Genomic DNA, 71590 nt, shown 5'->3' on the forward strand with positions numbered 1-71590 from the left:
GAGATAGTCCGTTCTCCACCAGTTGCTCCTAAAAATCAGGCGCAAATCATGTGGAAACTTGGGCCCAATGATACAGGATACCAGCCATCGATCTAATCAACACAGGCAATAGCATCAGACGCCGGCCATGCACACCTTCAATGGTCCCTGGTCCCCGTCAACAAGGAAGAGGGACATTCACACATTCCGCAACTGTGGAGCCAGGTCTGTTCCCAAGGAAGGTTTGCATTGTACTACACAACAGGAGAGCTGATCATGTTCCTGTCTGGGCCAGGGGGTGGAATACACTGATGATCAAGAGGTAATTAACCATCGGAAGAGTCACCAGGTGAACAGCAGCAAATATGTTTGATGCTGTGATTATGAAGCCCCATAAAAAGAGGACCACTTCGGAGCGAGGGCAGTGCAGTGAAGGAGGATGCAGGTGGGTCACCTGGTCCCGGCCTACAATCGACACCGGAACAACCAGCTGTGTGTGTGATTATAAGTTTCAGTCAAACCGTCGGGGAATTTGTCCGAGTAGTTTTATAATCACAGTCGAATCGTGGAAGGTTTTTAAACTGTGATATTTCATGTTAGGTTTCAGGTAACCTCGTGTCGGGGTTTTGTATTGTGGATTCTGTGTTATTCCGGTTAAATCTCAGGGAGGTTGTGTACTGGGGAATAACACAAGTTCAATAAAGGTACAAGTTTAAGGTTGAGCCAAAACCCAGTGCCGAGAGTATTTTGTTCTTATAAATCCTGAAGTCAAGAACTGTTGGTGAGGGGTTACGGAATCTCTTACACCCAGTGTGACTGAGACATAGTTCCACCATTCAATTAGATTGTGGCTGATCTGTATCTTAACTCCGTCTACCTGCCTTGGTTCCATTGCCCTTAATACCCTTGCCTAAGAAGAATCTATCAATCACAGTTTTGGAATTTTCAATTGGCCCCCAGCCTCAAATTTATGGTGAACGGAGTTCTGGATTTCCACAACACTTTAAGAACATAAGAAATAGGAGCAGGAGTAGGCCATACGGCCCCTCGAGCCTGCTCCGCCATTCAATAAGATCCAGGGTGATCTTGTACTTCAGCTCCACTTTCTCGCACTATCCCAGTATCCCATGATTCCTTCAGTGTACAAACAGTGTTCTATCTCAGCCCTGAATAGACTCAATGTCTCAGCATCCACAGTCCTCTGGGGTAGAGAATTCTAAAGATTGATGACCCTCTGAGTGCAGAAATTTCTCATCAGCTCAGTCCTAACTGGACGAGCCCGTATCCTGAGACTATAACCCTTAGTTCTGGACTCTCATAGAAACATAGAAAATAGGTGCAGGAGTAGGCCATTCAGCCCTTCGAGCCTGCACCGCCATTCAATGAGTTCATGGCTGAACATGCAACTTCAGTACCCCATTCCTGCTTTCACGCCATACCCCTTGATCCCCCTAGTAGTAAGGACTACATCTAACTCCTTTTTGAATATATTTAGTGAATTGGCCTCAACAACTTTCTGTGGTAGAGAATTCCACAGGTTCACCACTGTCTGGGTGAAGAAATTCCTCCTCATCTCGGTCCTAAATGGCTTACCCCTTATCCTTAGACTGTGACCCCTGGTTCTGGACTTCCCCAACATTGGGAACATTCTTCCTGCATCTAACCTGTCAAACACCGTCAGAATTTTAAACGTTTCTCTGAGGTCCCCTCTCATTCTTCTGAACTCCAGTGAATACAAGCCCAGTTGATCCAGTCTTTCTTGATATGTCAGTCCCACCATCCCGGGAATCAGTCTGGTGAACCTTCGCTGCACTCCCTCAATAGCAAGAATGTCCTTCCTCAGGTTAGGAGACCAAAACTGTACACAATACTCCTGGTGTGGCCTCACCAAGCCCTGTACAATTGTAGCAACACCTCCCTGCCCCTGTACTCAAATCCCCTCGCTATGAAGGCCAACATGCCATTTGCTTTCTTAACCGCCTGCTGTACCTGCATGCCAACCTTCAATGACTGATGTACCATGACACCCAGGTCTCGTTGCACCTCCCCTTTTCCTAATCTGTCACCATTCAGATAATAGTCTGTCTCTCTGTTTTTACCACCAAAGTGGATAACCTCACATTTGTCTGACGGATGTTTAGCGTAAGGCCTACACTTTCGCACGTCTCAGTGAAGACGTTGACTCTGGGTTCAGCCTCTGTATTGTGCAGACGCAAGTGTTGTCCGTGTACTGTAGCTCGACGACAGAGGTCGGGTGGTCTTGGACCTGGCCTGGAGATGACGACGGTTAAACAGGTTCCCACTGGTTCTGTAGTTTAGTCCCACTCCAGTGGGGAGCTTGTTGAGTGTGAGGTGGAGCAGGGCAGCGAGGGAGATCGAGAAGAAAGTTGTTGAGGCCAATTCGCTAAATATATTGAAAAAGGAGTTGGATGAAGTGCTGACGACTCGGGGGATCCAGGGTCTGGAGAGAAAGCAGGAAAGGGGCACTGAGGGAGTGGTCGGCCATGATCTGATTGAATGTGGTGCAGGCTCGAAGGGCCCAATGGCCGACTCCTGCACCGATTGTCTGTGTTTAAAAGCCGCCTCTGTGAGCGGCCTGTCGCTCCCCGGCCTTCACTGATTGTTGTGTCTCGGGGCCCAATGTGTTTGTCCTGGAACACTCTCACACCGCGCGCTGGGAAGCGCCTTCCCGCCTTTTGTGACGTGTGTAAATACCAGTTGTTGTTGTTGCGGCTCAGCCAATCAGCGGCACAGGTCCCGCCCCTCGGGCTCCCCGATTGGTTGGAAGACCCGCCGCCGGCTCGCTCCTCCAGCCCCGCCCCGCTCGCTTCCCATTGGTCGGAAGCTCCCGTCAATCAGGCCGTGGGCCCGGGTCACGTGCCCCTCGAGCGCGCTCCGCCAGACTGTGTGACGTGTGTCGGGGACCCGGATGTGCGGACTCTCAGGTTTGGATTTGCCTTTATTCTCCCCCTCCCCCCCGCGCCATTCTCTACCCAATCGGAGCGGAGAAAACTCACTTTACGTCACCGATCGCGGCTCTTTAACGGACACAAACACCTTTCCCCGGAAGGCCCCGCGCCACAGGACCCGATCGCGCCACAGGATCCGAGTGCGCAGGCGCAGCTCCCAGTGTGTGGGGAGTGGGCGGTCTGTGTTCTCTGGGCATGCGCGGTTATTACCGATGATGACCGTGAGGGGCGCTGTGCCGGGCGTGGTTACCGGTGCGCAGGCGCGGACTCTGGGCTGTCAATCACCCATCAGGCAGTGCGGCTGTTGGTGAGACCTGTGACGTCATAGAAGCCCAGGCAGTGACATCACAGAAGGAGGCCATTCGGCCCATCGTGTCCCTGCCGGCCGGCACAGAGCTCTCCAGCCTGATCCCACTGTACAGCTCTCGGCTTACATTGATATAAGACTTACATTTATATAGCGCCTCTCACCACCACCAGACGTCTCAAAGCTCTTTACAGAGAACGAAGTTCTGTTGGAGCGTAGTCACTGTTGTAATGTGGGAAATGTGGCAGTCAATCTGTGCACAGCAAGATCCCACAGACAGCCATGTGGTTGAGGGATAAATATTGGCCAGGACACAGGGGGATAACTCCCCTGCTCTTCATCGAATTAGTGCCATGGGATCTTTTACAGCCATCAGAGGGAGAGAGCAGACAGAGCCTCGGTTTAACGTCTCATCCGACAGTGCAGCACTCCCTCAGCACTGCACTGCAGTGTCAGCCTACACTTTCTGTGCTCAAGTCCCTGGAGTGGGACTTGAACCCACAACCTTCTGTCTCTGAGGCGAGAGTGCTACCCACTGAGCCACAGCTGACCTCTCTGCTAAGAGAAATAGGTCCTTGCTATCCACTCTATCCAGAGCCCTCATAATTTTATATACCTCAATTAGGTCTCCCCTCTAAACCTTCTTCCAATGACTTTAAACCTATGCCCTCCAGTTATTGACCCCTCGGTTAAAGGAAATAGATCCTTCCCATCCACTCTATCTGGGCCCCTCATAATTTTATACACCTCAATCAGGTCTCCCCTCAGCGTCTCTTTTCCGAAGAAAACAACCCCACCTATTCAATCTTTCCTCTTCGTTAAAATTCTCCAGTCCAGGCAATACCTCGTAAATCTCTGTACCCTGTCAAGTGTAATCACATCTTTCCTGTAATGTGATGACCACAACTGCACACAGTACTCTAGCTGTGGCCTAACGAGTGTTTTAGTGTCAAGCTCTTATATTCTATGCCTCAGCTAATAAAGGCAAGTATCCCAAATGCTTTCATAACCACCTTATCTACCTCTCCTGCTCCCTTCAGGGATCTGTGGACAAGCACTGCAAGGTCGCTCTGTTCCTCTACACTTCTCAGTGCCCTACCATTTATTGTGTATTCCCTTGTCTTGTTAGCCCTCCCCAAATGCATTACCTCACACTGGGTTGAATTCCATTTGCCACTGTTCTGCCCACCTGACCAGTCCATTGATATCTTCCTGCAGTCTGCAGCTTTCTTCTTCATTATCAACCCACATGGCCAATTTTTTTATAATTTGCAAACTTCTTAATCATACCCTACACTCAGGTCAAAATCATTGATATATACCACAAAAAGCCAGGGACCTACTACTGAGCCCTGCGGAACCCCACTGGAAACAGCCTTCCAGTCACAAAAACACCCATCAACCATTACCCTTTGCTTCCTGCCTCTGAGACAATTTTGCCACTTTGCCTTGGATCCCATGGGCTTTTGTTTTTGTGAACAGTCTGCCCTAACCAATAAGGGAATAAGGGGTTATGGGGAACTGGGCAGGGAAGTGGACCTGAGTCCATGATTGCATCAGCCAAGATTGTATTAAATGGTGGAGTAGGCTCGAGGGGTCGTATGGCCAACTCCTGCTCCTATTTCTTATGTTCTTAGGTGGGACCTTATCAAAAGCCTTGCTAAAATCCATACCTACTGCATCAAATGCACTCCCTTCATCGATCCTCCTTGTTACCTCGATGGTAGAGCTCTCCAGTTAGTTCCACTCCCCTGATCTTTCCCAATAGCTCTGCAAATATTGTCCCTTTAGTATTTATCCAATTCACGTTTGAAAGTTACTATTGAATCTGCTTCCACCACCCTATCAGGCAGTGCGTTCCAGATTGCAACAACTCGCTGCTTATAAAATGTTCCCTCATGTCGCCTCTGCTTCTTTTGCCAATCACCTGAACTCTGTGTCCTCTGGTTACTGACCCTTCTGCCACTGGAAAGTGTTTCTCCTTATTTAGTCTATTAAAACCGTTCATGAATTTGAACACTCTATCAAATCTCCTCTTAACCTTTTCTGCTCCAAGGAGAATAACTGCAGCTTCTCCAGTATCTCCCCATAACTGAAGTCCCTCATCCTTCGTACCATTCTAGTCAATCTCTTCTGCACCCTCTCTAAGGTCTAGACATCCTTCTGAAAGTGTGGTGCCCAGAATTGAACACAATGTGCCAGCTGAGGCCTAACCAGTGTTTATAAAGGTTTAGCATAACTTACATCAAATGCTGATATTTGTGTGATGGGGTTTAGACGGCCGAGGTTTATCCAGTCAGTTGGATGTGAGCTGAAACATGTGCACTTGGAGCGGAGAGCCAGGGACACGCTGTGTAACCGGGCACAGACACTCTGCACAGCCCACACATCTCTTGTTTCCCACTTGGCCCAAAAGGAATATATTAATTGCAACAATTCATTTGATTTGACGTTAAATAGTTTTGTTTATAAATTTACTCATGCTTCTCTAATTTTACTTGACTCAGATTCACGACCTCATTTTATTTCTTCCTCTGAGCCCCTCAACTTCATCTGGCAGTGTAATGTTGGCGAGTGGTGATTGATTGCTCTGGGAACCAACAGGAAGAGAGCTCAGAGGCCGGAGGGCCCAGGGAGCAGCGTGTTCTGTAACCAATCGCGGTGCTTGAGGGGTGAATCCTGAGTCGGCCAGTCAGGTGAGTCTGTGTGAACCCTTGTTAAACTGTTCATCTTTTAAAAGTCAAATCAAGGTTTCTTTTGTCAGCAAAACAGTTTAACATTTGTCAGTATTTGACATAAGAACATAAGAAATAGGAGCAGGAGTAGACCATACGGCACCTCGAGCCTGCTCCGCCATTTAATACGATCATGGCTGATCCGATCATGGACTCAGGTCCACTTCCCCGCCCGCTCCCCTTATTCCCTTATCGGTTAAGAAACTGTCTATTCCTGTCTTAAATGTATTCAATGACCCGGCTTCCACAGCTCTCTGAGGCAGCGAGTTCCACAGATTTACAACCCTCTCAGAGAAGAAATTCCTCCTCAGCTCAGTTTTAAATGGTTGACCCTTTTTTTCTAAGATCATGCCCCTTAGTTCTAATCTCCCCGATCAGTGGAAACATCCTCTCTGCATCCACCTTGTCAAACCCCCTCATTATCTTATACGTTTCGATAAGATCACCTCTCACTCTTCTGAATTCCAATGAGTAGAGGCCCAACCTCCTCAACCTTTCCCCATAAGTCAACCCCCTCATCCCCGGAATCAACCGAGTGAACCTTCTCTGAACTGCCTCCAAAGCAAGTATATCCTTTCTTAAATATGGAAACCAAAACTGCACGCAGTATTCCAGGTGTGGTCTCACCAATACCCTGTATAACTGTAGCAAGACTTCCCTGCATTTATACTCCATCCCCTTTGCAATAAAGACCAAGATTCCATTGGCCTCCCTGATCACTTGCTGTACCTGCATACGAACCTTGTGTTTCATGCACCAGGACCCCCAGGTCCTGCTGTACTGCAGCACTTTGCAATTTTTCTCCATTGAAATAATAACTTGCTCTTCGATGTTTGGTTACAATTTAGCCCCATGTTCCTAATCTTTGGTGTGGAGGGTGTGGGTAAGTCAGATGATCATCTCCTGGACCTGCTCTTGGGCCTGGCTAGAACAGCAATTTGTAGGTCCAGGATGAACAGGGTCTGGGGGGTCACTCTGGCTGCCTGCCTCTCTTCCTGCGGTCTGGTCTGTGCCGGGTGGCCCTGGAGAGGGAGCAGGCCGTGTCCACCGGTATAAAAGAACATAACAGATAGGAGCCAGAGTCGGCCTTTTTGCCCCTTCAGGCCTGCTCTGCCATTCAACAAGATCATGGCTGATCTTCTAGCTCAACTCCATCTTCCTGCACTATCCCTATATCCCTTAATTCCCTTAGTTTCCAAAAAATGATCACCCTCTGTCTTGAATCTACTCAATGGCTGAGCACCTACAGCTCTCTGGAGCAGAGATTTCCAAAGATTCACCATCCTCTGAGTGAGGAAATTTCTCCTCATCTCAGTCCTAAATGTCTGATCCCTTGTTCAGCAGCATGGATGAGCAAGTGAATCCCTTCCCACACACGGAGCAGGTAAATGGTCTCTCCCCAGTGTGAGTGTGTCGGTGTGCAGTGAGGGTGAATGACTGAACCTCTTCCCACAGTGAGAGCGACTGAACTGTTTCCCATCAGTGTGAACTCACTGGTGTTGAATCAGATCTGCAGAGCTTTTAAACCAGTTCGCACCGTATTACACCAGGCCCTGTCTCTGTTTATATTACACTGGACCCTGTCTCTGTTTATATTACACTCGGCCCTGTCTCTGTTTATATTACACTAGACCCTGTCTCTGTTTATATTACACTGGACCCTGTCTCTGTTTATATTACACTAGACCCTGTCTCTGTTTATATTACACTGGACCCTGTCTCTGTTTATATTACACTGGACCCTGTCTCTGTTTATATTACACCAGACCCTGTCTCTGTTTATATTACACCAGGCCCTGTCTCTGTTTATATTACACTGGACCCTGTCTCTGTTTATATTACACTAGACCCTGTCTCTGTTTATATTACACTGGCCCCTGTCTCTGTTTATATTACACCAGGCCCTGTCTCTGTTTATATTACACCAGGCCCTGTCTCTGTTTATATTACACTGGACCCTGTCTCTGTTTATATTACACTGGACCCTGTCTCTGTTTATATTACACCAGACCCTGTCTCTGTTTATATTACACTGGACCCTGTCTCTGTTTATATTACACTAGACCCTGTCTCTGTTTATATTACACTAGACCCTGTCTCTGTTTATATTACACTGGACCCTGTCTCTGTTTATATTACACTAGACCCTGTCCCTGTTTATATTACACTAGACCCTGTCTCTGTTTATATTACACTGGACCCTGTCTCTGTTTATATTACACTAGACCCTGTCTCTGTTTATATTACACTAGACCCTGTCTCTGTTTATATTACACCAGACCCTGTCTCTGTTTATATTACACTAGACCCTGTCTCTGTTTATATTACACTACACCATGTCTCTGTTTATATTACACTGGACCCTGTCGCTGTTTATATTACACTAGACCCTGTCTCTGTTTATATTACACTAGACCCTGTCTCTGTTTATATTACACCAGACCCTGTCTCTGTTTATATTACACTAGACCCTGTCTCTGTTTATATTACACTAGACCCTGTCCCTGTTTATATTACACTAGACCCTGTCTCTGTTTATATTACACTAGACCCTGTCTCTGTTTATATTACACTCGACCCTGTCTCTGTTTATATTACACTGGACCCTGTCTCTGTTTATATTACACTAGACCCTGTCTCTGTTTATATTATACTAGACCCTGTCCCTGTTTATATTACACTAGACCCTGTCTCTGTTTATATTACACTAGACCCTGTCTCTGTTTATATTACACTAGACCCTGTCTCTGTTTATATTACACTGGACCCTGTCGCTGTTTATATTACACTAGACCCTGTCCCTGTTTATATTACACTAGACCCTGTCCCTGTTTATATTACACTAGACCCTGTCTCTGTTTATATTACACTAGACCCTGTCTCTGTTTATATTACACTGGACCGTGTCTCTGTTTATATTACACTGGACCCTGTCTCTGTTTATATTACACTAGACTCTGTCTCTGTTTATATTATACTAGACCCTGTCCCTGTTTATATTACACTAGACCCTGTCTCTGTTTATATTACACTAGACCCTGTCTCTGTTTATATTACACTAGACCCTGTCTCTGTTTATATTACACTAGACCCTGTCTCTGTTTATATTACACTGGACCCTGTCTCTGTTTATATTACACTAGACCCTGTCTCTGTTTATATTACACTAGACCCTGTCTCTGTTTATATTACACTAGACCCTGTCTCTGTTTATATTACACTAGACCCTGTCTCTGTTTATATTACACTGGACCCTGTCTCTGTTTATATTACACTAGACCCTGTCCCTGTTTATATTACACTAGACCCTGTCCCTGTTTATATTACACTAGACCCTGTCTCTGTTTATATTACACTAGACCCTGTCTCTGTTTATATTACACTGGACCCTGTCTCTGTTTATATTACACTGGACCCTGTCTCTGTTTATATTACACTAGAACCTGTCTCTGTTTATATTACACTGGACCCTGTCTCTGTTTATATTACACTGGACCCTGTCTCTGTTTATATTACACTAGATCCTGTCCCTGTTTATATTACACTAGACCCGGTCTCTGTTTATATTACACTAGACCCGGTCCCTGTTAATATTACACTAGACACGGTCTCTGTTTATATTACACTAGACCCGGTCTCTGTTTATATTACACTGGACCCGGTCTCTGTTTATATTACACTAGACCCGGTCTCTGTTTATATTACACTTGACCCGGTCTCTGTTTCTATTACACTAGACCCTGTCTCTGTTTATATTACACTAGACCCTGTCCCTGTTAATATTACTCTAGACCCGGTCTCTGTTTATATTACACTAGACCCGGTCTCTGTTTATATTACACTGGACCCGGTCTCTGTTTATATTACACTAGACCCGGTCTCTGTTTATATTACACTTGACCCGGTCTCTGTTTCTATTACACTAGACCCTGTCTCTGTTTATATTACACTAGGCCTTGTCTCTGTTTATAATACACTAGACCCTGTCTCTGTTTATATTACACTAGACCCTGTCTCTGTTTATATTACACTAGACCCTGTCTCTGTTTATATTACACTAGACCCTGTCCCTGTTTATATTACACTAGACCCTGTCCCTGTTTATATTACACTAGACCCTGTCTCTGTTTATATTACACTGGAACCTGTCCCTGTTTATATTACACTAGACCCTGTCCCTGTTTATATTACACTGGACCCTGTCTCTGTTTATATTACACTGGGCCCTGTCTCTGTTTATATTACACGAGACCCTGTCCCTGTTTATATTACACTCGGCCTTGTCTCTGTTTGTATTACACGAGACCCTGTCCCTGTTTATATTACACTAGACCCTGTCTCTGTTTATATTACACTCGGCCCTGTCCCTGTTTATATTACACTAGACCCTGTCCCTGTTTATATTACACTAGACCCTACCTCTGTTTATATTACATTAGACAGTTTCTCTGTTTATAAATAGTGGTATAGAGTACAAAAGTGTGGATATGATGATGAACCTGTACTATACACTGGTTCGGCCTCAATATTGGAGTATTGTGCCCAATTCTGGGCACCACACTTAAGGAATGATGTGAAGGCCTTAGAGAAGATGCAGAAAAGATTTACAAGAATGATTCCAGGGATGAGGGACTTCAGTTACCTGGACAGACTGGAGAAGCTGGGGTTGCAAGGGGTAATAGAGTATAAAAGCAGAGAAGTCCTGCTCGAACTGTACAAGGTATTGGTGAGGCCACACCTGGAGTACTGCATACAGCTTTGGTCTTCGTATTTAAGGAACTCTATACTTTCATTGGAGGCAGTTCAGAGGAGGTTCACTAGGTTGATTCCTGAGTTGAAGGGTATATGTTATGAAGAAAGAGTGAGTAGGTTGAACCTATACTCATTGGAGTTCAGAAGAATGAGAGGTGACCTTATTGAAACATATAAGATACTGAGGGGGCTCGATAAGGTAGCTGCAGAGAGGACGTTTCCACTCATGGTGGAATTTAGAACTGGGGGCATAGTTTCAGAATAAGGGGTCGCCCATTTAAAACTGAGATGAGGAGGAATTTCTTCTCTCAGAGGGTTATAACTCTGTGGAATTCTCTGCCCCAGAGAGCTGTGGAGGCTGGGTCATTGAATATATTTAAGGCAGAGATAGACAGATTTTTGAGCGATAAGAGAGTAAAGGGTTATGGGGAGTGGGTGGTGAAGTGGAGCTGAGTCCATGATCAGATCAGCAGTGGGAGTGGGAGGAGCCAGGCTCAGATAAAAGGGCCTGAGAGTAGGAGGAGCCACAGCAGTGGGAGTGGGAGGAGCCAGGCCCAGATAAAAGGGCCTGAGAGTAGGAGGAGCCACTGCAGTAGGAATGGGAGGAGCCAGGCCCAGATAAAAGGGCCCGAGAGTAGGAGGAGCCACTGCAGTGGGAATGGGAGGAGCCAGGCCCAGATAAAAGGGCCCGAGAGTAGGAGGAGCCACAGCAGTGGGAATGGGAGGAGCCAGGCCCAGATAAATGGGCCTGAGAGTAGGAGGAGCCACAGCAGTGGGAATGGGAGGAGCCAGGCCCAGATAAAAGGGCCCAAGAGTAGGAGGAGCCACTGCAGTGGGAATGGGAGGAGCCAGGCCCAGATAAAAGGGCCCGAGAGTAGGAGGAGCCACAGCAGTGGGAATGGGAGGAGCCAGGCCCAGATAAAAGGGCCCGAGAGTAGGAGGAGCCACTGCAGTGGGAATGGGAGGAGCCAGGCCCAGATAAAAGGGCCCGAGAGTAGGAGGAGCCACTGCAGTGGGAATGGGAGGAGCCAGGCCCAGATAAAAGGGCCCGAGAGTAGGAGGAGCCACAGCAGTGGGAATGGGAGGAGCCAGGCCCAGATAAAAGGGCCCGAGAGTAGGAGGAGCCACAGCAGTGGGAATGGGAGGAGCCAGGCCCAGATAAAAGGGCCCGAGAGTAGGAGGAGCCACTGCAGTGGGAATGGGAGGAGCCAGGCCCAGATAAAAGGGCCCGAGAGTAGGAGGAGCCACTGCAGTGGGAATGGGAGGAGCCAGGCCCAGATAAAAGGGCCCGAGAGTAGGAGGAGCCACTGCAGTGGGAATGGGAGGAGCCAGCTGGTGCAGGGACAAAAAGTTTTTTTTTTAAATCAAAATGGAAGTGTGACGTCACAGCCAAGCGGGTAAGTGATTGGCTGGTGGATTGGTGAGTATTTTATCTTTTTCTTTTCAGTAGGAAACCTTTGGCATTGTTGTCAGTCGGATCTGCCAATAATATATGATTTTATTCCAAGGAGAGCCAGTTAATTAAGTCGGCTGTTTGCTGAGTAACGGCTGTGTGTATTGTGCTAAGGTTTCGAGTTGTTGGGAGTGTAACTCGAGGGATGGCAGGACAGCTCAGTCCCGTGGATTGCACAGCCTGTGGCATGTGGGAAATCCTGGATGCTTCACTCAGCCTGCATGACCATGTGTTCAGGAGGTGTCTCCAGCTGCACCAACTCCAGCTCCGTGTTTTGGAGTTTGAGCGGCGGCTGGAGTCACTGCGATGTATCCGAGAGACTGAGAGCTCCGGGGATAGAATGTTTCTAGAGGCGGTCACCGCACAGCTTCAGAGTGTGCAGGCAGAGAGGGTGACCGCCAGACAGAAGAGGAGGACTAGGCAGGTAGTGCAGGAGTCCCCTGAGTCCATCTCGCTCTCCAATCGGTATTCTGTTCTGAGCACCGGTGAGGGCGATGATGGCTCTGGGGAGTGCAGCCAGAGCCAAGTCCACGGCACCACGGGCGGCTCAGCTGCACCGGGGGAGGGGGGGAAGAATGGAAGAGCTCTAGTGGTAGGGGATTCCACAGGCAGGGGAGGAGACAGGTGTTTCTGCGGCCGCAGACATGACTCCAGGATGGTGTGTTGCCTCCCTGGTGCCAGGGTCAAGGATGTCACTGAGCAGCTGCAGGGCATTCTGGGGGGGAGGGTGAACAGCCAGAGGTCGTGGTCCACATCGGTACCAATGACATCGGTAGAAAGAGGGATGAGGTCCTGCAGGCAGAGTTTAGGGAGCTAGGAGAGAGATTAAATAGCAGGACCTCAAAGGTAGTAATCTCTGGATTACTCCTGGTGCCTCGAGCTGGTGAGCACAGAAACAGGAGGATCGAGCAGATGAATGCCTGGCTGGAGAGATGGTGCAGGAGGGAGGGCTTTAGTTTCCTGAGGCATTGGGACCGTTTCTGGGGGAGGTGGGACGTGTACAAGCCGGATGGGTTGCACCTCAACAGGATCGGGTCCAATATCCTCGGAGGGGGAGGGGGTTTGCTAGTGCTGTTGGGGAGGGTTTAAACTAGCTTGGCAGGGGGATGGGAACCTGAAAATAGGTTCAGTAGGAAGGGGATAAAGCTGGAATTAGAAAGCAAAAATAAAGGAAGTGAGTTTGAAGGAGAGAGGAAACAAGTAGGAAAAAAGGGTAAAAAAACGAACTTAAAGGCACATTGTCTAAATGCACATAGCATTTGCAACAAAATAGATGAGTTGACGGCACAAATAGAGACAAATGGGTATGATCTGATAACCATTACAGAGACGTGGTTGCAAGGTGACCAGAACTGAAAATTAAATGTTCAGGGGTACTTGACAATCCAGACAGACAGACAGACAGAAAGGAAAAGGAGGTGGTGTTGCTCTATTGCTAAAGGATGGGTTCACTGCAATAGTGAGAAACGATATTGGCTCAAATGATAAGGGTGTTGAAACAGTTTGGTTGGAGATAAGGAACAATAAGGGGAAAAAGTCACTGGTGGGCATAGTCTATAGGCCCCCTAACAGTAGCAACTCTGTTGGTCAGAGCATAAACCAGGAAAGAGTGGGGGCTTGTAAAAAGGGAACCGCAATAATCATGGGTGATTTTAACCTCCATATTGATTGGACAAATCAAATTGGTCAGGGTAGCCTTGAGGAAGAGTTCATAGAGTGCATAAGGGACGGGTTCCTTCAGCAGTATGTAATGGAACCAACCAGGGGGCAGGCTATCTTAGATCTGATCCTGTGTAATGAGACAGGATTAATAAACAATCTCCTATGAAGGATTCCCTTGGAATGAGTGATCATAGCACGGTTGAATTTCAAATTCAGATGGAGGGTGGGAAGTTGGATTTCAAACCAGCGTACTAAGCTTAAATAAAGGAGACTACAAAGATATGAGGGCTGAGTTGGCTAAAGTGGACTGGGAAAATAGATTAAAGTGTAGGACGGTTGATGAACAGTGGAGTACATTTAAGGAGATATTTCACAACTCTCAAGAAAAATATATTCCAGTGAGGAGGAAAGGGTAAAAGAAAAGATAACCATCCGTGGCTAATTAAAGAAATAAAGGACGGTATCCAATTAAAAACAAGGGCATACAAAGTGGCCAAAACTACTGGGAGGACAGAAGATTAGGAAGTCTTTTAAAAGCCAGCAAAGAATGACCAAAAAAATGATTAAGAAAGGGAAGATAGACTATGAAAGTAAACTAGCACGAAATATAAAAACAGATAGCAAGAGTTTCTATAGGTATATAAAAAGGAAAAAAGTGGCTAAAGTAAATGTTGGTCCCTTAGAGGACGAGACCGGGGAATTAGTAATGGGGAACATGGAGATGGCAGAAACTCTGAACAAATATTTTGTATCAGTCTTTACGGTAGAGGACACTAACAATATCCCAACAATCGATCATCAAGGGGCTATGGGGTGGGGTGGGAACTTAACATAATCACAATCACTAAGGAGGTGGTACTCAGTAAGATAATGGGACTAAAGGCAGATAAATCCCCTGGACCTGATGGCTGACATCCTCGGGTCTTAAGAGAAGTAACGGCAGGGATAGTGGATGCATTGGTTGTAATTTACCCAAATTCCCTGGATTCTGGGGAGGTCCCAGCAGATTGGAAAACTGCAAATGTAACGCCCCTATTTAAAAAAAGCAGGAAACTATAGACCAGTTAGTCTACCATCTGTGGTTAGGAAAATGTTGGAGTCCATTATTAAAGAAGCAGTAGCAGGACATTTGGAAAAACATAGTTCAGTCAGGCAGGGTCAGCATGGATTGATGAAGGGGAAGTCAGGTTTGACAAATTTGCTGAAATTCTTTGAGGATGTAATGAACAGGGTGTCTAAAGGGGAACCAGTGGATGTGGTGTATTTGGACTTCCAGAAGGTATTTGACAAGGTGACACATAACAGGTTACTGCACAAGATAAAAGTTCATGGGATTGGGGGTAATATATCAACATGGATGGAGCATTGGCTAACAGAGAGTCGGGATAAATGGTTCATTCTCTGGTTGGCAATCAGTAACTAGTGGGGTGCCGCAGGGATCAGTGCTGGGGCCCCAACTATTTACAATCTATATTAATGACTTGGAAGAAGGGACTGAGTGTAACGTAGCCAAGTTTGCTGACAATACAAAGATGGGACGAAAAGTAATGTGTGAGGAGAACACAAACATTCTGCAAAGGGACATACACAGGCTAAGTGAGTGGGCAAATATTTGGCAGATGGAGTATAATGTTGGAAAGTGTGAGGTTATGCACTGTGGTGAAATGGAGAAAGATTGCAAAGTGCTGCAGTACAGCGGGATCTGGGGGTACTGGTGCATGAAACACAAAAGGTTAGTATGCAGGTACAGCAAGTGATCAGGAAGGCCAATGGAATCTTGGCCTTTATTGCAAAGGGGATGGAGTATAAAAGCAGGAAGGTATTGGTGAGGCCACACCTAGAATATTGCGTGCAGTTTTAGTTTCCATATTTAAGAAAGGATATACTTGCTTTGGAGGCAGTTCAGAGAAGGTTCACTCGGTTGATTCCGGAGATGAGGGGGTTGACTGATCAGGAAAGGTTGAGTAGGTTGAGCCTGTACTCATTGGAATTCAGAAGAATGAGAGGTGATCTTATCGAAACATATAAGATTACGAGGGGGCTTGACAAGGTGAATGCAGAGAGGATGTTTCCACTGATAGGAGAGACTAGAAGGAGGAGGCATAGTCTTAGAATAAGGGGTTGCCCATTTAAAACCGAGATGAGGATAAATTTCTTCTCTGAGGGTTGTAAATCTGTGGAATTCGTTGCCTCAGAGAGCTGTGGAAGCCGGGTCATTGAATATATTTTAGACAGAGATAGACAGTTACTTAACTAATAAGGGAATAACGGGTTATGGGGAGCGGGCAGGGAAGTGGACCTGAGTCCATGATCGGATCAGACATGATAGTATTAAATGGCTGAGCAGGCTCGAGGGGCCACATGGCCGACTCCTGCTCCTATTTCTTATGTTCTTATGTAGTGAGTATAGAACTGAACCCAGCCAGTATCAGCATCTTGAGGGGAGGAGAGGGAGGGGACCCAGAGAGTCTATATCAGGACCCAGCCAGAGTTAGCACCAACAGGGAAGGGAGGGAGGGGAACCAGTGAGTGTAGAACTGAACCCAGCCAGTATCAGCATCTTGAGGGGAGGAGAGGGAGGGGTACCATTGAATATAGAACAGAACCCAGTCAGAGTCAGCACCATCAGGGGAGGAGAGGGAAGGGAACCAGTGAGTGTAGAACTGAACCCAGCCAGAGTCAGCACCTTCAGGGGAGGGGAACCAGTGAGTGTAGAACTGAACCCAGCCAGAGTCAGCACCTTCAGGGGAGGAGAGGGAGGGGAACCAGTGAGTGTGGAACTGAACCCAGCCAGAGTCAGCACCTTCAGGGGAGGAGAGGGAGGGGAACCATTGAGTGTAGAACTGAACCCAGCCAGAATTGGTGGTGAAAACTGGGAGTGGAGGAGAAGCTGTCGAGATATGTGCGATGGGTTTGGATTTCAGCACAGCAGGAGAGACAATGTGTGGGACAGGGATTTACAGCTTTGTAAGAACAGGAGAAAAGAATGTTCCACGGAAACTAGGTTTGTCTATCCTGAATTTCTGTCTTGTATTTACAGTGATGAGTTTTATTATCTCCTTTTACAGTGTATTAGAAGGGGAGATTTTCAGACAGGAAACACAAACCAAACATCACGTCAAGATCTGACGGAGACAATTGATTCATCAGGACCTGAATATCATCGGCCTTTGAAAGTGGAAGGAGAACTGTTTGTCTGTTCTGTCTGTGGGAATAGATTTCAAATATCAGTGTGACTGGAAAAGCACCGAGACACACACACCCGAGTGAGTGTTCCAGTGCACTGCCTGTGGAAAGAGCTTTAACCAGTTACACAGCCTGAAAAAACATCGCACCATTCACAGCGGGGAGAAACTGTAAACGTGTTGTGTGTGTGGGCGAGGCTTCAACTGATCATCCAACCTGGAGAGTCACAAGGACACCCGCACCATGGAGAAACCGTGGGAATGTGGGGACTGTGGGAAGGTATTCAGATTACCGTCTGAGCTGGAAATTCATCGACGCAGTCACACTGAGGAGAGGCCGTTCACTTGCCCCATGTGTGGGAAGGGATTCACTGGGTTATCCCAACTTGTAACTCACCAGCGAGTTCACACTGGGGAGAGGCCGTTCACCTGCTCTAAGTGTAGGAGGGTGTTCATTCAGTCATCCAACCTGCTGAAACACCAGCGAGTTCACACCGGAGAGAGGCCTTTCACCTGCCCTGTGTGTGGGAAGGGATTCACTGTGTCATCCAAACTTGTAACTCACCAGCGAGTTCACACCGGAGAGAGGCCTTTCACCTGCCCTGTGTGTGGGAAGGGATTCATTGTGTCATCTGCCCTGCTGAGACACCAGCGAGTTCACACTGGGAAGAGGCCGTTCACCTGTTCTGAGTGTGGGAAGGGATTCACTCAGTCATCCCACCTGCTGAGACACCAGCAGGTTCACACTGGGGAGAGGCCATTCACCTGCTCTGAGTGTGGGAAGGGATTCACTCAGTCATCCAACCTGCTGACACACCAGCAAGTTCACACTGGGGAGAGGCCGTTCACCTGCTCAGAGTGTGGAAAACGATTCACTGGGTCATCCAACCTGCTGAGACACCAGCGAGTTCACACTGGGGAGAGGCCGTTCACCTGCTCTGTGTGTGGGAAGGGATTCACTAATTCATCCAACTTGCTGAAACACCAGCGAGTTCACAAGTGACTGCAGGGGTTGGAACCTGCTGTTATTGCTGCTGTTAATCACATCCCGACTGAACCATGTTCATTCTGACAGCTGTTTTTTGTTTCTGCTGATGTTAATAACCCTATAACTGGGCTGGACTTTAATATTCTGGATATATTGCTGATGGTGTTCTCGGGGCTGCAGTGTCCATTTAAGAAATGCTGTGTGTTATATTTCCCCTTAATTCAGCAACTCTCAACAGAAATTCAGTTTCGAAAAAAATTATGAATTTTTACTTTAATCCTAAATTGATCTTTGGTACAAAATCTACAATAGTGTCCAAGTTTCCACTGAATAAAATCTCCAATTAGAAAGAGCTTGCTGACAATTCTTACTGACTTGCACATGACACACAGTGGCCCCTCCATTATCCACCAGAAAGAAGGGGAATGGGAATTGGTGGGGAATCAGTGTCCCCAAATGTTGCCCCTCCCGTCTGGTGTAGCAATCCCCTCGGCACGGGAATGGAGACAAGTCCAGACCCAAACTGTGTGCAGTACTCCAGGTGTGGTCTTACTAACGCCCCGTACAGTTGTAGCAGGACTTCCCGACTTTTATACTCCATTGGCATGCAAAATCAAAGCACATGGTATTGGGGGTAATGTACTGATGTGGATAGAGAACTGGTTGGCAGACAGGAAGCAGAGAGTCGGGATAAACGGGTCCTTTTCAGAATGGCAGGCAGTGACCAGTGGGATGCCGCAGGGCTCAGTGCTAGGACCCCAGCTCTTTACAATATACATCAATGATTTAGATGAAGGAATTGAGTGTAATATCTCCAAGTTTGCAGATGACACTAAGCTGGGTGGCAGTGTGAGCTGTGAGGAGGGCGCTAAGAGGCTGCAGGGTGACTTGGACAGGTTAGGCGAATGGGCAAATACAAGGCAGATGCAGTATAATGTGGATAAATGTGAGGTTATCCATTTTGGGGCAAAAACACGAAGGCAGAATATTATCTGAATGGCGGCAGATTAGGAAAATGGGAGATGCAATGAGACCTGGGTGTCATGGTTCATCAGTCATTGAAAGTTGGCATGCAGGTACAGCAGGCGGTTAAGAAGACAAATGGCATGTTGGCCTTCATAGCGAGGGGATTTGAGTGCAGGGGCAGGGAGGTCTTACTGCAGTTGTACAGGGCCCTTGGTGAGGCCACACCTGGAATATTGTGTTCAGTTTTGGTCTCCTAATCTGAGGAAGGACGTTCTTGCTATTGAGGGAGTGCAGCGAAGGTTCACCAGACTGATTCCTGGGATGGCCGGACTGACATATGAGGAGAGACTGGATCAACTGGGCCTTTATACACTGGAGTTTAGAAGGATGAAAGGGGATCTCATGGAAACATATAAGAAATATAAGATTCTGACGGGTTTGGACAGGTTAGATGCGGGAAGAATGTTCCCGATGTTGGGGAAGTCCAGAACCAGGGGACACAGTCTTAGGATAAGGGGTAGGCCATGAGCTGAGGAGAAACTTCTTCACTTAGAGAGTTGTTAACCTGTGGAATTCCCTGCCGCAGAGAGTTGTTGAGGCCAGTTCATTGGATATATTCAAGAGGGAGTTAGATATGGCCCTTAAAGGGATCAAGGGGTATGGAGAGAAAGCAGGAAAGGGGTGTGGTGTATGTAGCACACAAATCACTGACTCCACACGGTCTGGTGTAAGTCTAACTGCTGTGACCTTCGTCCTTTATTGTTCAGCTCCAGAGTGCCTCCCAGGTGTAGTGGTCATCCTTATCTCGCCCTTGTTACAGGTACTACCAGGGTTTCCCACCGCAGCGCCCTCTGTGGTGTGGCATAGTACTTACAATACATTTAAGGTGCTGGGATGATACACACATCATTACATAACATCACACTTGTCCAACGGAAGGCAGGTGGGCCTAGACAATGCGTTAGTATGGTACATTTTATCTGGTACATTAACTGGTTATTGACTGGAAACGGAACCTTGATTTCCTTGTTAGCCGTTATCATTAATTGTGCTTCATCCATTATTTTACACAAATACAGTGGCCATTCAGCATGAAAAAAGGAATTCTTATTATAAATTCACTATCTCACATTAACATAGCTCATTTTAGACTCGCTCTGCCAAACAGAAGTCCTTTGTGGGGACCACCTCTTTGTAAGGCCCTTTTAAGACTCCCGGGTGCATTTCCTCTTTAAGGCGCCATCTTTGATGCAGGAGGATTCCACGAGGCTTCTCCTTGGGCGCCGCCATCTTCTCCGCCGTCGCAGCCTCCGCTCCCCTCCGCTGCCACCTCTCCAGCGGCCATCGTGGTGTCTCCAGCGGCCGCACTTGCCGCGTCCCCCGTAGCGGCCTCCCTTGTGGCTGCCATGGCCGCCGACCCCCAGCTGCTGCCGCCAACCGATGCTACCAGCTCCGAGGCGGGGCCCTTCCGAACCACCGGCCCCTGGATCCCGCAGCGCCCCGCCGGCTCACTTCCCCCCCACTAGGCCCCTCTCTGCAGGGCTGCTTGCCTGTGGGGCCTGGGGCTGCAGGGTCTCTGTGTGAGGCCCGGGCCTGGGACTTGCCTGTGGGGCCTGGGGCTGCAGGGTCTCTGTGTGAGGCCCAGGCCTGGGACTTGCCTGTGGGGCCTGGGGCTGCAGGGTCTCTGTGTGAGGCCCGGGCCTGGGACTTGCCTGTGGGGCCTGGGGCTGCAGGGTCTCTGTGTGAGGCCCGGGCCTGGGACTTGCCTGTGGGGCCTGGGGCTGCAGGGTCTCTATGTGAGGCCCGGGCCTGGGGCTTGCATGAGGGGGGGTTGAGGCTGCAGGGTCTCTGTGTGAGGCCCGGGCCTGGGGCTTGCCTGTGGGGCCTGGGGCTGCAGGGTCTCTATGTGAGGCCCGGGCCTGGGACTTGCCTGTGGGGGCTGGGGCTGCAGGGTCTCTGTGTGAGGCCCGGGCCTGGGGCTTGCCTGTGGGGCCTGGGGCTGCAGCGTCTCTGTGTGAGGCCCTGGCCTGGGGCTTGCCTGTGGGGCCTGGGGCTGCAGCGTCTCTGTGTGAGGCCCGGGCCTGGGACTTGCCTGTGGGGGCTGGGGCTTCAGGGTCTGTGTGAGGCCCGGGCCTGGGACTTGCCTGTGGGGGCTGGGGCTTCAGGGTCTGTGTGAGGCCCGGGCCTGGGGTTTGCCTGTGGGGGCTGGGGCTGCAGGGTCTCTGTGTGAGGCCCTGGCCTGGGGCTTGCCTGTGGGGCCTGGGGCTGCAGCGTCTCTGTGTGAGGCCCGGGCCTGGGACTTGCCTGTGGGGCCTGGGGCTGCAGGGTCTCTGTGTGAGGCCCGGGCCTGGGACTTGCCTTTGGGGCCTGGGGCTGCAGGGTCTCTGTGTGAGGCCCGGGCCTGGGACTTGCCTGTGGGGCCTGGGGCTGCAGGGTCTCTGTGTGAGGCCCGGGCCTGGGACTTGCCTGTGGGGCCTGGGGCTGCAGGGTCTCTATGTGAGGCCCGGGTCTGGGGCTTGCCTGTGGGGGGGTTGAGGCTGCAGGGTCTGTGTGTGAGGCCCGGGCCTGGGGCTTGCCTGTGGGGCCTGGGGCTGCAGGGTCTCTATGTGAGGCCCGGGCCTGGGGCTTGCCTGTGGGGGGGTTGAGGCTGCAGGGTCTCTGTGTGAGGCCCGGGCCTGGGGCTTGCCTGTGGGGCCTGGGGCTGCAGAGTCTGTGTGTGAGTCCCGGGCCTGGGGCTTGCCTGTGGGGCCTGGGGCTGCAGGGTCTCTATGTGAGGCCCGGGCCTGGGGCTTGCCTGTGGGGGGGTTGAGGCTGCAGGGTCTCTGTGTGAGGCCCGGGCCTGGGGCTTGCCTGTGGGGCCTGGGGCTGCAGGGTCTCTGTGTGAGGCCCGGGCCTGGGGCTTGCCTGTGGGGCCTGGGGCTGCAGCGTCTCTGTGTGAGGCCCTGGCCTGGGGCTTGCCTGTGGGGCCTGGGGCTGCAGCGTCTCTGTGTGAGGCCCGGGCCTGGGACTTGCCTGTGGGGGCTGGGGCTGCAGGGTCTCTGTGTGAGGCCCTGGCCTGGGGCTTGCCTGTGGGGCCTGGGGCTGCAGCGTCTCTGTGTGAGGCCCGGGCCTGGGGCTTGCCTGTGGGGCCTGGGGCTGCAGCGTCTCTGTGTGAGGCCCGGGCCTGGGACTTGCCTGTGGGGGCTGGGGCTTCAGGGTCTGTGTGAGGCCCGGGCATGGGACTTGCCTGTGGGGGCTGGGGCTTCAGGGTCTGTGTGAGGCCCGGGCCTGGGGTTTGCCTGTGGGGGCTGGGGCTGCAGGGTCTCTGTGTGAGGCCCTGGCCTGGGGCTTGCCTGTGGGGCCTGGGGCTGCAGCGTCTCTGTGTGAGGCCCGGGCCTGGGACTTGCCTGTGGGGGCTGGGGCTTCAGGGTCTGTGTGAGGCCCGGGCCTGGGGTTTGCCTGTGGGTGGATTGAGGCTGCAGCTCCAGCTCGGTCGGCGCTGCTCTCTTGGGGACCCGGGGCACGGCAGCACCCCGGGGAGCAGCAGCCTGTGGAGGAATGAAGTCTTCCCAGCTCCCACGGACCGTCCCCATCCACCTCCGGCCGAGGAGCCTGCAACGACCCACAGAGGTAAAGCGTGCGTCTCGTCCCCGTGGGATACCTGCACCATCGCTCTGCCGAGAACAGGTATCAGTTCCCTGGTGTAGGTACACAGCTTCGCCGTGACCAGGACCAGCTTGGGTCGTGCAGCTCGGTTAATCCACAGTTTATCAAAAGTTCTCTGACTCATCAACGACGGACCCGAGCCCGTGTCCACCTCCATACTCACAGGGACTCCGTTGATTTTTACTTCCCTTATCACTGGGGGCGAATCGTCGGTACAGATGTACAGTCCAAACACCTTATCATCTTCTACCTGCTCCTCGCTGAACAGTGGATCATCCCCCATCTCCTCAGCCACACGGTGAGTCTGATTTCTTTTACACATACGCTGAAGGTGGCCTTTAACATGGCAGGTAATGCACGTATACTCCGCAAACCTGCACCGGTGAGCCCCATGGCTTCCTCCACAACGTCAGCATGGTGCTGCTTGATTGGCCCCCCTCAACGGACTCTGACCTCCAGGAGCCCGAGATCCATGCTATCTGCCCCGGGCAGAGCCACGTTCTGCAGTTTTGTCCATGGTGGGCGCTATCCTGTGGACAGTGCCTGCCGGGTTCGAGACTGTGTGGATCATTTGCTTGGTGCTGCACGTCGAGGTTATATATGCCCGGCTGATGATGATGGCCTTTGTCAGGGTGACTGTGGGTTCCGTGGCTAGCAGCTTGTGAAGGAGGTCCTCATGGCCAATCCCCATAACAAAAATGTCCCGCAACAACTCGTCAAGGTGTGCGCCAAAATCACACGGCACCGCGAGTCTCCTGAGTTCCGCAGCATATTTGGTGACATCCTGGCCCTCGGGTCTGCAGTGATGGTAAAATTTCTATCTGGCCAATGTTAAGTCCTAGTTCGGGTGGTCAGCTGCATTCGACAACAATCGAGTCAGAAACCTTCAATCTTTACGTCTTTATTGAAGTAGCTTCGGACCTGTTACCAAACTGCCAGCACAGAGTCTACAGATTCCGGGGCAGGCAGACAAAAGGTCTGCCTATCCTCACAGACGCATCCCTTTTATTCTTACAAACCGAAGGAGGTATGGCCTGTTTCATCAATCACAGTGTGTTACTGGGGCTTCATGAATTGACAGCCTGTTTATCTTTAGAACACTTTGTGCTTTTACGAGCGGAATAGCCCAGCTTAATCACACAAAGCAAATGTGCTCCTTTTCAAGTCATGGCCATAAACCCTTGTTTATCAGTGATGGTCACACAAGCTACTTTATCCACTACTTTCTCACGGGAAACCAATTCTGTCTTTTTTATTTTCTTATTGATTCGTAGAACCATTTTATTAACCCTTTCATGATTCTTCCACCTACATTCACATTCCCTCCTGTTATCATTGCATGATAAATTCTCATTCATCAATGTTTACTCTCAATTTTGTGCACGGCCCGGTACTCCCTGCCTCAACGTGCTGGCCAGTCACGCGGTTTCAGGAGTCCCGGTTGCTTAGATCAAATTATGCCCCATGTTATCGCTAAGATCAATTTTGTCCCGACCAGTATGTGTGAAATTATACGAATCCAAGGATGGATGTTCACAATTATTCCCCAATCCCAGACCTTTCTCCACCAACTCTGACTTTGTAAGTCTACATCGATATCTTCTTCCAGTACTTTGATTTTAGTTTGCAGTTGGTGGAAGGGCTTTACGGATTGACCCACTCTGAGCCTCAACTCTCGTAATACTTCGGTTAGATGTGGGATAGGGACCTGATCTGGCTCGTCATAATCCTGCAAATGATCGTGGAGCTGATCGGTTACATCACTAACTTCAGGCTTCCGGCGCTTCACCTGTGTGATATGCGCTTGCCCGATCGCGACAGGTCGTAGTGGCGTAAAGCAAAAGTTTGGCTGTGGTATAGGGCACTGCAGGTCATTTGGGTCCCTTGTCTTACTTCTACACAGGTATCCACACTCTGGCAAGAGGTGATGCCCGTGTTTGAGTCGTGAAGACAGGAATAATTGGACTGCTTTGTGAGACAGGACTGGTTAACGGGCACATCCACTTCTGCACACCCGAATCCTGTACAATTCCAACACTGTGGGTACCCATCCTTCCCAGACCCTGTGGTGTTTAGGCAGGTGGCTGGGGGACCTCAGCCATCGGAATATGTGAAGGTAATGTTTTCGACGGGCAGGGTATCATTGTATCCTCGTATGTAAAGACTGGGATCCATAACCGGGGTTGGGGTAAACAATTCAGTGACCGACATAACAGGGTAGCATACAACCGACTCTGGCGCGAATAAGATCTTATGAGTCCTCAGGAATATATTATGATCATTCCCCAGTTGCCCTTGCACATTCCTTTTCCTACTTTGCCCTGTTACTGATTCCAGGGATTGGTCCTTTGAATCAACTAAGTCATCTTCAGGTTGATGAGGGCAAACAAAGTCCATCTCACATTCCCTGAACCGGCATGGCAAATTCCATCGGTCTTTGCCCTGGAGAGTCACCTGTCGATCAACCTGTGAGAGTATACCCGTACGGGATTTTATTTTAGTCATGGTCCATGATTCGAGATCGTCTGGTGTCCTGGTTCCACATTGTACGATATCTCCCGTACAGAGGCGGAGAATTTGCTCTCGTGAGCCATCGGTTGGGCAGCTGAGCAGTCGTCCTCCTGTTTTTGTTACTGTTATCAGCAGGATCACGACTCCTAGCAGCAGGGTTCCGTGCATTCTTTCAATCCTGAAAGACAAAGGGGCTTGCAAACCGTCATGTTACTATCGTGGCCACCAAGGCCTCATGTTATGCCTAAATATCTAAAAGCAGGACAAGCAATCATATGATAATTAGATTAATTAAAATTATGGCTTAAAATTACGGCTAAACGGTTACGGAACGACGGGAACGAACGTATTATTATTCCACGTCTATCTCCACTCCCCCCTTTTGATTCCCGCCGGTAATCGACTTGCAATGATGCATGTGCACCCACGCGCCTCTACCTTCCACCTTTACAGCGGTGGGGGTGGTGAGTAAGACCTGAAATGGACCATCCCATCGGGGCTGGAGATGACGTCGCGTCCAATTTTAGATGAGGACGAAGGATCCGGGCTCGATGGGGATGATCCGTGAGAAGAGGGACGGTCACCATAAGCGGCGCGAACCTGTGAATGAGAGGCTCGCAATGCCTTAGTTAGGGCTAACACATAGGTAGTCATCTCCTCAGTCATGTGATGAAAGTAAACGGCAACTGGAGAATGGTGGTCCCAAGGGGTGCGAGGAGGTCTGCCGTACACGACCTCGGCCGGGGTGAGACGTGTCGTCCCTGCGGGGGTGGAGCGAATCTGAAAAAGAGCTGCAGGTAACAATTTTAACCAAGTTAACCCTGTTTGAGAGGTCAGTTTAGCTAACTTGGTTTTAAGAGTCTGGTTGGTTCGCTCGACCAGACCCGCCGCCTGGGGGCGATAGGCACAATGGAGTTGTTGATGTATCCCTAACTGTTGCCACAATTCCTTGTTTACAGCTGCAATAAAATGGGGTCCGTTATCTGAACTAAGACGACCGGGAACCCCGAAGCGAGGGATAACTTCCTTCAGCAATATCTTAACAACAGTACAGGCTCTATTATCCGTAGTAGGATAAGCTTCAATCCATTTACTAAAAACATCAACAATAACCAACACATATTTATAACACTGACTGCGTGGCAATTCTATATAGTCCATCTGCAAAGTCTCGAAGGGTCCGGCTGGCAAGGGTCTTTTACCTAATAAACACGGTGCCCCCCCTTCCAGGATTATGGCATTGGCAGGTAAGGCAACGAGAAATAATATTCTGCGCAAACATTTGGAGGCTAGGATGCCACCATGTCTGGAGGAGCAGGTCACTAGTGGCTTTTGCTCCACAATGCGTGGCGTAATGAACACATTCAATTACCCAAAGGGCCAATTCATCGGACATACAAGTTTGACCAGCGGGTGTGATCCACAACCCGGAGGCAGGATCATATTTACAATCAAGATCGTTCCAAAGTTGTTTTTGTACAGCAGGAGCATCCTCCTGTAGGCGAAGTACCTCTTCGATGGTTGGCATTGGCTTTTCAGGGGCCGACAAGCTCGGTTTAGAGCTGGACGTCTGCCTCATCATTCGGGGCACAACAATCTGCTGACTCCTTGCAGCACAGTTAGCCGCCTCGTCAGCACGGCGGTTTCCGATGTCGATTGGAGAGGAACCGGCAGTATGAGCGGAACATTTAATAACAGCGATTTGTCGAGGGAGCAGAAGAGCAAGTAATAGGTCAGATACAAGCACTTGGTTCGAGATTGGCGTACCGGTTGAAGTTAGGAATCCTCGGTTTTTCCAGAGCTGGCCGAAGTTGTGGACAACCCCAAAGGTGTAACGGGAGTCAGTGTAGATATTGACTCGGAGATCCTCTCCTAAAATACACGCACGGGTGAGGGCAAAAAGTTCTGTTTGCTGAGCGGAAAGGGGGACCTGGAAGGCTCCAGACTCGAGAGTCGTTCCTTCTTGACTGACAACAGCATAACCGGAAATGCGGGTTCCTTCCTTGCTGATGGAGGAACTGCCATCAGTGAACATAATGAGATCAGGGTTTAACAGAGGGGTATTTGAAAGGTCGGAGCGAGGGCTCGTGTCCTTGAGGACTGAGTGCAGACAGTCATGATCCGGCTTAACAACATATTCTGTCTTTACTTTAGTCAGCAGTGAATCTTTTAGCACAACCGTCGGACCGTCCTTCCAAAAAGCTTTTACTGCTCGAGACATTGCCTGAGTTGTGGCGTCACACCAGTCAAGATTATTGGTCCTTATTGCAGTAGCAACTGTTCCAGGAAGGCAGTTCATTAACATAGAACAAAACTGAGGAGAGGGTTGTCCCCTAGAAAACACCTGGTCTCCTGACTGGGTTCCATATACTTCCTTAAATCTCTCTCAATTCCTTGGCTGTCTCGCCCTTCTTTGGTTTCATGTCCAAGACTTTGGTAATATCGACAGGTTTTCGCAGAACTACGTGTACAGCATCCAGAATCATCGTCTCTCTGTTCTCGTTATTCGCGTGCGCTGCTTCTAAGGCATCGTGAGTTTGATATCCTAAGGCTTCCTTAAATCTGGTCCATTCAGAACCAGTAAGTACCTGTTGTACCAGAGACCAAAGGTCCCTTGAGTCTGCTTGATAGACTCTAATGGTTCGTGACAAAAATTCAATGAACCGTTGAGGACAGGTATTTTTATTCGGGGCGCTGGTTATTATGGACATAAGTTCATGAGGTTTCCAAGGTAACCACAATTGTATCATAGCAGGTGGTGGCACATCCCGGCCCCCCTCCTCCTCAGGCGCTGCTGGTGCCAACACGCGAGGGTTAGGGACAGTTCTGACGGGCAGCTGTTTCGGCGCACATTTCTTCAGGGGTCTTGGTGTCTCCCTGTCATTGTCCCCCTCAACATCACCAACCCATTCCGACTCTGAATCTGTCCCAGTATCTGACCCTGACACTATCACGTCATCCTCATCTGTAGGGGTTGATTTCCCCTTTTTCCCTTTACCACGACGTCGTTGATTTCTTTCAAGCCGTTGTAATCTCCCTATTTCCTGTTCAAGTTGACGCCGTCTTTGAACCTGGCTTCTAATCCCCTCTGCAGCGGATCGACAGAAAACCTCATCATCAGACTTAGTCCCCCGAGACTGTCGTTCTCTATTAGACACATTGTGTAAACTGGGATAAATGAGTGTTGCAGCAGCAGTAGCGCCCGGTGTTGGGACATTAGGACCGGGGTAAGGGGGTGGTAGAACTCTGTTCATCGGTGGATTCGCCATCGGCACATTTACTGCCACAGCCGCGTCAGCCAAGGCATTAACATCGGGTTGTGCCGTCGGAGGAGGCGGGAGAGCCCCTGGAGTCATATTCCAATTATCCCATTCATCGTCATCATCAGCCCCTTGCATACCAAGACCAGCCATTGAACTACGTAGTTCAGTTAAAGATTCCTTGTTTGTTCTATTTCTCTTTTCCTGTGCACATTCCTTTCTTTAAATTTCCAATGACTTAGGGATTCCCGCATCGGTTAATTCCTGCCTTGAGAGCATTCTCCTGCCAACTCGCCAGAATATTCTTATCTTTTTCATCCTGACAATGTTGGCTCCAAATTTCAATCAATTTCTGACTCTTTTTCCCGATTCCCCTTTTCCAAATTAATTCTTGGGCGCGTTTAATTGTTTCTAAATGACTTGAACCCCCTAATGGCCATATGTCTGAACCTAATTTCTGATTCAAACCTCCCGACAATTGTCTGAGTTGCTCGTTTTTATCTGGGTGTTTATTACCCATGATAAAACGTATCTTAACCTAGGTATTCAACGTTTTGACGGACTCATTAAGTGAGACAATTTCAAATCAGTTATCTTTTAACCCACCACCGTGGTGGGCACCCACAACTTCCTTTTCTCTTTATTCCTTTTCTCTCTATTCCTTTTCTCTCTATTCCTTTTCTCTCTATTCCTTTTCTCTCTATTCCTTACTGTTTTAACGTTTGACGGATTACTTGTGGTAGACAATTTCCAGATCAACCTGCACCTTTGTCATTTTAACGGACCACCATGGTGGACAATTCCAAATCTAGCTTTTCCTGGGGTAATCTGACAAGTGACCACGGGCGATCCCGTCAACAATTAATTGAACAGTGGTGAAAGATCCGCGACCAGAACTTACGACAGGAGGAAGACAAAGTGGCAATTTAACTAAATATACTCACTTTGGGGCCCATTTCCTCTGCCGCGTCCTGTCTGCAGGATATCAATGATTCAGCCACTTCCAATGGAGAGTTTTTGGGATCCCACTTCTGACACCAAATGTTAAGTCCTAGTTCGGGTGGTCAGCTGCATTCGACAACAATCGAGTCAGAAACCTTCAATCTTTACGTCTTTATTGAAGCAGCTTCGGACCTGTTACCAAACTGCCAGCACAGAGTCTACAGATTCCGGGGCAGGCAGACAAAAGGTCTGCCTATCCTCACAGACGCATCCCTTTTATTCTTACAAACCGAAGGAGGTATGGCCTGTTTCATCAATCACAGTGTGTTACTGGGGCTTCATGAATTGACAGCCTGTTTATCTTTAGAACACTTTATGCTTTTACGAGCGGAATAGCCCAGCTTAATCACACAAAGCAAATGTGTTCCTTATCAAGTCATGGCCATAAACCCTTGTTTATCAGTGATGGTCACACAAGCTACTTTGTCCACTACTTTCTCACAGGAAACCAATTCTGTCTTTTCTTATTTTCTTATTGATTCGTAGAACCATTTTATTAACCCTTTCATGATTCTTCCACCTACATTCACACCGTGAGGATGCTCTCCTTCGGTTTCAACTGGTTACGAATTAGTTCAGTCAGCTCCTCGTATGACTTGTCCCTGGTGCTCCCGGGTGCCAGCAAATCTCTGACGAGACAATAAACCTCATCGCCACAACTGAAGAACAATATCGCCTTACGCTTCTCTCTCAGTGCGTTCATGTCCTCCGTCAGATCGTTTGCTGTGAAGTAGTACTCGAGCCTTTCCGTAAAGGCCTCCCAATCATTGCCCACGGTAAAATCCTTTAGCGAGCCCAGAGTAGCCATGGTTGCGTGGAATTCATCCGCTTCCTTGTCGCCAATGTGATGTATGTAGCACACAAATCACTGACTCCGCACGGTCTGGTGTAAATCTAACTGCTGTGACCTTGGTCCTTTATTTTTCAGCTCCAGAGTGACTCTCAGGTGTGGTGGTCAGCCTTATATAGCACCTGTTGCAGGTACTATCAGGGTTTCCCACCGCAGCGCCCTCTGTGGTGTGGCATAGTACTTACAATACATTTAAGGTGCTGGGACAATACACACATCATTACATAACAAGGGGTACTGAAGGAATGATCAGCCATGATCTTATTGAATGGTGCTGCAGGCTCGAAGGGCCGAATGGCCTACACCTGCTCCTATTTTCTATGTTTCTATCCGCCTTATAATAAAGGCCAGCATTCCATTTGCCTTCCTGATTACTTGCTGTACCTGCATGCTAACTTTTTGACTTTTATGTACAAGATCCCCCAGATCCCTCTGTACTACAGCATTTTGTAATTGTCTCCATTTTAATAATAATTTGCATTTTTATTTTTCCTACCATTGTCGATAACCTGACATTTTACCACATTATAGTCCTTCTGCCAGATTTCTGCCCACTCACTGAGCCTATCTCTATCCCTTTGTAGATTCTTTACGTCCTCCTCACAGATTGCTTTCCCACCTATCTTTGTATCATCAGCAAATTTGGCTGCTTTACACTCGGTCCCTTCATTCAAGTCATTAATATAAATAGTTAATAGTTGAGGCCCCAGCACTGATCCCTGCGGCACCCCACTAGTTGCAACTTACCAACCTGAAAATTACCCATTTGTCTGACTGTTTTCTGTTAGTTTGCCAATTCTCTCTCCTTACTGATATATTACCCACATCCCGTGAGCTTTTAGCTTGTGCAGTAATCTTTTGTGTGGCACCTCATCAAATGTTTTCTGGAAATCCAAATATACGACATTAACTGGTTCTCCTTTATCCACTCTGCTCATTACATCCTCAAACAACTCCAGCAAATTTGCCAAACATGATTTCCCTTTCAGAAAACCATGCTGACTCTGCCTGACTGCAATATGATTTTCTAAATGTCCTGCTACTACTTCCTTAATGATTTACTCCAGTATTTTCCCAATGACAGATGGTAGGCTCACTGGTCTATAGTTTCCTGCTCTCTGTCTCCCTCCTTTCTTCAATAGGGGTGTGACATTTGCGGTTTTCCAGTCTGCTGGGACCTCTCCAGAATTCAGGGAATTTTGGTAGATTACAACCAATGCATCCACTATCTCAGCAGCCACTTCTTTTAAGACCCTAGGATGCATGTCATCAGGTCCGGGGGACTTGTCCACCTTTAGTCCCATTAGTTTGATTAGTACTTTATCTCCAGTGATAGTGACTGTTTTAAGTGAACCCTCTGCAATAGCTCCTTGATTATCAACTGTTGGGATGTTTTTAGTGTCCTCTACCGTGAAGACCGACACAAAATATTTGTTCAAATCTCTGCCATTTCCGTGTTTCCCATTATTAATTCTCCAGTCTCATCTTCTCAGGGACCAATGTTTATTTTAGCAACTCGTTTCCTTTTTATATACCTGCAGAAACTCTTACTGTCTGTTTTTATATTTCTTGCTAATTTGCTCTCATCTGCTATCTTCCCTGTCTTTATCATTTTTTTTAGTCGTCCTTTGCTGGTTTCTGAAAATTTCCCAATCCTCTGGCCTTCCACTGTCCTTCGGAACGTTATATGCCTTTTTCAATTTGATACCATCCTTTACTTCCATGACGACACTTGTTGTACACATGGTTGACCAGACCACGAGAAGTGTGGTTGTTCCACAACGAGAGGTTTCCTCTATTTAAACAGAAACAACTACAGTGTAATTTCCTGAAATAATTCCCACTGTCCGACCTGAATGAATCCATGTCACTACCAAACGTTGCGATGTTCGCTCCACTCCACAGGATTCCATCTGTTTAAAGCCACAACACAAAGGACCCATTTCCTCCTGGAGTTTGAGAGAAATCGGCTTTAACAATGGGGCAGAGTTCCAGCCAATGAGGGAGATCCGAGCTCAGCCACGTCCACTGGGGGGCCGCAAGTCCCACCCCTCGCAAACTCCGATTGGCTGGAGGACCAACCGCCAGCCCGGCCCTCCAGCCCCGCCCCCACTCTCCCTATTGGTTAGGAGCTGCCGTCAATCAGCTGGGCAGGGTGAGCTGAGCATGCGCGATGGGTGAGGCAGTGGGTGAGAGGTGGGCAGAGGGAGGGAGCAGATTAATAAAGGACACGCTTATTTATACAGCAAAAATGGCCGCCGTGTTCCACCCTTTGTTATGATTGGTCCCCTTGGAGGATAAGCCACATGCTGAAGTTTCACTGGAACGTGTAACTGGAACCGCCCATCCCAAGGTCTCACTGACTTTGCAAATTGTAACTCGATCCACTTTCACTTCCTGAAGTGACAGAGGACAGAGCCCCCCAGAAGACAGCAAGGGCCAGCCAAAGTGCCGTACCCCAGTCCCAGTGCTTCCTCCCCCAGCCAAAGTGCCTTACCCCAGTCCCAGTGCATGCCTCCCCCAGCCGAAGTGCCTTACCCCAGTCCCAGTACATGCCTCACCCAGCTAAAGTGCCTTACCGCAGTCCCAGTGCTTCCAGTCCCAGTGCTTCCTCCCCCAGTCGAAGTGCCTTACCCCAGTCCCAGTACATTCCTCCCCCAGTCGAAGTGCCTTACCCCAGTCCCAGTGCATGCCTCCCCCAGTCAAAGTGCCTTACCCCAGTCCCAGTACATTCCTCCCCCAGCCGAAGTGCCTTACCCCAGTCCCAGTGCATGCCTCCCCCAGTCGAAGTGCCTTACCCCAGTCCCAGTGCTTCCTCCCCCAGCCGAAGTGCCTTACCCCAGTCCCAGTGCATGCCTCCCCCAGTCGAAGTGCCTTACCTCAGTCCCAGTGCTTCCTCCCCCAGCCGAAGTGCCTTACCTCAGTCCCAGTGCATGCCTCCCCCAGTTGAAGTGCCTTACCCCAGTCCCAGTGCATGCCTCCCCCAGTCGAAGTGCCTTACCCCAGTCCCAGTACATTCCTCCCCCAGTCCTATTTCTCGGCACCACCTGCATGGAATGATTTAGGCCGGGAGGGGGAGGGGGCTTGACAAGGGGCGGGGCTTGTCACCTGTCAGTCAGAAAAGTGCAGAACAAATAGTTCCATGGTTTAATAAACCCCGGGGGGACACGGCTTCACACAGCCCGAGTACGGGCCAGGCCCGAGAGACAACACTCCACACCATCCGCTTCACACACACCTGGGCTCAGCCCCAGGCCCCCAATCACAGCCCGCAGGCCCTATGTTTGTCCCCCGGTTCCAGACCCGGTCAGTCATATAGAGTATGCCATATAGCCCCTCGAGCCTGCTCCGCCATTTAACACGATCATGGCTGATCCGATCCTGGACTCAGCTCCACTTCCCTAGCCCCTTATTCCCTTATCGGTCAAAAATCTGTCTATCACTGTCTTAAATTTATTCAATGACCCAGCCTCCACAGCTCTCTGAGGCAGCGAATTCCACAGATTTACAACACTCCAAGAGAAGAAATTCCTCCTCATCTCAGTTTTAAGTGGACGGCCCCTTATTCGAAGATTATGCCCCTAGTTCTACACTTTAAAAAAAAGCTTGGAACTAATGATTTGGAATCATGTGTTACCTTCCACGACAGATTGCTCAAGACGGAAGATAAAGAACTTGCTTCAAACACATTGCAGATACCTTTTGTATTGTTTAATCACAAAGGTTTTTGTGAAAATAATATTGACGAGCTAAATAGATAGTAGTTGCTGCTCAAGTATTCGGGAAGGGAAATGTAATTGATATAACCTAAGTTTGAGCTGTGGAGGGAAGACCTCTCACAGAGCGCTGCTATTTTTCCTTTTGTGTTTTTTCTTACAGAAGCAAGATGAGGAGAGGATGCAGGATGAAATATCGCAGCCAGCAAGGTCCAGGTGATCGAGGGAAGGCCAGTGTGCCTGGAATGCTGGGGAAGCATCGCTGACCTACATTGTTCCCGGTTAAGCAACGCCTCGATTTCAAAATTTTCATTCATTGTTTTCAGATCCCTCCATGGCCTCTCCCCTCCCTATCTCTGTAATCTCCTCCAGTCCCACAACCCCTGAGAGATCTGCTCTCCTCTAATTCTGCCTTCTTGAGCATCCCTGATGATAATCGCTCAACCTTCTGTTGCCGAGGCCCCAAGCTCTGAAACTCACTCCCTAAACCTCATTCCTCCTTTAAACCTAAACGCTCCTTAAAACCTATGTCTTTGACCAAGCTTTTGGTCACCTGTCCCAATATCTACTCATGTGGTTTGGTGTCAAGTTTTTATCTTATAATACTTTGTGAAATTCCTTGGGACATTTTACACATTAAAGGCGTTAGATAAATACAAGTTTTTGTTGCTGATTCCCTTGATTTGACCTTTCAGGGTATTACATAGAATGTACAGCACAGAAACAGGCCATTCGGCCCAACTGGTCCATGTCTGGGTTTAAACTCCACACGCCCCTCCTCCCACCCTATCAACATATCCCCCTATTCCTCTACAGTGAGGAGTTCCACAGTCACTGGTTGCCTTCTAGTGCCGGTCCAAAGGGTCACGTGTGAGGGTATGCAGTGATTGTTGGCAGCCTATTCAACCGTGGAGGCATCACAGTCCAAAAAACGCCCCCTTTGCAGACTTGGCCGTTGCTGTTGGGGTGAGTGTACAGTGATCAGTAGCAGGAGCCCAGGGCACTGAGGCTAACTGCAGTCTCCACAACTGCAGCCGAGGCTGGAATCAGCTGACAGCCCCCTCAGTGAGCAGCTGGAATATACAACCTCTCCTGGTCTGCACTGGGGAGCAAGGGAGGTCAAGGGTCAGCACAGTGTCATCAACCTTGACCCCCAGCCTCCCTCACTCAGGAGAACCAAGTTGTGTTGACATCCTGACGTCAGCACGTTCCAGCGCGTGTCACCCTCGGCCGCCCGCCCTTGGTTCCTGTGATCTCACTCCCCATTGGTCGGAAGCTCCTGTCAATCAGGCCATGGGCCAGGGTCACGTGTCCCTCGAGCGCGTGCCGCCCAACGGCCGGAGGTGGAGAGAAGATTCCGGAGCGGGGGAGGAGGAGGAAGTGGCGGCGGGGTGCAGGGGAGCCCTGGAACCGGCCGGGAGGCTTTCTAAACACCCGGGGTAGGCCTCAGGCCCCGAACAAGAACCTGCGGCTCCGGCGTTTGCCCCGAGAGGGCCCCCGCGGGGCTTTCTCCCGGTGACAGGCCCCCAGCAACGGCGCCATCTTGGGGCAGGATCTGCTGAGGGGCGATGAGGTCACGGGGCTGCAGGGCGCTGATTGGTTGGTGAGTCAGACAGGCTTTGTCCCTCCGCGGGCTGACAAACTGTCCATTGCTGCAATCACAACTTGTATTTATATAGCGCCTACAACGGAGCAACACGTCCCAAGGGCTTCACAGCAGCGTCACAGACACAACACATACATTTAACACCCAGACACAAAAGGAGCAATTAAGGCAGATGACCAAAAGCTTGTTTAAAGAGGCCTGTTTTAAGGAGCGTCTTAAAAGAGGAAAGAGAGGGCGAGGTTTAGGGAGGGAGTTCCCGAGCCTGGGGCCCAGGCAGCTGAGGGTACGGCCACCGCTGGTGGAGCGATTATAATCGTAAATCTCCTCTGCACCCTCTCCAGTGCAGTCACGTCCTTCCGATAATGTGGTGACCAGAACTGCACGCAGTACTCCAGCTGTGGCCTAACCAGGGTTTTGTATGGTTCAAGCATAACCTCCCTGCTCTTACACTCTCTGCCTTGGGTAAAAAGGCAAGCATTCCGTATGCCTTCTTAACCACCTTATCTACCTGGCCTGCTACCTTCAGGGATCGATGGACCTGCACTCCCACGTCCCTTTGTTCCTCTACACTTCAGTGTCCTACCATTTAATGTGTAATCCCTTTTCCTTGTTCGCCCTGCATTACCTCACACTTCTCCAGATTAAATTCCATTTGCCACTGTTCTGCCCACCTGACCAGTTGATCAATATCTTCCTGCAGTCCGCAACTTTCTTCTTCATTATCAAACACATAGCCTATTTTGGTATCATCTGCAAAATTCTTAATCATATCCCCTATATTGAATTCTAGATCATTGATACCACAAAAAGCAAATATTGGGGTTACATCAGCTACCCTCCAATTCACAGGAACTGCTCTAGAATCTATGGAATTTTGGAAGATGACAACCAATGCATCCACTATTTCTAAAGCAACCTCTTTCAAAACCCGAGGATGTAGACCATCAGTTCCAGGGGATTTATCGACTTTCAGTCCCATGCATTATTCTAGTACTATTTTTTTTACTAATGCTAATTTCTTTCAGTACCTCATTCTCACTAGACCCCTGATATTGCACTATTTCCGGGAGATTTTTGAGTCTTCTATGAAGACAGGCACAAAGTAGTTGTTTAATTTATCTGTCATTTCCTTATTCCCCATTATAATTTCTCCTGTCTCAGCCTGTGAGGGACCCACATTTACTATCTCTCATCTTTTCTTTTTTACATACCTATAAAAGCTTTCAGTTTGTTTTTATGTCTAGTTTACTCTCAGATTCTATTCTCCCTTTCTTTATCAATTTCATATTTCTCCTTTGCTGAATTCTAAATCCCTCTCAATCCTCAGGCTTACTACTCTTTTTGGCTCCATTATTATGGTCACTCTTCCCTAAAAGTTCCTTTACAACAAGTTTATTAATTACCCTTTTCTCATTGCACAATACTAGATCCTCAACATACTGATCTGGCAAACTATCTTGTATACATGTCATGAAATCGTCCTCCACACTATCACTGCAGATTTGGTTTGCCTCGTCTATATGTCGATTAATGATTTACTTGACAACTACTGTTTGGGGGGAGGGGGGGGCGTTATAAACAACTCCCACCCATGTTTCTGCCCCTTGCTGTTTCTTAGCTCCACCCAAACTGATCCTATTTCTTGACTTTCTGAGCTAAGATTTTTTCTCTCTACTGTCTTTATCCCATCCTTTATTATAAGGGCTACACTGCCTCCTTTTCCATTTTGTCTATCTCTTCTAAACAGTAAGTATTCTGGAATATTTAGTTCCCAACCACGTCTCCTTAATGGCTATTAGATCAAACCGATTAATTTCATCTATGCAGCGGTTCAAAAGGGCGGTTCACCACCATCTTCTCGAGGGGCAATTAGGGATGGGCAATAAATGCCGGCCTTGCCAGCAACCCTCATCCCATGAACGAATTTTTAAAAAAACATTTTGTTGCGAATACTTTGCGCACAGATATAGTGCCTTTAGATTTAACTTGTTTCTATTCTTCCCTGATGTCATCTTAGTCACTGAAGCCTTATTACCTTTGTTAATTTCTCTGTCCCTTCCTGACACACTCGGCTTATTTTTACCCAAAACTCTGCTCCAGAGACTTGACATTTCTCTTGCTGCTTTTAAATTTACTCTTTCCTGAAACCTCCCACCCCGCCCCTTCATTAGTTTAAAGCCCTGTCTACTGCCCTAGTTATTCGGTTGGCCAGGATACTGGAGCCCATCCCAATGGAACAGTTCCCTCTTTCCCTATTACTGGTGCCAGTGTCCCATGAACTGAAACCACTTCCTCCCACACCATTCTTTGAGCCACACATTTAAACCTTGAATATGTCTGTCTCGATGCCACTTTGCTCGTGGCTCGGGTAACAATGCAGAGATTATTACCTCCTGAGGTTCTGCTTCTTAATTTGGATCCTAGCTCCTCAAAAGCCGTCAGCAGAACTCATTGGGGAAACTAAAACTAGGGGGCATAGTCTCGGAATAAGGAGCCGCCCATTTAAAACTGAGATGAGGAGGAATTTCTTCTCTGAGGGTTGTAAATCTGTGGAATTCTCTGCCCCAGAGAGCTGTGGAAGCTGAGTCATTGAATATAATTAAGGTGGAGATAGACAGATTTTTGAGCGATAAGGGAATAAAGGGTTATGAGGAGCGGGCGGGGAAGTGGAGCTGAGTCCATGATCAGATCAGCCATGGTCTTATTAAATGGCGGAGCAGGCTCGAGGAGCCAAATGGCCTACTCCTGCTCCTATTTTCTTATGTTCTTGTTACCCTCATTCCTGGTTCTACTTGGACAACTGGATCCTCCTCCTCCCATTTCAAGTTCTTCCCCAGCCATGAGGATATATCCTTAACCCTGGCACCGGGCAGGAAACACAACCGTGCTGTGGTTAGTTTGCACATCCTCCCTGCAGTCCTTTTCCTCATGCATACAGGCAGCAAGTACATCATACCTGTTGGGCAATGTCAAGGGCTGAGGCTTCTCCATCACTACATCCAGTGTCCCCATACCTGCCTCCCGTCCCTGACCATTGACAAACTACTTAACCTAAGGGGTGTGACAGCCTCTTGGAATCAAGTATCTGGGTAACTCTCTGCCTACCTGATGCCCTGCAATGTCTGCACCTTGTACTCGAGCTCAACAACTCTGAGCCGACGTTCCGAGCTGCAGACACTTGCAACAGACGTGGGCGCTCAGGATCACCATGCTCTCCGCAAACTCCCACATGCTACAGTAATGGCAAACCACCTGCCCTGCCATGTCTATCTAACCACCTTGCTTCGACAACGCTTGGACACCAACAGTTCTTCGGAACCTTCTTCCCCTTCACTTCCCTCTGATCCCATCCCTTCTTCCAATCTCACCCCCTGCCGTGTTTTCACTATCCCCTCTGACCTTCCCCTCTCTGACCCCGAACGATCGGTCCTCAGCAAAGGCCTGAGCTCCATCCCCTTATACCCCCACCTCAATTAATTTCGAGCTTGACACGATGCTGAGCTCTTTTTCCTCCGCCTTCGCCTCCAGGCCCACTTCTTCGGCCAGGAGAGGGGCCCAGGAGTGGCATGAATCTGGGGCCCAGGAGAGGTTGAGGGCCCAGGGGCAGCACGGGCCAGCCCACACTGCGATATGTGTGTGCACTCGGTCTGTGCAGCAAAGCAGGTCTCCAATTAGTCTTGGGTAACCCTTGCCACTGGATCAAGACCTAGCTCTGTCAAGCCAGTGTGGTGGCTGGTGTGCAATGGCTACCAAACGTTTAAAAAAATCCAAGCACAGGCATCTTCCACCCTTCAGGATGTAGTTCGGGATCTGGGTTATTAGGTCCTTCATTGAAACACCTGTGAACTCATCCCTTTTTGGCGTGGAAGCAAGTCATCGTCGCTTCGAGGGACTGCCTATGATGATGATGAGATGCCCACTTCTTCGGCCAGGAGTCTTCCCCCTGCACAGCTGACCCTTTCTCCCGTTTTCAGAATTCTCACTCTACCTGGACCCCTCCCTCTGGCCTCTTGCCCTCTCTAAATCTCTTCATTGCAAACTGCTGATGGGACATCGGCCATCTCACTGCTCCCCTCACTCCCTCCAACCTCTCTCCCTCTGAACTTGCAGCACTCCGCTCGCACAGATCCAACCCCTACATTGTCATTAAACCTGCTGACAAGGGTGGCTGTTGTTGTTTGGAGAACCGACCTCGACCTTGCAGAGGCTGATCGCCAACTCTCTGACACCTCCTCCTACCTCCCCCGGACCATGACCCCACCACCGAACACCAAGCCATCATTTCCCAGAACATCACTGACCTCATCTCCTCTGGAGATCTTCCCTCCACAGCCACCAATCTCATAGATCCCCAACCCCATACAGCCCACTTCTCCCTCCTTCCCAAGATCCACAAACAGGTATTTCAGCTTTTTCTTGCCCCACAAAACTTATTTATTCCCATTTTGATGCTATTTTTTCTCCCCTTGTCCAGTCTCTTCCCACCTACATCTGCGACTCTTCCGATGCCGTCCGCCACTTTAATAGTTTCCTGGCCCCGACCGTCTCCTTTTCACTATGGATGTCCAAACCCTCTCCACTTCCATCCCCCACCAGGATGGCCTGAGGGGCTCCGGTTCTTCCTCAGTGCCGTCTCCTGCTCTCGCCCTAAACTATAAAATATCATTCACTTTGCACCAATGTCCACCCTTCCCTCACCTTCACATGGTCCATCTCTGACTCTTCCCTTCCCTTCCTCGACTTCTGTGTCTCCATTTCTGAGGATAGACTATTGACAAACATTCGCTATAAGCCCACGGACTCCCACAGCTACCTGGACTACACTTCCTCTCACCCCGCCTCCTGTAAGGATTCCATTCCATTCTCCCAGTTTCTCCATTTCTGTCGCATCTGCTCTGACGATGCCACCTTCCACACTAGTGCCTCTGAAATGTCTTCCTTTTTCCTCATCCGAGGATTCCCCTAACCATGGTTAACATGGCCCTCGACTGTGTCCGTTCTATGTCCCACACTTCTGTTCTCACCCCTTCCCCTCCCTCTCAGAGTGACGATAGGGTTCCCCTTGTCCTCACCTTTCACCCCACTTGCCTCCTCATTCAATGGATCATCCTGTACCATTAGTTAACCAGGAGTTAAATTAAAAAGTAGGACCTCAAAGGTAGTAATCACTGGATTGCTACCAGTGCCAAGTGCTAATCAGAGTAGAGGGAGCAGGATAGTTAGAATAAATACGTGGCTTGAGCAGTGGTGCAAGAGGACGGATTCAAATTCCTGGGACATTGGAACCAGTTCTGGGGGAAGTGGGACCTGTACAAAAGGGACGGTCTGCACCTGGGCAGGACTGGAACTGATGTCCTGGGGGTAACATTTGCTAATGCAGTTCGGGAGTGTTTAAACTAATATGGCAGGGGGATGGGAACCTATGCAGTGAGACAGGGCGAAGTAATATGGAGTCAGAAACAGATGGTAGAAAGGTAAAAAGCAATAGTGGAAGGCCGAGTAAACAAAGGCAAGAAACAAAAAGGGCCACACTACATCATAATTCTAAAAGGACAAAGGGTGTTAAAAAAACAAACCTGAAGGCTTTGTGTCTTAATCCAAGGAGTATCTGTAATAAGGTGGATGAATTAACTGTGCAAATAGATGTTAACAGAGATGATGTGATTGGGATTACGGAGACGTGGCTGCAGGATGATCAGGGCTGGGAACTCAACATCCAAGTGTATTCAACATTCAGGAAGGATAGAATCAGGGGTCACAGTCTAAGGATAAGGGGTAAGCCATTTAGGACCGAGATGAGGAGAAATGTCTTCACCAAGAGAGTGCTGAACCTGTGGAATTCTCTAGCACAGAAAGTTGTTGAGGCCAATTCACTAAATATATTCAAAAAGGAGTTAGATGTAGTCCTTACTACTCAGGCGATCAAGGGGTATGGCGAGAAAGTAGGAATGAAGTTGCATGTTCAGTCATGAACTCATTGAATGGCGGTGCAGGCTCGAAGGGTCGAATGGCCTACCCCTGCACCTATTTTCTATGTTTCGATGTCCACCATCTCCAGTGTGATCCCACCACCAATCACATCTTCCCCTCCCAGCATTCCAAAGTGACTGCTCCCTCCACGATACCCTGGTTCATTCCGCAGTCACCACCAGCAACTGCCTTTATGCACCTCTAACATTGCCTGCCTCTGCCCCTGCCTCAGCTCATCTACTGCTGAAACCCTCATCTGTGCCTTTGTAATCTCTAGACTTGACTATTCCAAGTCACTCCTGGCTGGCCTCGTACATTCTACACTATGTAAACTTGAGGTCATCCAAAACCCGGCAGTCCGTGTCCTAACTCTCATCAAATCCCGATCACCCATCACCCCTGTGCTCGCTGACCTACACTGGCCCCTGGTTAAACAACGCCTCAATTTCAAAATTCTCATCCTTGTTTAAAAATCACTCTTTTTCAGCCGTACAACAAGTCTGCAGGTACAGCAAGTGATCAGGAAGGCAAATGGAATGTTGGCCTTTATTGCAAGGGGGATAGAGTATAAAAGCAGAGAAGTCCTGCTACAACTGTACAGGGTATTGGTGAGGTCACACCTGGAGTACTGCGTACAGTTTTGGTCTCCGTATTTAAGGAGGGATATACTTGCATTGGTGGCTGTTCAGAGAAGGTTCACTAGGTTGATTCTGGAGATAAGGGGGTTGACTTATGAGGATAGGTTGAGTAGGTTGGGCCTAAACACATTTGAGTTCAGAAGAATGAGAGATGATCTTATTGAAACATAAGATAATGAGGGGGCTCGATGAGGTGGATACAGAGATATTTCCACTCATGAGGAAAGTAAAACTAGGGGACATAGTCTTAGAATAAGGGGCCGCCCATTTAAAACTGAGATGAGGAGAAATTTCTTCTCTCAGAGGGTTGTAAATCTGTGGAATTCTCTGCCCCAGAGAGCTGTGGAGGTTGGGTCATTGAATATATTTAAGGCGGAGATAGACAGATTTTTGAGCAATAAGGGAATAAAGGGTTACTGGGAGCAGGTAGGGAAGTGGAGCTGAGTCCATGATCAGATCAGCCATGATCGTATTAAATGGCGGAGCAGGCTCGAGGGGCCATATGGCTCCTCACATTCTGCCCTCTTGACCATCCCGGATTATAATCACTCCACGAGCGGTGGCCGTGCCTTGAGCTGACTGGGCCCCAGGCTCGGGAACTCCCTCCGTAAACCTCTCCCTCTCTTTCCTCCTTCAAGATGCTCCTTAAAACCCGCCTCTTTAAACAAGCTTTTGGTCATCTGCCTTAATTGCTCCTTTTGTGTCTGGGTGTTAAATGTATGTGTTGTGCCTGTGACGCTGCTGTGAAGCCCTTGGGACGTGTTGCTCCGTTAAAGGCGCTATATAAATACAAGTTGTGATTGCAGCAATGGACAGTTTGTCAGCCCGCGGAGGGACAAAGCCTGTCCGACTCACCAACCAATCAGCGTCCTGCAGCCCCGTGACCTCATCGCCCCTCAGCAGATCCTGCCCCAAGATGGCGGCCGTTGCCGGGGGCCTGTCACCGGGAGAAAGCCCCGCAGCTGCCCCCCGGGGGCCCGGCTCAGGGCAAACGCCGGAGCCGCAGGTTCTTGTTCGGGGCCCGAGGCCTACCCCGGGTGTTTAGAAAGGCTCCCCGCCGGTTCCAGGGCTCCCCTGCACCCCGCCGCCGCTTCCTCCTCCTCCCCCGCTCCGGAATCTTCTCTCCGCCTCCGGCCGTTGGGCGGCACGCGCTCGAGGGTCATGTGACCCGGGCCCATGGCCTGATTGACAGGAGCTTCCGACCAATGGGGAGCGAGATCGCGGGAACAGTGGGTGGACGTTCGATTGTGACGCGCTGGAACGTGCTGATGTCATGACATCAACGAAACTTGATTCTCATAGAAACATAGAAAATAGGAACAGGAGTCAGCCATCCAGCCCCTCGAGCCTGCTCCGCCATTCAACAAGATCATGGCTGATCTGGCCGTGGACTCAGCTCCACTTACCCGCCCGCACCCCATAACCCTTAATTCCCTTATTGGTTAAAAATCTATCTATCTGTGACTTGAATACATTCAATGAGCTAGCCTCAACTGCTTCCTTGGGCAGAGAATTCCACAGATTCACAACCGGCTGGGAGAAGAAATTCCTTCTCAACTCGGTTTTAAATTGTCTCCCCTGTATTTTGAGGCTGTGCCCCCTAGTTCTAGTCTCCCCGACCAGTGGAAACAACCTCTCTGCCTCTATCTTGTCTATCCCTTTCATTATTTTAAATGTTTCTGTAAGATCACCCCTCATCCTTTTGAACTCCAACGAGTAAAGACCCAGTCTACTCAATCTATCATCATAAGGTAACCCCCTCATCTCCGGAATCAGCCGAGTGAATCGTTTCTGTACCCTCTCCAAAGCTAGTATATCCTTCCTTAAGTAAGGTGACCAAAACTGCATGCAGTACTCCAGGTGTGGCCTCACCAATACCCTGTACAGTTGCAGCAGATTCTCCTGAGTGAGGGAGGCTGGGGGTCAAGGTTGATGGCACGGTGCTGACCCTTGACCTCCCTTGCTCCCCAGTGCAGACCAGGATATGTTGCCATTCCAGCTGCTCACTGAGGGGGCTGTCAGCTGATCCCAGCCTGGGCTGCAGTTGGGGAGACTGCAGTTAGCCTCAGTGCCCTGGGCTCCTGCTACAGATCACTGTCCACTCACCCCAACAGCAAAGGCCAAGTCTGCAAAGGGGGCGTTTTTTGGGCTGTGATGCCTCCACGGTTGAATAGGTTGTCAACAATCACTGCATTCCCTCACACGTGACCCTTTGGACCGGCACTTGAAGGCAACCAGTGACTGTGGAACTCCTCACTGTAGAGGAATAGGAGGATATGTTAATAGGGTGGGAGGAGGGGCGTGTGAAGTTTAAACCCAGACATGGACTAGTTGGGCCGAATGGCCTGTTTCTGTGCTGTACATTCTATGTAATACCCTGAAAGGTCAAATCAAGGGAATCAGCAACAAAAACTTGTATTTATATAACGCCTTTAATGTGTAAAACGTCCCAAGGAATTTCACAAAGTATTATAAGACAAAAACTTGACACCAAACCACGTAAGTAGATATTAGGACAAAGACATAGGTTTTAAGGAGCGTCTTAAAGGAGGAATGAGGTTTCGGGAGTGAGTTTCAGAGCTTGGGGCCTCGGCAACAGAAGGTTGAGCGATTATCATCAGGGATGCTCAAGAAGGCAGAATTAGAGGAGAGCAGATCTCTCAGGGGTTGTGGGACTGGAGGAGATTACAGAGATAGGGAGGGGAGAGGCCATGGAGGGATCTGAAAACAATGAATGAAAATTTTGAAATCGAGGCGTTGCTTAACCGGGAACAATGTAGGTCAGCGATGCTTCCCCAGCATTCCAGGCACACTGGCCTTCCCTCGATCACCTGGACCTTGCTGGCTGCGATATTTCATCCTGCATCCTCTCCTCATCTTGCTTCTGCAAGAAAAAACACAAAAGGAAAAATAGCAGCGCTCTGTGAGAGGTCTTCCCTCCACAGCTCAAACTTAGGTTATATCAATTACATTTCCCTTCCCGAATACTTGAGCAGCAACTCCTATCTATTTAGCTCGTCAATATTATTTTCACAAAAACCTTTGTGATTAAACAATACAAAAGGTATCTGCAATGTGTTTGCAGCAAGTTCTTTATCTTCCGTCTTGAGCAATCTGTCGTGGAAGGTAACACATGATTCCAAATCATTAGTTCCAAGCTTTTTTTTAAAAGTCTAGAACCAGGGGCATAATCTTCGAATAAGGGGCCGTCCATTTAAAACTGAGATGAGGAGGAATTTCTTCTCTGAGTGTTGTAAATCTGTGGAATTCGCTGCCTCAGAGGCATTGGCTTCTTGAATAAATGAAAGACAGAGATAGACAGATTTTTGAGCAAGGGAATAAGAGGTTACTGGGAGCGGGCAGGAAGTGGAGCTGAGTCCATGATCGGATCAGCCGTGATGGTATTAAATGGCGGAGCAGGCTCGAGGGGCTGCATGGCCGACTCCTGCTCCTATTTCTTATGTTCTTATGGCGGCCACTGAGCCCCTCCCCCAGGCGCTCACTGACCGGGCCTGGAACCGGGGGGTGGCGGGGGGCAAACACGGGGCCTGCGGGCTGTGATTGGGGGCCTGGGGCTGAGCCCAGGTGTGTGTGAAGCGGATGGTGCGGAGTGTTGTCTCTCGGGCCTGGCCCGTACTCGGGCTGTGTGAAGCCGTGTCCCCCCGGGGTTTATTAACCCATGGAACGATTTGTTCTGCACTTTTATGACTGACAGGCGACAAGCCCCGCCCCCTGACAAGCCCCGCCCCCTGTCAAGCCCCAACACCTCGCGGCCCGAATCATTCCATGCAGGTGGTGCCGAGAAACAGGACTGGGGGAGGAAGCACTGGGACTGAGGTAAGACACTTTGGCTGGGGACGGAATGTACTGGGACTTGGATAAGGCACTTTGGCTGGGGGAGGCATGTACTGGGACTGGGGTAAGGAACTTTGGCTGGGGGAGGAAGCACTGGGACTGGGGTAAGGCACTTTGGCTGGGGGAGGAATGTACTGGGACTGGGATAAGGCACTTTGGCTGGGGGAGGCATGTACTGGGACTGGGGTAAGGCACTTTGGCTGGGGGAGGAAGCACTGGGACTGGGGTAAGGCACTTTGGCTGGGGGAGGAAGCACTGGGACTGGGATAAGGCACTTTGGCTGGGGAGGAAGCACTGGGACTGGGATCAGGCACTTTGGCTGGGGGAGGAAGCACTGGGACTGGGATAAGGCACTTTGGCTGGCCTTTGCTGTCTTCTGGGGAGCTCTGTCCTCTGTTGCTTCAGGGAGTAACAATTTGCAAAGTCAGTGAGACCTTGGAATGGGCGGTTCCAGTTACACGTTCCAGTGAAACTTCAGCGTGTGGCTTATCCTCCAAGGGGACCAATCATAACAAAGGGTGGAACATGGTGGCCATTTTTGCCATACAAATAAGCGCGTCCTTTATTAATCTGCTCCCTCCCTCTGCCCACCTCTCACCCACTGCCTCACCCACTGCGCATGCTCAGCTCACCCTGCCTGGCTGATTGACGGCAGCTCCTAACCAATAGGGAGAGCGGGGGCGGGGCTGGAGGGCCGGGCTGGCGGTTGGTCCTCCAGCCAATCGGAGTTTGCGAGGGGTGGGGCTTGCGGCCCCCCAGTGGACGTGGCTGAGCCCGGATCTCCCTCATTGGCTGGAACTCTGCCCCATTGTTAAAGCCAATTTCTCTCAAACTCCAGGAGGAAATGGGTCCTTTGTGTTGTGGCTTTAAACAGATGGAATCCTGTGGAGTGGAGCAAACATCGCAACGTTTGGTAGTGACATGGATTCATTCAGGTCGGACAGTGGGAATTATTTCAGGAAATAACACTGTAGTTGTTTCTGTTTAAATAGAGGAAACCTCTCGTTGTGGAACAACCACACTTCTCGTGGTCTGGTCAACAAGTGTACAACAAGTGTCGTCATGGAAGTAAAGGATGGTATCAAATTGGAAAAAAAGGCATATAACGTTCCGAAAGACAGTGGAAGGCCAGAGGATTGGGAAATATTGAGAAACCAGCAAAGGACGAGTAAAAAATGATAAAGACAGGGAAGATAGCAGATGAGAGCAAACTAGCAAGAAATATAAAAATAGAGAGTAAGAGTTTCTACAGGTATATAAAAAGGAAACGAGTAGCTAAAGTAAACATTGGTCCCTGAGAAGATGAGACTGGAGAATTAATAATGGGAAACACGGAAATGGCAGAGATTTGAACAAATATTTTGTGTCGGTCTTCACGGTAGAGGACACTAAAAACATCCCAACAGTTGATAATCAAGGAGCTATTGCAGAGGGTTCACTTAAAACAGTCACTATCACTGGAGATAAAGTACTAATCAAACTAATGGGACTAAAGGTGGACAAGTCCCCCGGACCTGATGACATGCATCCCAGGGTCTTAAAAGAAGTGGCTGCTGAGATAGTGGATGCATTGGCTGTAATCTACCAAAATTCCCTGAATTCTGGAGAGGTCCCAGCAGACTGGAAAACTGCAAATGTCACACCCCTATTGAAGAAAGGAGGGAGACAGAGAGCAGGAAACTATAGACCAGTGAGCCTACCATCTGTCATTGGGAAAATACTGGAGTTCATCATTTTGGAAGTAGTAGGACATTTAGAAAATCATACTGCAGTATGGTTTTATGAAAGGGAAATCATGTTTGACAAATTTGCTGGAATTGTTTGAGGATGTAACGAGCAGAGTGGATAAAGGAGAACCAGTTGATGTTGTATATTTGGATTTCCAGAAAGCATTCGATGAGGTGCCACACAAAAGGTTACTGCACAAGCTAAAAGCTCACGGGATGTGGGTAATATATCAGGATGGATAGAGGATTGGCAAACTAACAGAAAACAGTTGGATAAATGGGTCATTTTCAGGTTGGGAATCAGTAACTAGTGGGGTGCCACAGGGATCAGTGCTGGGGCCTCAACTATTTACCATTTATATCAATGACTTGGATGAAGGGACCGAGTGTAATGCAGCCAAATTTGCTGATGATACAAAGATAGGTGGGAAAGCAATCTGTGAGGAGGATGCAAAGAATCTACAAAGGGATAGAGATAGGCTCAGTGAGTGGGCAGAAATCTGGCAGGTGGACTACAATGTGGTAAAATGTCAGGTTATCGACAATGGTAGGAAAAATAAAAAAGCAAATTATTATTTAAAAGGGGACGATTACAAAATGCTGTAGTACAGAGAGATCTGGAGCTCCTTGTACATGGAACTCAAAAAATTAGCATGCAGGTAGAGCAAGTAATCAGGAAGGTAAATGGAATGCTGGCCTTTATTGCAAGGGGGATGGAGTATAAAAGTCGGGAAGTCCTGCTACAACTGTGCGGGGCGTTGGTAAGACCACACCTGGAGTACTGCACAGTTTGGGTCTGGACTTGTCTCCATTCCCATGCTGAGGGGATTGTTACACCAGACGGAGGGGCAACATTTGGGGACACTGGTTCCCCACCAATTCCCATTCCCCTTCTTTCTGGTGGATAATGGAGGGGCCTCTGTGTGTAATGTGCAAGTCAGTAAGAATTGTCAGCAAGCTTTCTAATTGGAGATTTTATTCAGTGAAAACTTTGACACTATTGTCGATTTTGTACCATAGATCAGTTTAGGATTAAAGTAAAAGTTCATAATTTTATTCAAAACTGAATTTCTGTTGAGAGTCGGTGAATTAAGGGGAAAGATAACACATGGCATTTGTGAAATGGACACTGCAGCCCCGAGAACACCATCAGCAATATATCCAGAATATTAAAGTCCAGCCCAGTTATAGGGTTATTAACATCAGCAGAAACAAACCTCAACTGTCAGAATGAACATGGTTCAGTCTGGATGTGATTAACAGCAGCAATAACAGCAGATTCCAACCTCTGCAGTCACTTGTGAACTCGCTGGTGTGTCAGCAGGTTGGGTGACTGAGTGAATCCCTTCCCACACTCAGAGCAAGTGAACGGCCTTTCCCCAGTGTGAACTCGCTGGTGTCTCAGCAGGGTGGATGACTGAGTGAATCCCTTCCCACACTCAGAGCAGGTGAACGGCCTCTCTCCAGTGTGAACTCGCTGGTGTTTCAGCAGGTGGGATAATTGAGTGAATCCCTTCCCACACGCAGAGCAGGTGAACGGCCTCTCTCCGGTGTGAACTCGCTGGTGTGACTGCAGGGTGGATAACTGAGTGAATCCCTTCTCACACTCAGAGCAGATGAACGGCCTCTCTCCAGTGTGAACTCGCTGGTGTCTCAGCAGGGTGGATGACTGAGTGAATTCCTTCCCACACTCAGAGCAGGTGAACGGCCTCTTCCCAGTGTGAACTCGCTGGTGTTTCAGCAGGTTGGATAACTGAGTGAATCCCTTCCCACACACAGAGCAGGTGAATGGCCTCTCCCCAGTGTGAACTCGCTTGTGTCTCAGCAGGGTAGATGACTGAGTGAATCGCTTCCCACACACAGAGCAGGTGAACGGCCTATCCCCAGTGTGAACTCGCTGGTGTTTCAGCAGGTTGGATGACTGAGTGAACCCCCTCCTACAGTTAGAGCAGATGAACGGCCTCTCCCCAGTGTGAAGTCGCTGGTGAGTTACAAGTTGGGATGACCCAGTGAATCCCTTCCCACACACGGGGCAGGTGAACGGCCTCTCCCCAGTGTGACTGCGTCGATGAATTTCCAGCACTGATGGTGATCTGAATACTTTCCCACAGTCCCCACATTCCCACGGTTTCTCCATGGTCCGGGTAACCTTGTGACTCTCCAGGTTGGATGATCAGTTGAAGCCTCGCCCACACACACAACACATTTACAGTTTCTCCCCGCTGTGAATGGTGCGATGTTTTTTCAGGCTGTGTAACTGGTTAAAGCTCTTTCCACAGGCAGTGCACTGGAACACTCACTCGGGTGTGTGTGTCTCGGTGCTTTTCCAGTCACACTGATATTTGAAATCTTTTCCCACAGACAGAACAGACAAACATTTCTCCTTCCACTTTCAAAGGCCGATGATATTCAGGTCCTGATGAAACGATTGACTCCGTCAGATCCTGATGTGATGTTTGGTTTGTGTTTCCTGTCTGAAAATCTCACGTTCTAATATGCTGTAAAACCAGATAACAAAACTCATCACTGTAAATACAAGACAGAAATTCAGGTTAGACACATCTAGTTTCCGTGGAACATTCTTTCCTCCTGTTCTTCCAAAGCTGTAAATCCCTGTCCCACACATTGTCCCTCCTGCTGTGCTGAAATCCAAACCCATCGCACATTTCTAGACTGTTTCTCTTCCACTCCCAGTTTTCACCACCAATTCTGGCTGGGTTCAGTTCTACACTGACTGGTTCCCCTCCCTCTCCTCCCCTCAAGATGCTGACACTGGCTGGGTTCAGTTCTACAATCACTGGTTCCCCTCCCTCTCCTCCCCTCAAGATGCTGACACGGGCTGGGTTCATTTCGAAACCCACTACATAAGAACATAAGAAATAGGAGAAGGAGTAGGCCATATGGCCCCTCGAGCTTGCTCTGCATTTAATACTATCATGGCTGACCCGATCATGGACTCAGGTCCACTTCCCTGCCCACTCCGCATAACCCCTTAAATATATTCAATGACCCAGCTTCCACAGCTCTCTGAGGCAGCGAATTCCACAGATTTACAACCCCCAGAGATGAAGTTTATCATCATCTCGGTTTTAAATGGGAAGTCCCTTATTCTAAGATTATGCCCTCGTTCTAGTCTCCCCTATCAGTGGAAACATCCTCTCTGCATTCACCTTGTCAAGCCCCCTTGTAATTTTACATGTTTCGATAAGATCACCTCTCAATTCTTCTGAATTCCAATGAGTAGATGCCCAACCTACTCAACTATTCCTAATCAGTCAACCCCCTCATCTCCGGAATCAACCGAGTGAACCTTCTCTAAACTGCCTCCAAAGCAAGTATATCCTTTCTTAAATATGGAAACCAAAATTGTACGCAGTATTCATGGTGTGGCCTCACCAATACCCTGTCTAACGGTCCCTGCTTTTATACCCCATTCCCTTTGCAATAAATGCCAAGATTCCATTGGCCTTCCTGATCACTTGCTGTACCTGCATACTAACCTTTTGTGTTTCATAGAAATATAGAAAATAGGCGCAGGAGTAGGCCATTCGGACCTTCGAGCCTGCACTGCCATTCAATTAGTTCATGGCTGAACATGCAACTTCAGTACCCCATTCCTGCTTTCTTGCCATACCCCTTGATCCCCCCTAGTAGTAAGGACTACATCTAACTCCTTTTTGAATATATTTAGTGAATTGGCCTCAACAACTTCCTGTGGTAGAGAATTCCACAGGTTCACCACTCTCTGGGTGATGACGTTTCTCCTCATCTCGGTCCTAAATGGCTTACCCCTTATCCTTAGACAGTGACCTCTGGTTCTGGACTTCCCCAACATTGGGAACATTCTTCCTGAATCTAACCTGTTTAAACCCGTCAGAATTTTAAACGTTTCTATGAGATCCCCTCTCATTCTTCTGAACTCCAGTGAATACAAGCCCAGTTGATCCAGTCTTTCTTGATATGTCAGTCCCGCCATCCCGGGAATCAGTCTGATGAACCTTCGCTGCACTCCTGAAAGTGCCTTGTGTAATATAAAAAGGGACATGGTCTAGTCTAATATAAACAGAGACAGGGTCTAGTGTAATATAAACAGGGACAGGGTCTAGTGTCATATAAACAGAGACAGGGTCCAGTGTAATATAAACAGAGACAGGGTCTAGTGTAATACAAACAGAGACAGGGTCTAGTGTAATACAAACAGAGACAAGGTCTAGTGTAATACAAGCAGAGACAGGGTCTAGTGTAATACAAACAGAGACAGGGTCAAGTGTAATATAAACAGAGAAAGCGTCTCGTGTAATATAAACAGAGACAGGGTCTAGTGTAATATAAACAGAGACAGGGTTTAGTGTAATATAAACAGAGACAGGGTCTAGTGTAATATAAACAGAGAAAGGGTCTAGTGTAATATAAACAGAGACAGGGTTTAGTGTAATATAAACAGAGACAGGGTCTAGTGTAATATAAACAGAGACAGGGTCCAGTGTAATATAAACAGAGACAGGGTCCAGTGTAATATAAACAGAGACAGGGTCTAGTGTAATATAAACAGGGACAGGGTCTAGTGTAATATAAACAGAGACAGGGTCTAGTGTAATATAAACAGAGACAGGGTCTAGTGTAATATAAACAGAGACAGGGTCTAGTGTAATATAAACAGAGACAGGGTCTAGTGTAATATAAACAGAGACAGGGTCTAGTGTAATATAAACAGAGACAGGGTCTGGTGTAATATAAACAGAGACAGGGTCCAGTGTAATATAAACAGAGACAGGGTCGAGTGTAATATAAACAGAGACAGGGTCTAGTGTAATATAAACAGAGACAGGGTCCAGTGTAATATAAACAGAGACAGGGGCCTGGTGTAATACGGTGCGAACTGGTTTAAAAGCTCTGCAGATCTGATTCAACACCAGTGAGTTCACACTGATGGGAAACAGTTCAGTCGCTCTCACTGTGGGAAGGGGTTCAGTCATTCACCCTCACTGCACACCGACACACTCACACTGGGGAGAGACCATTTACCTGCTCCGTGTGTGGGAAGGGATTCACTTGCTGATCCATGCTGCTGAATAAGGGATCAGACATTTAGGACTGAGATGAGGAGAAATTTCCTCACCCAGAGGATGGTGAATCTTTGGAAATCTCTGCTCCAGAGAGCTGTAGGTGCTCAGCCGTTGAGTAGATTCAAGACAGAGGGTGATCATTTTTTGGAAACTAAGGGAATTAAGGGATATAGGGATAGTGCAGGAAGATGGAGTTGAGCTAGAAGATCAGCCATGATCTTGTTGAATGGCAGAGCAGGCCTGAAGGGGCAAAAAGGCCGACTCTGGCTCCTATCTGTTATGTTCTTTTATACCGGTGGACACGGCCTGCTCCCTCTCCAGGGCCACCCGGACACAGACCAGACCGCAGGAAGAGAGGCAGGCAGCCAGAGTGACCCCCCAGACCCTGTTCATCCTGGACCTACAAATTGCTGTTCTAGCCAGGCCCAAGAGCAGGTCCAGGAGATGATCATCTGACTTACCCACACCCTCCACACCAAAGATTAGGAACATGGGGCTAAATTGTAACCAAACATCGAAGAGCAAGTTATTATTTAAATGGAGAAAGATTGCAAAGTGCCGCAGTACAGCAGGACCTGGGGGTCTGGTGCATGAAACACAAGGTTAGTATGCAGGTACAGCAAGTGATCAGGGAGGCCAATGGAATCTTGACCTTTATTGCAAAGGGGATAGAGTATAAAAGCAGGGAAGTCTTGCTCCAGTTATACAGGGTATTGGTGAGGCCACACCTGGAATATTGCGTGCAGTTTTGATTTCCATATCTAAGAAAGGATATACTTGCTTTGGAGGCAGTTCAGAGAAGGTTCACGAGGTTGATTCCGGAGATGAGGGGGTTGACTTATGAGGAAAGGTTGAGGAGGTTGGGCCTCTACTCATTGGAATTCAGAAGAATGAGAGGTGATCTTATCGAAATATATAAGATAATGAGGGGGTTTGACAAGGTGGATGCAGAGAGGATGTTTCCACTGATGGGGGAGACTAGAACTAGGGGGCATGATCTTAGAATAAAGGGCCATCCATTTAAAACTGAGCTGAGGAGGGATTTTACCTCTCAGAGGGTTGTAAATCTGTGGAACTCGCTGCCTCAGAGAGCTGTGGAAGCCGGGTCATTGAATAAATTGAAGACAGAGATAGACAGTTTCTTAACCGATCAGGGGTTATGGGGCGCGGGCCTGAGTCCATGATCGGATCAGCCATGATCGTATTAAATGGCGGAGCAGACTCGAGGGGCCGTATGGCCGACTCCTGCTCCTATTTCTTATGTTCTTATGTCAAATACTGACAAATGTTCAACTGTTTTGCTGACAAAAGAAACCTTGATTTGATTTTTAAAAGATGTACAGTTTAACAGGAGTTCACACAGACTCACCTGATTGGCCGACTCAGGATCCACCCCTTAAGCACTGCGATTGGTTGCAGAACACGCTGCTCCCTGGGCCCTCCGGCCTCTGAACTCTCTTCCTGTTGGTTCCCAGGGCAATCAATCACCACTCACCAACATTACGCTGCCAGATGAAGTTGAGGGGCTCAGAGGAAGAAATAAAATGAGGCCGTGAATCTGAGTTAAAAAGTAAAATTCGAGAAGCATGAGTAAATTTATAAACAAAACTATTTAAAGTCAAATCAAATGAATTGTTGCATTTAATATATTCCTTTTGGGCCAAGTGGGAAACAAGAGATGTGTGGGCTGTGCAGAGTGTCTGTGCCCGGTTACACAGCGTGTCCCTGGCTCTCCGCTCCAAGTGCACATGTTTCAGCTCACATCCAACTGACTGGATAAACCTCGCCCGTCTAAACCCCATCACACAAATATCAGCATTTGATGTAAGTTATGCTAAACCTTTATAAAACACTGGTTAGGCCTCAGCTGGCACATTGTGTTCAATTCTGGGCACCACACTTTCAGAAGGATGTCTACACCTTAGAGAGGGTGCAGAAGAGATTTACTCGAATGGTACGAAGGATGAGGGACTTCAGTTATGGGGAGATACTGGAGAAGCTGCAGTTATTCTCCTTGGAGCAGAAAAGGTATAGAGGAGATTTGATAGAGTGTTCAAATTCATGAACAGTTTTAATAGACTAAATAAGGAGAAACACTTTCCAGTGGCAGAAGGGTCGGTAACCAGAGGACACAGAGTTCAGGTGATTGGCAAAAGAAGCAGAGGCGACATGAGGGAACATTCTATAAGCAGCGAGTTGTTGCAATCTGGAACGCACTGCCTGATAGGGCGGTGGAAGCAGATTCAATAGTAACTTTCAAACGTGAATTGGATAAATACCTAAAGGGACAATATTTGCAGAGCTATGGGGAAAGATCAGGGGAGTGGAACCAGCTGGATAGCTCTACCATAGAGGTAACAAGGCGGATCGATGAGGGGAGTGCATTTGATGCAGTGGATATGGATTTTAGCAAGGCTTTTGATAAGGTCCCACCTAAGAACAGAAGAAATAGGAGCAGGAGTAGGCCATACGGCCCCTCGAGCCTACTCCACCATTTAATACAATCTTGGCTGATCCAATCATGGACTCAGGTCCACTTCCCTGCCCGCTCCCCATAACCCCTTATTAGTTAGGGCAGACTGTTCACAAAAACAAAAGCCCATGGGATCCAAGGCAAAGTAGCAAGTTGGATCCAAAATTGTCTCAGAGGCAGAAGCAAAGGGTAATGGTTGATGGGTGTTTTTGTGACTGGAAGGCTGTTTCTAGTGGGGTTCCCCAGGGCTCAGTAGTAGGTCCCTGGCTTTTTGTGGTATATATCAATGATTTTGACCTGAGTGTAGGGTATGACTAAGAAGTTTGCAAATTATAAAAAAATTGGCCATGTGGTTGATAATGAAGAAGAAAGCTGCAGACTGCAGGAAGATATCAATGGACTGGTCAGGTGGGCAGAACAGTGGCAAATGGAATTCAACCCAGTGTGAGGTAATGCATTTGGGGAGGGTGAACAAGACAAGGGAATACACAATAAATGGTAGGGCACTGAGAAGTGAAGAGGAACAGAGCGACCTTGGAGTGCAGGTCCACAGATCCCTGAAGGGAGCAGGAGAGGTAGATAAGGTGGTTATGAAAGCATTTGGGATACTTGCCTTTATTAGCTGAGGCATAGAATATAAGAGCTTGACACTAAAACACTCGTTAGGCCACAGCTAGAGTACTGTGTGCAGTTGTGGTCATCACATTACAGGCAAGATGTGATTACACTCGACAGGGTACAGAGATTTACGAGGATGTTGCGTGGACTGGAGAATTTTAACGAAGAGGAAAGATTGAATAGGTGGGGTTGTTTTCTTAGGAAAAGAGACACTGAGGGGAGACCTGATTGAGGTGTATAAAATTATGAGGGGCCCAGATAGAGTGGATGGGAAGGACCTATTTCCTTTAGCCGAGGGGTCAATAACTGGGGTGCATAGGTTTAAAGTAATTGGAAGAAGGTTTAGAGGGGAGACCTAATTGCGGTATATAAAATTATGAGGGCTCTGGATAGAGTGGATAGCAAGGACCTATTTCTGTTAGCAGAGGGGTCAGCTGTGGCTCAGTGGGTAGCACTCTCGCCTCGGAGACAGAAGGTTGTGGGTTCAAGTCCCACTCCAGGGACTTGAGCACAGAAAGTGTAGGCTGACACTGCAGTGCAGTGCTGAGGGAGTGCTGCACTGTCGGATGAGACGTTAAACCGAGGCTCTGTCTGCTCTCTCCCTCTGATGGCTGTAAAAGATCCCATGGCACTAATTCGATGAAGAGCAGGGGAGTTATCCCCGGTGTCCTGGCCAATATTTATCCCTCAACCACATGGCTGTCTGTGGGATCTTGCTGTGCACAGATTGACTGCCGCATTTCCCACATTACAACAGTGACTACACTCCAACAGAACTTCATTCTCTGTAAAGAGCTTTGAGACGTCTGGTGGCGGTGAGAGGCGCTATATAAATGTAAGTCTTATATCAATGTAAGCCGAGAGCTGTACAGTGGGATCAGGCTGGAGAGCTCTGTGCCGGCCGGCAGGGACACGATGGGCCGAATGGCCTCCTTCTGTGATGTCACTGCCTGGGGTTCTATGACGTCACAGGTCTCACCAGCAGCCGCACTGCCTGATGGGTGATTGACAGCCCAGAGTCCGCGCCTGCGCACCGGGAACCACGCCCGGCACAGCGCCCCTCCCGGTCATCATCGGTAATAACCGCGCATGCCCAGAGGACACAGACCGCGCCCTCCCCCCACACTGGGAGCTGCGCCTGCGCGGTCGGGTCCTGTGGCGCGGGGCCTTCCGGGGAAAGGTGTTTGTGTCCGTTAAAGAGCCGCGATCGGTGACGTAAAGTGAGTTTTCTCCGCTCCGATTGGGTAGAGAATGGCGCGGGGGGGGAGGGGGAGAATAAAGGCAAATCCAAACCTGAGAGTCCGCACATCCGGGTCCCCGACACACGTCACACAGTCTGGCGGAGCGCGCTCGAGGGACACGTGACCCGGGCTCACGGCCTGATTGACGGGAGCTTCCGACCAATGGGGAGCGAGCGGGCCGGGGCTGGAGGAGCGAGCCGGCGGCGGGTCCTCCAACCAATCGGGGAGCCCGAGGGGCGGGACCTGTGCCGCTGATTGGCTGAGCCGCAACAACAACAACTGGTATTTACACACGTCACAAAAGGCGGGAAGGCGCTTCCCAGCGCGCGGTGTGAGAGTGTTCCAGGACAAACACATTGGGCCCCGAGACACAACAATCAGTGAAGGCCGGGGAGCGACAGGCCGCTCACAGAGGCGGCTTTTAAACACAGACAATCGGTGCAGGAGTCGGCCATTGGGCCCTTCGAGCCTGCACCACATTCAATCAGATCATGGCCGACCACTCCCTCAGTGCCCCTTTCCTGCTTTCTCTCCAGACCCTGGATCCCCCGAGTCGTCAGCACTTCATCCAACTCCTTTTTCAATATATTTAGCGAATTGGCCTCAACAACTTTCTTCTCGATCTCCCTCGCTGCCCTGCTCCACCTCACACTCAACAAGCTCCCCACTGGAGTGGGACTAAACTACAGAACCAGTGGGAACCTGTTTAACCGTCGTCATCTCCAGGCCAGGTCCAAGACCACCCGACCTCTGTCGTCGAGCTACAGTACACGGACAACACTTGCGTCTGCACACACAGAGGCTGAACCCAGAGTCAACGTCTTCACTGAGACGTGCGAAAGCGTAGGCCTTACGCTAAACATCCGTCAGACAAAGGTCCTCCACCAGCCTGTCCCCGCCGCACAGCACTGCCCCCCACCCCGCGCCTGCCAGTCATCAAGATCCACGGTGCGGCCCTGGACAATGTGGACCATTTCCCGTACCTCGGGAGATTATTATCAACAAGAGCAGACATTGGCAACGAGATTCAACACCGCCTCCAGTGCAGCCTTCGACCGCCTGACGAAAAGAGTGTTTGAGGACCAGGCCTTCAAATCTGCCACCAAGCTCATGGTCTACAGGGCTGTAGTAATACCCGCGCTCTTTAATGGTTCAGAGACATGGACCATGTACAGTAGATACCTCAAGTTGTTGGAGAAATACCACCAACAATGTCTCCGCAAGATCCTGCAAATTCCCTGGGAGGACAGATGCACCAACATTAGCGTCCTCGACCAGGCCAATATCCCCAGCATTGAAGCACTGACCACACTCGACCAGCTCCGTTAGGCAGGCCATATTGCTCGCATACCAGAGACGAGACTCCCAAAGCAAGCGCTCTAGTCAGAACTCCTTCACGGCACACAAGCCAAAGGTGGGCAGAGGAAATGTTACAAGGACACCCTCAAAGCCTCCCTGATAAAGTGCAACATCCCCACCGACACCTGGGAGTCCCTGGCCAAAGACCGCCCTAAGTGGAGGAAGTGCATCCGGGAGGGCGCTGAGCACCTCGAGTCTCATCGCCGAGAGCATGCAGAGACCAAGCGCAGGCAGCGGAAGGAGCGTGCGGTAAACCTGTCCCACCCTCCCTTTCCCTCAATGACTATCTGTCCCACCTGTGACAGGGACTGTGGCTCCCCTGTTGGACTGTTCATCCACCTAAAGACTCATTTATAGAGTGGAAGCAAGTCCTCCTCGATTGCGAGGGACTGCCTGTGATGCTCCTTCAGGATCTGTCCTTTCCCAACACTCTCCAGTTGTGACCAACCATTAACTGTGTTGCTGCCCACAGATGTTGCCTGAGCCGCGGACACTTGCAGCATCTTGTGTTTGTGTGGCCACAGACACTTTCCCTTCAGCACCGCGCGCCCTGGATTGTTCGCTGATTGATTGATTGGTGCCGCGGCCCCGCCCCCCCCGCCGCCGATTGGTGCGGAGCAGCGTGCGCTGGGTGGGCTGGTGCCCCGTGCCGCCCCGCCATTGGCTGCGGGCTGAGTGTTGCGCGGGTTGGAGGTTTGTTGGCGGCTCCGCTCGTGGCCTTTGAGCTCGGTGGCCCGGGTGAGGCGGGGCGGAGTTGTGTGCAGGCGCGGGGCCAGCCTATTGTGGGAGATGACCCGCGGAGGATGGAGGAGCGGCCCGGGCAGCGCGCCCAGCCTCCCTGCGGACTCACGGACTCACGTACACGCGCGGGCGGCGAGATTCCGTCGCCAAGTCGGCAGCGGCTGTGGGACACCTTCGGGCGGGGACGGGACTTGGTTACTGTCGGGGGTTGCGGGCGTTCGGCCGCCATCTTTGGGCAGCACGGGTCCGCCCACCGCGGGGAGCAGGGAGCGACAGGGGCGGGGCTTCCCCCACGTCACAATGTGTTCCATTGTCCCGCTGCAGGATGGGGGCCAGTGACATGAACACATGAGAACATCAGAAATAGGAGATGAGTCGCCATTTGGCCTCTCAGGCCTGCCGCCATTCAATAAGATGATGGCTGCAGCATCTGGGGTGGTTCTCCTTGGAGCAGTGAAGGTGCAGGGCAGGTTTAACAGGTGCTCACAGTCAGGAAGGCTTTAGATTGAGTCAGGGAACAGAGTGGTTCTGCTCACACAATCGGAGAATGGTTACAGCACGGAAGGCCATTCGGCCCCTCGAGCCCTTGCCGGCTCCCAGCGAGTCCCACTGCCCCGCCCTTTCCCCCGGCCCTGCAAATGTTTTCTTTCAGATATTTATCCAACTCCCTTTTGAAAGCTGTGATTGAGTCTGCCTCCACCTCCCTTTCAGGCCGTGCATTCCAGATCCTAACCACTCGCTGCGCAAAATAGATTTTTCTCATGTCGCTTTTGGTTCTTTTACCAATCACCTTAAATCCGTCTCCTCTGGTTCTCGACCCTTCCACCAATGGGAACAGAACAATGGGATGTCTGCTCTGCCTACATCCCTCATGATTTTGAACCTCTATCAATTCTCCTCTCAACCTTCTCTGCTCCAAGGAGAACAACCCCAGCTTCTCCAGTCAATCCACGTAACTGAAGTCCCTCATCTCGTGAATCATTCTTGTAAATATTTTCTGCACCCTCTCTGAGGCATCACATCCTAATGTGTGGTGCCCAGAATTGGACACAATGCTCCAGTTGAGGTTGAACCAGTGTTTTACAAAGGTTCATCATAACCTCATTGCTTTTGTACTCTGTGATGCCTAGGATCCTGTAAGTTTTTTAAACTTCTTTCCCAACCTGTCCTGCCACGTTCAGTGATTTGTGCCCCTATACCCGCAGGTCTCACTGTTCATGCACCCCCTTTAGGATTGTACCCTTTAGTTTATATTGCCCCTCCTCATTCATTTAATCATGTTTCTCTAATTTTATTTCTTAATTCAGATTCACGGCCTCATTTTATTTCTTCCTCCGAGCCTCTCAACTTCATCTGGCAGCGTAATGTTGGCGAGTGGTGATTGATTGCCCTGGGAACCAATAGGAAGAGAGCTCAGAGGCCGGAGGATCCAGGGAGCAGCGTCTTCTGCAACCAATCGCGGTGCTTGAGGGGTGCATTCTGAGTCGGCCAATCAAGTGAGTTTGTGCTTTTAACAATTAATTTTTTTAAAGTTAAGTCGAGATTTCTTTTGTCAACAAAACAGTTTAACATTTGTCAGTATTTTATTTCCCTGGAGTTCCTATTATGAGTTTCAGACACTTCAGTGCCAAGTGGACCAGGTGTTTAAAGGTCATTCATTTCCCTCTTTCCATGTCGCTGTTAGTTAAAGGGACAGAGATTGATTTCCCCTCATTATGTATTTGTAGTAGTTAAAGTAACATCCTTCCTGTTGGTAGTGAGTCACATTATGTGCTGAGCACGATGGCTGGTGGCATCAGCCTTTAAAATACTCAATCCTTTTGTTCAAATCTCTCCAGGGCCTCACTCCTCCCGATCTCTGTAACCTCCTCCAGCCCACCAACCCTCTTAATAGTTTGTTTTCTTTGGAACAGAGGAGGCTGAGGGGAGACCTTAATGAGGTGTATAAAATTATGAGGGGCCTAGATAGAGTGGTTAGGAAGGACCCATTTCCCTTCACAGAGGGGTCAGCACCCAGCAGAACTTTTTAGCCAGTACGTAGCAAGCCCAACAAGAGACGGGGAAGTCCTGGACTTAGTATTAGGGACTGAAGCTGGGCAGGTAGAAGGGCTGTCAGTGATCACAATTCAGTTAGATTTCGGGTAGTTATGGAAAAGATCAAAGATAGACCAGGAATAAAAGTTCTCAATGAGTGAAAAGCCAATTTTACTAAGCTGAGATGTGATTTAGCCAAAGTGGACTGGAAACAGCTACTTGAAATGGTGAGAGATTGGGAAATGTTGGTGTTCAGAGGGACCTTGGTGTCCTTGTACACTAATCACAAAGTGAATATTCAGGTACAGCAAGTAATTAAGAAAACAAATGGTATGTTGACCTTTATTACAAGAGGATTTGAGTACAAGAGTAAAGATGTCTTACTGTAATTATATAGGGCCCTGGTGAGACTGCAGCTGAGTATTGTGCACAGTTTTGGCTGCTTACCTAAGGAAGGATGTACTTGTCATTGAGGATGGCAAGGAAGGTTCACCAGACTGAATTCCTGGGATGGGGGGATTGTCCATTGAGGAGAGATTGAGTGGACTAGGCCTATATTCTTTCGAGTTTAGAAGAATGAGAGGTGATCTTATTGAAACATACAAAATTCTTACAGGGTAGATGCAGGGAGGATGTTTCCTCTGGGGAGTCTAGTACCAGGGGTCCCAGTCTCAGAATAAGGATTTGGTCATTTAGGACTGAGGTGAGGAGAAACCTCTTCACTCAGAGGGTGGTGAATCTTTGGAATTCTCTACTCCAGAGGGCTGTGGAAGGTCAGTCGTTGAGTATATTCAAAACAGAGATCGATAGATTTTTGTATATAAAGGGAATCAAGGTTTATGGGAATAGTGCAGGAAAGTGGAGTTGAGGTAAAAGATCAGCCGTGATCTCATTGAATGGCAGAGCAGGCTCGAGGGGCCGAATGGCATACTCCTGCTCCTAATTCTTATATTGAAGGTAAATCAGTCTCAGAGCAGTGGGAGGCTTTCAAGGAGGAGGTAATGAGGGTTCAGAGGAAGTATGTTACCTTAAAGAAAAAGGGTGGGACTAATAAATCTCGAGCCCCCTGGATGTCAACATAAGAATTAGGAGCAGGAGTAGGCAATAAGGTCCCTCGAGCCTGCTCCACCATTCAGTAAGATCATGACTGATCATCGACCTCAACTCCACTTTCCCGCCTGATCTCCATATCCCTTGATTCACCGAGAGTCCAAAAATCTACCTCTCTCAGCCTTGAATAGACTGAGCATCCACAGCCCTCTGGGGCAGAGAAGTCCAAAGGTTCACAACCTTCTGAGTGAAGAAATTCCTCATCTCTGTCCTAAATGGCCTACCCCTTATCCTGAGACAGTGCCCCCTAGTTCTAGACATTCTAGCCGGGGGAATCAACCTCTCAGCATCTAACCTGTCAGTCCCCTTCAGAATCGTGTCTGTTTCAATGAGATCACACCTCATTCTTTAAACTCGAGAGAGTACAGGCCCATTCTACACAACCTCTCATCATAAGACAGCCCACTCATCCCAGGAATCAATCTGGTGAACCTTTGTTCACCGTCTCCGAGGCAAGTATTTCCTTCCTTAGATAAGGAGATTAAAACTGTGTTCAGTACTCCAGGTGTGGTCTCACCAAGGCCCTGTACAATTGTAGTAAGACTTCCTTACTCTTATACTCCAACGCCTTGCAATAAAGGACAACATACCATTGACCTTCCTTATTGCTTGTGTACCTGCTCGCTCACTTCCTGTGTTTCTTGCACGAGGACAGCCAAATCTCTCTGAACACCAACATTGAAAAGTTTCTCACCATTTAAACGATATTCTGTTTTTCTATTGTTCCTACCAAAGTGAATAACCTCACATTTCCCCACATTATACTCCATCTGCCACCTTACTGCCCACTCACATCGTCTATCGATATATCTTGCAGACTCTTGTGTTCTCACAACTTACTGTCCCACCTAGTTTTGTATCATCAGTAAATTAGGATACATTACACTCGGTCCCTTCATCTCGGTCATTAATCATAAAATCATCAAAATTTACAGCGTGGCAGGAGGCCATTTTGGCCCACTGTGTCCGTGCCGGCCAACCAAGAGCTATCCAGCCTAATCCCACTTTCTTGGTCTGTAGCCCTGTAGGTAACGACACTTTAAGTGCACATCCAAGAATTTTTTGGAGGGTTTCTGCCTCTACCACCCTTTCAGGTAGTGAGTTCCAGACCCCCACCATTCTCTGGGTGAAGACATTTCCTTTTGTATCTTCTCTAAACCAATTACTTTAAATCTATGCCCGCTGGTTGTTGACCCCTCTGCCAAAGGAAACTGGTCATTCCTATCCACTCTATCCAGGCCCCTCATAATTTTATACACTTCAATCAGGTCTCCCCTCAGCCTCCTCCGTTCCAAAGAAAACAGACCCAGCATCTCCAATCTTTCCTCATCGCCAAAATTCTCCAGTCCAGGCAACATTCTTGTAAATCTCCTCTGTACCCTTTCCAGTACAATCACATCTTTCCTGTAATGTGGTGACCAGAACTGCACACAGTATTCCAGCTGCTGCCTAACCAGTGTTTTATACATTTCAAGCAAAACTTCCTAGCTCTTGTATTTTATGCCTCGACTAATAAAGGCAAGTATTCCATATGCTTTCATAACCACCTTATCTACCTGGCCTGCCACCTTCAGGGATCTGTGGACCTGCACCCCAAGGTCCCTCTGTTCCTCTACACATAGAAACATCGAAATTTACAGCGCAGAAGGAGGCCATTTCAGCCCATCATGTCCGCGCTGGCCGACAAAGAGCCGCACGGCCCTTGGTCAGCAGCCCTGAAGGTTACATATAAACCTATGACAGAAAGGCAAAGAGCACCCAGCCCAACCAGTCCGCCTCACAACTGCGACACCAGTGTCGTACCATTTAATGTGTATTCCCTTGCCTTGTTAGACCTCCCCAAATGCATTACCTCACACTTATCTGGATTGAATTCCATTTGCCACTGTAATGCCCCCCTGACCGGTACATTGATATCTTCCTGCAGTCTGCAGCTTTCTTCTTAATTCTCAATCACACAGCCTATTTTAGTGTCACCTGCAAACTTCTGAATCATATCCCCAACATTCAAGTCCAAATCATTGATATATCCCCAAAAAAAACAAGGGACCCAGCACTGAGCCCTGCGGAACCCCACTGGATACAGCCTTCCAGTCACAAAAACACCATCAACCATTACCCTTTGCTTCCAGCCTGAACCAATTTTGGATCCAACTTATCACTTTGTCCTGGATCCCATGGGCTTTTATTTTCGTGACCAGTCTGCCATGTGGGACTTTATCAAAAGCTTTGCTAAAATCCATATATACTACATCATACGCACTACCCTTATCAATCCTCCTTGTTACCTTCTCGAAAAATTCAATCAAGTTAGTCAGACATGACCTTCCCTTCACAATCCATGCTGAATATCCTTGATTAATCCATATCTTTCCAAATGAAAATTTATCCTGTCCTTCAGGATTTTTTTTGAATAATTTTCCCACCACTGGGGTTCCGGGGTGGTTGTAATTTACCAAAATTCCCTGGATTCTGGGGAGGTCCCAGCAGATTGGAAAACTGCAAATGTAACACCCCTATTCAAACAAGGAGGCAGACAAAAAGCAGGAAACTATAGACCAGTTAGCCTAACATCTGTGGTTGGGAAAATGTTGGAGTCAATTATTAAAGAAGCAGTAACAGGACATTTGGAAAAGCAAACTTTGGTCAGGCAGAGTCAGCATGGATTTATGAAGGGGAAGTCAGGTTTGACAAATTTGCTGGAATTCTTTGAGGATGTAACAAACAGGGTGGATAAAGGGGAACCAGCGGATGTGGTGTATTTGGACTTCTAGAAGGCATTTGACAAGGTGCCACACAAAAGGTTATTGCACAAGATAAAAGTTCACGGGGTTGGGGGCAATATATTAGCATGGATAGAGGATTGGCTAACAAACAGAAAACAGAGTCGGGATAAATGGTTCAATCTCTGGTTGACAATCAGTAACAAGTGGGGTGCCGCAGGGATCAGTGCTGGGACCCCAACTATTTACAATCTATATTAACGACTTGGAAGAAGGGACTGAGTGTAATGTAGCCAAGTTTGCTGACGATACAAAGATGGGAGGAAAAGTAATGTGTGAGGAGGACATAAAAAAGCTGCAAAAGGACAGAGACAGGCTCAGTGATTGGGTGAACATTTGGCAGATGGAGTATAATGTTGGAAAGTGTGAGGTCATGCACTTCGGCAGAAAAAAATCAAAGAGCAAAGTTATTATTTAAATGGACAAAAATTGCATGGTGCTGCAGTACAGCGGGACTTGTGCATGAAACTCAGAAAGATAGTATGCAGGTACAGCAAGTGATCAGGAAGGCAATGGAATCTTGCCCTTTATTGCAAAGGGGATGGAGTATAAAAGCAGGGAAGTCTTGTTACAACTGTACAGGGTATTGGTGAGGCCACACCTGGAGTACTGCGTGCAGTTTTGTTTTCCATATTTAAGAAAGGATATACTTGCTTTGGAGGCAGTTCAGAGAAGGTTCACTAGGTTGATTCCGGGGATGAGGGGGTTGACTTATGAGGAAAAGTTGAGTAGATTGGGCCTCTACTCATTGGAATTCAGAAGAATGAGAGGTGATCTTATCGAAACGTATAAGATTATGAGGGGACTTGACAAGGTGGATGCAGAGAGGATGTTTCCACTGAGGGAGGAGACTAGAACTAGAGGGCATGATCTTAGAATAAGAGGCCGCCCATTTAGGACTGAGATGAGGAGAAATTTCTTCTCTGAGGGTTGTAAATCTGTGGAATTCGCTGCCTCAGAGAGCTGTGGAAACTGGGACATTAAATAAATTTAAGACAGAAATAGACAGTTTCTTAAACAATAAGGGGTTATGGGGAGCGGGCAGGGAAGTGGAGCTGAGTCCATGACCGGATCAGCCACGATTTTATTGAATGGCGGAGCAGGCTCGAGGGGCCGTATGGCCTACTCCTGTTCCTATTTCTTATGTTCTTATGTCAGGAAGCACTTCCTCACACAAATGGTGAGAATCTGTTTCTCTTGGCTCGCGAGTCCAGAACTAAGGGTTATAGTCTCAGGATACGGGCTCGGTCAGTTAGGACTGAGCTGATGAGAAATTTCTGCACTCAGAGGGTCATCAATCTTTAGAATTCTCTACCCCAGAGGATTGTGGATGCTGAGACATTGAGTATATTCAGGGCTGAGATAGAACGCTGTTTGTACACTGAAGGAATCGAGGGATACGGGGATAGTGTGGGAAAGTGGAGCTGAAGTACAAGATCACCCTGGATCTTATTGAATGGCGGAGCAGGCTCGAGGGGCCGTATGGCCTACTCCTGCTCCTATTTCTTATGTTCTTAAAGTGTTGTGGAAATCCAGAACTCCGTTCACCATAAAACTGAGGCTGGGGGCCAATTGAAAATTCCAAAACGGTGATTGATCGATTCTTCTTAGGCAAGGGTATTTAGGGCGATGGAACCAAGGCAGGTAGACGGAGTTAAGATACAGATCAGCCATGATCTAATTGAATGGCGGAACTATGTCTCAGTCACACTGGGTGTAAGAGATTCCGTAACCCCTCACCAACAGTTCTTGACTTCAGGATTTATAAGAACAAAATACTCTCGGCACTGGGTTTTGGCTCAACCTTAAACTTGTACCTTTATTGAACTTGTGTTATTCCCCAGTACACAACCTCCCTGAGATTTAACCGGAATAACACAGAACCCACAATACAAAACCGCGACACGAGGTTACCTGAAACCTAACATGAAATATCACAGTTTAAAACCCTTCCGCGATCGACTGTGATTATAAAACTACTCGGACAAATTCCCCGACGGTTTGACTGAAACTTATAATCACCCACACAGCTGGTTGTTCCGGTGTCGATTGTAGGCCGGGATAAGGCGACCACCCTGCATCCTCCTTCACTGCACTGCCCTCGCTCCGAAGTGGTCCTCTTTTTATGGGGCTTCATAATCACAGCATCAAACATATTTGCTGCTGTTCCCCTGGTGACTCTTCCGATAGTTAATTACCTCTGGATCATCAGTGTATTCCCCTCCCTGGCCCAGACAGGAACATGGTCAGCTCTCCTGCTGTGTAGTACAATGCAAACCCTCCTTGGGAACAGACCTGGCTCCACAGATGAGGAATGTGTGAATGTCCCTCTTCCTGGAGTATAATGTTGGAAAGTGTGAGGTCATGCAAAAAGTCAAAGAGCAAGTTATTATTTAAATGGAGAAAGATTACAAAGTGCTGCAGTACAGCGGGACCTGGGGGTACTTGTGCATGAAACACAAAGGGATAGTATGCAGGTACAGCAAGTGATCAGGAAGGCTAATGGTATCTTGGCCTTTATAGTAAAGGGGATGGAGTATAAAAGCTGGGAAGTCTTGCTACAGTTAAACAGGGTATTGAAGAGGCCACACCTGGAATAGTTTCCATATTTATGAATGGATATACTTGCTTTGCAGGCAGTTCAGAGAAGGCTTACTGGGTTGATTCTGGAGATGAGAGGGTTGAGTAGGTTGGGCCTCTACTCGTTGGAATTCATAAAAATGAGAGGTGATCTTATTGAAACGTGTAAAATTATGAGGGGGCTTGACAAGATGAATGCAGAGAGGATGTTTCCACTGATGGGGGAGACTAGAACTAGAGGGCATAATCTTAATAAGGGGCTTATTGAAACGTGTAAAATTATGAGGGGGCTTGACAAGATGAATGCAGAGAGGATGTTTCCACTGATGGGGGAGACTAGAACTAGAGGGCATAATCTTAATAAGGGGCCGTCCATTTAAAACTGAGATGAGGAGAAATTTCTTCTCTCAGAGGGTTGTAAATCTGTGGAATTCGCTGCCTCAGAGAGCTGTGGAAGCTGGGACATTGAATAAATTTAAGACAGGAATAGACAGTTTTTTAAACGATAGGGAATATGGGGAGCGGGCGGGGAAGTGGAGCTGAGTCCATGATCAGATCAGACATGAACTTGTTAAATGGCGGAGCAGACTCGAGGGGCCATATGGCCTATTCCTGCTCCTATTTCTCATGTTTTTCTTGACAGGGACCAGTGAAGGTGTGCATGGCCGGCGTCTGATGCTATTGCCTGTGTTGATTAGATCGATGGCAGGTATCCTGTATCATTGTCTCTGATGATGTCCTTCCAGTCTCTCAATGAGCCATCGTTTCGCTGCGATGTTAGAATGAAGCCCTTACTGTATAGCCCACCCTCTGGGTGTTTGTACTGGGGTTTTGTTTTTATTAACCAGTCCCACCATCCGTGGGTTTTATATTCTATTCTACAGTTCATTTTATAGTTAGTTGGGGGGGCGGGGGAGTGACAGATCCTATACATCCCTCACCTTCAATATATCAGTCACACTGGGCGTTACCTTTACCCACTGAGCCATTGGGAGGAGGGAACCAGTGACCCTGCTGGAAAATGTAGGTGTGAGGCCTCAGGTGAGGACAGCGGAATAGCCAGTCGAAATTCACTGTCGAGGTTCACACACGGAGTTTGGGCACATGGGTCACATATTGGAGAGAAACTATTGAGTATCGTACTGAACCCAGCCAGAGTCAGCACCTTCAGAGGAGGAGAGGGAGGGTAATCAGTGAATGTAGAACTGAACCCAGCCAGAGTCAGCACCTTCAGGGGAGAAGAGGGAGGGGAATCAGTGAGTGTAGAACTGAACCCAGCCAGAGTCAGCACCTTCAGGGGAGGAGAGGGAGGGGAACCAGTGAGTATAGAACTGAACCCAGCCAGAGTCAGCACCTTCAGGGGAGGAGAGGGAGGGGAATCAGTGAGTGTAGAACTGAACCCAGCCAGAGTCAGCACCTTCAGGGGAGGAGAGGGAGGGGAACCAGTGAGTATAGAACTGAACCCAGCCAGAGTCAGCACCTTCAGGGGAGGAGAGGGAGGGGAACCAGTGAGTGTAGAACTGAACCCAGCCAGAGTCAGCACCTTCAGGGGAGGAGAGGGAGGGGAACCAGTGAGTGTGGAACTGAACCCAGCCAGAGTCAGCACCTTCAGGGGAGGAGAGGGAGGGGAACCAGTGAGTGTAGAACTGAACCCAGCCAGAGTCAGCACCTTCAGGGGAGGAGAGGGAGGGGAACCAGTGAGTGTAGAACTGAACCCAGCCAGAGTCAGCACCTTCAGGGGAGGGGAACCAGTGAGTGTAGAACTGAACCCAGCCATAGTCAGCACCTTCAGGGGAGGAGAGGGAGGGGGATCAGTGAGTGTAGAACTGAACCCAGCCATAGTCAGCACCTTCAGGGGAGGAGAGGGAGGGGAATCAGTGAGTGTAGAACTGAACCCAGCCATAGTCAGCACCTTCAGGGGAGGAGAGGGAGGGGAATCAGTGAGTGTAGAACTGAACCCAGCCATAGTCAGCACATTCAGGGGAAACATAGAAAATAGGTGCAGGAGTCGGCCATTCGACCCTTCGAGCCTACACCGCCATTCAATATCATCATGGCTGATCATGCAACTGCAGTACCCCATTCCTGCTTTCTCTCCATAACCCTTGATCCCTTTTGCCGTAAAGGCCACATCTAACTCCCTTTGGAATATATCTAATGAACTGGTCTCAACAACTTTCTGTGGTCGAGAATTCCACAGGTTCATAATTCTCTGAGTGAAGATGTTTTTCCTCATCTCAGTCCTAGATGGCTTACCCCTTATTCTTAGACTGTGACCCCTGGTTTTGGACTTCCCCAACATCGGAAACATTCTTCCTGCATCTAACCTGTCCAATTCCGTCAAAAATTTATATGTTTCTATGAGATTCCCTCTCATTCTTCTAAATTCCAGTGAATATAAGCCTAGTCGATCCAGTCTTCATATGTCAGTCCTGCCATCCTGGGAATCAGTCTGTGAACCTTCACTGCACTCCCTCATTAGCAAGAATGTCCTTCCTCAGATTAGCAGACCAAAACTGCACACAATATTCACTGTGTGGCCATCACCAAGGCCCTGCACAACTGCAGTAAGACCTCCCTGCTCAGATACTTAAATCCTCTCGCTATGAAGGCCAACATGCTGTTTGCCGCCTTCACCGCCTGCTGTACCTGCATGCCAACTTTCAATGACTGATGTACCATGACATCCAGGTCTCGTTGCATCTCCCCTTTTCCTAATCTGTCACCATTCAGATACCCTCCAGTCCATAGGAACTGATCCAGAGTCGATAGACTTTTGGAAAATGATCATCAATGCATCCACTATTTCTAGGACCACTTCCTTAAGTACTCTGGGATGCAGACTATCAGGCTCCGGGGATTTATCGACCTTCAATCCCATCAATTTCCCCAACACAATTTCCCGCCTAATCAGGATATCCTTCAGTTCTTCCTTATCACTCGACCCTCGGTCCCCTAGTACTTCCGGAAGGTTATTTGTGTCTTCCTTCGTGAAGACAGAACCAAAGTATTTGTTCAATTGGTCTGCCATTTCTTTGTTCCCCATTATAAATTCACCTGAATCCGACTGCAAGGGACCTACGTTTGTCTTCACTAATCTTTTTCTCTTCACATATCTATAGAAGCTTTTGCAGTCAGTTTTTATGTTCCCGGCAAGCTTCTTCTCGTACTCTATTTCCCCCTCTTAATTAAACCCTTTGTCCTCCTCTTTTGAATTCTAAATTTCTCCCAGTCCTCAGGTTTGTTGCTTTTTCTGACCAATTTATATCCCTCTTCCTTGGATTTAACACTATCCTTAATTTCCCTTGTTAGCCACAGTTGAGCCACCTTTCCCATTTTATTTTTACTCCAGACAGGGATGTACAATTGCTGAAGTTCATCCATGTGATCTTTAAATGTTTGCCATTGCCTATCCACCGTCAACCCTTTAAGTATCATTTGCCAGTCTATTCTAGCCAATTCATGTCTCATACCATCGAAATTACCTTTCCTTAAGTTCAGCGTGGTAAGGGAGTAAAAGATTATGGGGAATGGGCAGGGAAATGGAGCTGAGCCTATGAGTCATGATCTTATTGAATGGGGAACAGGCTCGGGGGGGGCCGGGGTGCCCACTCCTGCTCCTATTTCTCATGGTCTTATGTACCCAGCATGCCCCACAGGGGAGAATGTGCCACATCCAGACTACAGGAGCTCAGTGCGCAGGCGTGGTGCGTGTAATGATGGAGTCAACACGGGGTTCACACAGTTCCGGTCACAGGCTCAGGCTAACGGTAGCCATCTTGGTATAGGCAGTCAGTTTCAGCGTTCCG

At 48.6% G+C, this 71590-nt stretch overlaps 1 protein-coding gene and 2 long non-coding RNA genes across 6 annotated transcripts in view; 2 read left to right on the top strand and 1 right to left on the bottom strand.

The window, feature by feature from the left end:
- The first annotated feature begins 2844 nt into the window (after nt 1-2844).
- Nucleotides 2845-34454, top strand: LOC139243875 (uncharacterized). 2 transcript variants are annotated; one of them, XR_011589739.1, is made up of 3 exons: nt 2845-2924; nt 5763-5951; nt 34144-34454. It is a non-coding gene; the product is annotated as an uncharacterized lncRNA (long non-coding RNA). The 2 variants fall into 2 exon arrangements; XR_011589740.1 differs by lacking the exon at nt 34144-34454 and adding an exon at nt 16926-17446.
- Nucleotides 34455-44607: 10153 nt separating this feature from the next.
- On the bottom strand, nt 44608-57301 carry LOC139243871 (zinc finger protein 436-like). Of its 3 annotated transcripts, none has more exons than XR_011589736.1 (3): nt 57227-57301; nt 54212-54400; nt 44608-45078 (listed from the first exon to the last, which is right to left on the bottom strand). XR_011589736.1 is itself a non-coding variant. In XM_070870883.1 (3 exons), the coding sequence occupies exon 3, from the start codon at nt 49911-49913 to the stop codon at nt 49071-49073; it is 843 nt and encodes a 280-aa protein (XP_070726984.1). In that variant the 5' UTR covers nt 49914-50274; nt 54212-54400; nt 57227-57301; the 3' UTR covers nt 48778-49070. The 3 variants fall into 3 exon arrangements, 2 of the variants coding, with proteins under 2 accessions (XP_070726984.1, XP_070726983.1); XM_070870883.1 differs by lacking the exon at nt 44608-45078 and adding an exon at nt 48778-50274; XM_070870882.1 differs by lacking the exon at nt 44608-45078 and adding an exon at nt 48778-50302.
- The window catches only part of LOC139243873 (uncharacterized), a 16191-nt gene continuing 1674 nt past the window's right edge, over nt 57074-71590 (top strand). Inside the window, exons 1-2 of the long non-coding RNA XR_011589737.1 lie at nt 57074-57153; nt 60582-60770. This is a non-coding gene — a long non-coding RNA (uncharacterized lncRNA). The remainder of the gene's footprint in view (nt 57154-60581; nt 60771-71590) is intronic.

This window comes from Pristiophorus japonicus, unplaced genomic scaffold (assembly GCF_044704955.1).
Source record: "Pristiophorus japonicus isolate sPriJap1 unplaced genomic scaffold, sPriJap1.hap1 HAP1_SCAFFOLD_190, whole genome shotgun sequence".
In the NCBI taxonomy this organism is placed as follows: Eukaryota; Metazoa; Chordata; class Chondrichthyes; family Pristiophoridae; genus Pristiophorus; species Pristiophorus japonicus.

Excerpts from the sequence above, each read along its gene's own strand:
- LOC139243871 (XM_070870883.1), bottom strand. The coding sequence starts at position 49,913 with ATGGAGAAACCGTGGGAATGTGGGGACTGTGGGAAAGTATTCAGATCA.